General features: G+C 37.3%; 5 protein-coding genes and 1 long non-coding RNA gene across 7 annotated transcripts; 3 read left to right on the forward strand and 3 right to left on the reverse strand.

Moving 5' to 3' along the window:
• Positions 1-9,155: 9,155 nt before the first annotated feature.
• On the forward strand, positions 9,156-11,247 carry LOC106423429 (acyl-protein thioesterase 1-like). Its single transcript, XM_013864201.3, has 9 exons — positions 9,156-9,499; positions 9,641-9,752; positions 9,891-9,927; positions 10,012-10,081; positions 10,181-10,285; positions 10,380-10,530; positions 10,610-10,692; positions 10,782-10,875; positions 10,967-11,247. The coding sequence occupies exons 1-9, from the start codon at positions 9,469-9,471 to the stop codon at positions 11,049-11,051; spliced, it is 768 nt and encodes a 255-aa protein (XP_013719655.1). The 5' UTR covers positions 9,156-9,468; the 3' UTR covers positions 11,052-11,247.
• A 163-nt stretch (positions 11,248-11,410) lies between these two features.
• LOC106405034 (late embryogenesis abundant protein 29-like) lies at positions 11,411-12,457 on the reverse strand. The gene is made up of 2 exons (XM_013845656.3): positions 12,295-12,457; positions 11,411-12,187 (listed from the first exon to the last, which is right to left on the reverse strand). The coding sequence occupies exons 1-2, from the start codon at positions 12,346-12,348 to the stop codon at positions 11,651-11,653; spliced, it is 591 nt and encodes a 196-aa protein (XP_013701110.1). The 5' UTR covers positions 12,349-12,457; the 3' UTR covers positions 11,411-11,650.
• A 26,523-nt stretch (positions 12,458-38,980) lies between these two features.
• LOC106404094 (transcription initiation factor TFIID subunit 15) lies at positions 38,981-40,523 on the forward strand. Its single transcript, XM_048753106.1, has 4 exons — positions 38,981-39,119; positions 39,451-39,892; positions 40,009-40,146; positions 40,279-40,523. The coding sequence occupies exons 2-3, from the start codon at positions 39,492-39,494 to the stop codon at positions 40,097-40,099; spliced, it is 492 nt and encodes a 163-aa protein (XP_048609063.1). The 5' UTR covers positions 38,981-39,119; positions 39,451-39,491; the 3' UTR covers positions 40,100-40,146; positions 40,279-40,523.
• Positions 40,421-44,614, reverse strand: LOC125584514. The gene is made up of 2 exons (XR_007321427.1): positions 41,236-44,614; positions 40,421-41,152 (listed from the first exon to the last, which is right to left on the reverse strand). It is a non-coding gene; the product is annotated as an uncharacterized LOC125584514 (long non-coding RNA).
• A 2,077-nt stretch (positions 44,615-46,691) lies between these two features.
• LOC106405346 (probable polygalacturonase At3g15720) lies at positions 46,692-49,542 on the reverse strand. Of its 2 annotated transcripts, XM_022702670.2 has the most exons (9): positions 49,055-49,542; positions 48,833-48,949; positions 48,582-48,716; positions 48,341-48,502; positions 48,060-48,267; positions 47,770-47,851; positions 47,486-47,594; positions 47,278-47,400; positions 46,692-47,170 (listed from the first exon to the last, which is right to left on the reverse strand). In XM_022702670.2, the coding sequence occupies exons 1-9, from the start codon at positions 49,055-49,057 to the stop codon at positions 46,751-46,753; spliced, it is 1,359 nt and encodes a 452-aa protein (XP_022558391.1). In that variant the 5' UTR covers positions 49,058-49,542; the 3' UTR covers positions 46,692-46,750. The 2 variants fall into 2 exon arrangements, with proteins under 2 accessions (XP_022558391.1, XP_013701360.1); XM_013845906.3 differs by lacking the exon at positions 49,055-49,542 and having other exon boundaries at positions 48,833-48,955.
• Positions 49,543-53,504: 3,962 nt separating this feature from the next.
• Positions 53,505-54,520, forward strand: LOC106404950 (phospholipase D alpha 1-like). Its single transcript, XM_013845584.3, has 2 exons — positions 53,505-54,067; positions 54,164-54,520. Exons 1-2 carry the CDS (start codon positions 53,871-53,873, stop codon positions 54,378-54,380), a joined length of 414 nt encoding a protein of 137 aa, XP_013701038.2. The 5' UTR covers positions 53,505-53,870; the 3' UTR covers positions 54,381-54,520.
• Positions 54,521-60,948: the final 6,428 nt, after the last annotated feature.

Raw genomic sequence — 60,948 nt, forward strand, 5'->3', positions numbered from 1 at the left:
ACTTTGCGTATGAGATAAGAAATTTCTATCTTGGATTATGTACTGATGGTTTCAGCCCGTTTGGCAAGAGTGGAAGACAGTATTCTCTATGGCCAGTCATTCTTACACCATACAACTTACCGCCAAACTTGTGCTTGCGACGAGAGTTTTTGTTTCTCTCCATTCTCGTTCCCGGACCAGAACATCCAAAGAGATCACTTGATGTGTTTCTTCAGCCACTAATATATGAGTTGGAACAACTATGAGCTCAAGGTGCTGAAACATACGATTTTTCATGTAAAGAAAACTTTCAAATGCGGGCAGTACTTATGTGGACAATAAGTGATTTTCCAGCATATGGTATGTTATATGGATGAACAACGCATGGAAGGCTATCATGTCCATATTGTCAAGATGACACATATGCTTTCCAACTAAAGAACGGAAGGAAAACTTGTTGGTTTGACTGTCACAGACGATTTCTACCACCTGATCATCCATACCGCAGGAGTAAGACTTCGTTTACGAAGAACAAGCAGGTGTTTGATGGTCCACATGAGGAAGTTAGTGGGAATGATTTGTTGAAGCAGTTTAGGTATTTTGATGCAGAAAGGACGCCAGATGTAGGTGGACATGAAAACATTCGAGTCAGTGCAGTTGGAGAGCTACATAACTGGCACAAAAAGAGTATTTTCTGGGATCTGCCATACTGGAAGGATCATCTGCTGAGGCATAATTTAGATGTCATGCATATTGAGAAGAACTTTTTTGACAATCTCATGAACACGATCCTTAACGTTCAAGGTAAAACAAAGGATAATTTGAAGTCAAGACTGGATTTAGTCGATATATTTGCTCGTTCAGAACTTCATGTTGATGAGAATGGTAGGGCTCCTTTTCCCATATACCGACTTGATGCAGAGGGAAAAGATGCGTTCTTTGATTGGATTTCAAACGATGTGGAATTTCCAAACGGTTACGCATCTAATTTGCGTAACTGTGTCGACAGAAAGGAAGAAAAGTTTATCAGCTTGAAGAGTCACGATTGCCATGTAATGATGCAGCGCCTCCTTCCGTTTGCCTTCAAGGAACTATTACCACGGAATGTTCATGAAGCAATTGCAGGTATTAGTGCTTTCTTCCGCGATTTATGCACGAGATCAGTGACTCTTGAAGGCATTGAAAATTTGAAGACTAACATAGCCGTGATTCAGTGCAACATTGAGAAGATATTTCCTCCATCATTTATTGCTGTTATGGAGCATCTTGTTATTCACCTGGCAAGAGAATTGGAACTTGGTGATCCTGTGCAGTATAGATGGATGTATTTGTATGAGCGGTATATGTACCATTTGAAGAAGATGGTGAAAAATTATAGTAGGGTGGAAGGTTCTATAATCGCACAGATGATAAATTCAGAAACTTCAAACTTTGTCGAGTTCTACTTTCCAGCTGAAGTGCAGACCAAAAAAAGAAGACCTGCTCGGCATGATGATAGAGGCGAACAGGCAACATATCATGTTACTGTTCCAGACATCATCACAGATGTTGGACGACTTAGCGGAAAACCAAAGGACCGTCGACTTACTGAGCAGGAGCGCAGTCATTTGCAAACATATTTGCTCACCAACTGCGAAGATGTTCTTCAATATGAGAGGTAAATAAATTAGCTTACAATTTTTTATTTTAACAAGTTGAAATTTAAATCTTAATTAATTATATTATTGTCAACATATGTACAGGATTTTCATGGCAGAAAAGCGGTTCGAATATAGATACGCCACAGAGGAGGAACTTGAAGAACTGAAGCAGAGAGAATTTTCTAGATGGATGCTTACTTATGTGAGTGCTTTAAACAAATTAAAATATTATTTATCACATATTTATACTAATTCACATATATTGATATAACATATATATGTGCTATTAATAGGTGTCTGCTGGTATGACCAGAGGTGAAACATTTGACGATTGGATACGCGAGATGGTGCGTGGAGCAGAGTATGTTGTGAAGTCATATCCGAGATTTTGTACTCGAGGATATGCATTCACAACTCAAAAGAGGAGACGTTCGAGTACGACTTATGATGCTAGCGTTTGTTCTGCATCTGGAGATGATGTATACTACGGAAACATACGGGAGATTATGGAAATCAAGTATCCGGGCTTGGTTGGATTGCGCTGTACTGTTTTCTATTGTGATTGGTACGACAACACTCCAGATCGAGGTGTGAGAACAGATGCATTTGGTGTTACATCAGTACATTCGAGGCGAAAGTTGTAATATTATGATCCTTTCATTCTTGCTTCTCAGGCCGATCAGGTAATTTAATATACATATATTAATTATTCATAATGATTCATCATCATGTGTATTAATAACCCTTATTTACAAATTAAATAATTTTTTAAATGTTACAGGTTTGTTATATCAAGTACCCCCGGGTTAGGAACAGAGATGATCCATGGGTCACTGTTACATCACTCAACCCGAGAGGCCGAGTTCAGGGAAGTTCTGAGCTGGAAGACCCACTACAACCAAGCACATCCGGTAACTTAAGTGCAGCAGAAGATTTAGCTGCAGTCGGCCTTGTAGTCTATTTAACCGACTTTGGAGAGGAAGCCGTCGTTCACGTAGAGGATGAACCAGAGATTGGAGAGTTCCACCAAGATCCAGATTCAGATTCATCTGGTGATGATGACTCGGAAACAGAGTTGCATCGCCTTTTTTTTTTTAATATAAGAATACCGAGGAACTTCCGAGGGATAATAGGATTTAGGGATTTCCTCGGAATAGTCCGAGACTTTTCCAAAAATTTAGGGCGTTTCTTTTAGGGTTTCTGTTTCCTCGGAAAAGCCTCGGAATATTCCGAGGAAATTCCGAGGAAATCCAAGTGTTCCTCGGAATTTCTTCGGAATATTCCGAGGCTTTTCCGAGGAAGTAGGGTTTTTAAACCGAAAACAATGTTTTGCGGTTTGAATAACACTTATATAACCCTTATTAAGTGTCTTAGACTGATTATGAAGTCAAAAATTTGTTCTTTACCCTATAATAAACACTTTTCCGATTGTATGAACGAAATCCCCACAACATAAGAGAAACACTTATACACTTTAATGAACGGTAAAAGGAATACTTACAATTCGTTTTGAAATTTTGTTATTTCATAGTTTATGATCATCTATACAAAGATTCCTCAATGGTATGCATTGCATTTGTATAAGAAATGATATAGGGCAAAAAAATTTGATGCTTTGAAACCCCAAACATGTGTTCCTCGGAATAGTCCGAGGAAATTCCGAGGAACAATATAAACCAATAGAAATACATGCATAGGATATTCTTTTTCCTCGAATTAATGAACATACCGAGGAAATTCCGACGGATATTTAAGTGTCCGTCGGAATTTCCTCGGTATATTTTCATTTAACTGGGCAAACCAGCCGCCAAATATTTCGCGAAAATTAAAATTGAAAATTCCGTCGGACCCTAGGTTTTATAAAGACGAAACACTTCTTCTTCCCCATTTCTCTCTTCTTCCTCTCCGGCGATCTCTCTCCTCTCCGGCGATCTCCCCCTTCTCTCGCGACGATCTCTCCGGCGAATCCTCTCTAAACCTACACAAATCATGTAAGGACCCTATTCCACTCTCTTAGGTTCTATTTGTTAGGTTTTTATGTAGATTTTATGATTTTAGATGTTTTTTGATAGATTTTTGTTAGGGTGATTGGTTAGGATTGTGATTTGGTTGTGTAATAGGTTTAGAATTGTGATTTGGTTGGATAATTTGTTGTGTTGAATTGTTTTAGAACTTTTTTATAAATTTTTTATTATTTTTGTATTTATAAAATCAATTTTTGTATATAAATTCGATTTAGAACTCTCGGGGGTCGAGCAGCCACTGTCGGGATTCTTCATTTCCCACTCTGGTTTTTGCTCCCGCTGCTACACCCCCTCCCGTTTCTGCACCCCCTCCCGCTCCTCCAGTCGTTCTAGGAGTGATGAATGTTGCCCAGTTGGTTCAACAGCCCGGTCGTGAGCATCTTCCCTATCTCACTCCGTGTCCAAAGGGACGACGTCAAACATGGTAATTAAAAGTATTTTTTTTTCTTTCATTAAATTTTGATCCATTATTAATAATTTGTTTCTTATATTAGGTTCAACCGATCCGGGAACGGGATCAGCGCATGGATCAACAATATGATGTACTCGAACCTCAGCAAGGGATATCCGACTTTCACTCACTTCCCTGCCGAGGACCAGGAGATGTGGTTTCGTCAGTTTGCGGTAAGTATTCTAATTTTTTAACTTATATTTTTAATCTTTAATATAAAATTTGTACAAATTGTGTTTTTTTTTCAGCAAGAGTTTACCTGGAATCCCGATCACACGAACTTTATCCGTGACGCCTTCGTCCATAAAGTTATGGACAACTATGGGAAGCAGATCTACGAGTGGAAGCAGAAGTGGCTCATCAACCAGTTTTTTTTTAAATTTATTAAACAATTTTTTGAATTTATTAAACTATTTTTGGATTTATTAAACTATTTTATTTTTTTTTATTAAAAGATTCCGAAGTCGATCAACAGCACGGCCTGAGAGGAGTTGTGTGTGCATTGGGATAAGGACGAGACGAAAGCTACCTCCGTGACCAACTCCGCCAACCGCAAGAGCGATCGTGGCGGGAAGGGCATGTACAAGCACAATTTGGGTGCCCAGTCTATTGCCACTCTGGGGGATCGCTTGGTAAGTTCAATCTTTTTTAAAAAAATTATTTAAGTATTTTTATTTTATTTTTTATGAATTTTTTTCTAATTTCTAATGTTTGTTTAACTTTTGTTTTTTTCAAGGCGGATGAAAATGATGGCGAGCCGGTTGATGATTTTGTCCTAATGAAGACGGCGCATACCAACAAGCACACCGGGGAGATTGATGATGGTGTTGTGAGGGATGTGCTCAGTCTGATCGAAACTCAAAAGGAAGACGAAGAGACCCGTCTATCTCAACTTCAAACCGACCTGGACGCCACTTCGACGGCTTTGACCGACTTGTCCCGGATTCGAATCAACGAAATCATTGAATCGGTATGTTCTTTATAGAAAAGTTCAATTCATTTATTTCTTTATTTTCATTTTATCATCTTTTCTATTATTTAAATTTGTTTATTTTCTATTTTAGTCGGTTCCAAAGAAGAAGGGACGTTTGTTCGGTTTAGGTCGTCGAGCCTGGTCGGTTCCTCCTTCTGCACCACAGCCCTATGTTGATCCAGAAGTGCTTATGGACAAGTTGAAGGACAAAGATGACCGCATAGCTCCGTTGGAGCAAAATATGGCGGATCAAGAGGCGGGATGGGAGGCAACGAGGAAGCATAACGAGCAAATGATGGAGATGATGAAGACGATGTACCCGAACGAGCAGTTCCCGTAGTTTCTTTCTTTTTTTAAAAAAAAAAACTCTGAATGTTTTATTTTGGTATGCACAACTTTGAATATTATCTAATATGTTTTCTATTTCAATTTTAATTTTATATTTTCGAATTTCAATTAAAATAAATTTTTAATTTAAAAAAAAATTATTTTTGGGAATATTCCAAGGAAGTGTATCCCTCGGGATATTCCGACGACAACTTCCTCGGAATATTCCGAGGGCATATCTCCTCGGAATATTCCGACGGATACACTTCCTCGGAATATTCCAACGGCAAAGGTTTCTCGGAATATTCCGACGGCCGAAGTTCCTCGGAATATTCCGACGGCCGAAGTTCCTCAGAATATTCCGAGGGCATATCTCCTCGGAATATCCCGACGGATACACTTCCTCGGAATATTCCGACGGCAAAGGTTTCTCGGAATATTCCGACGGCCAAAGTTCGTCGGAATAATCTGATACCTCTTTTCTCTCGGAATGTTTCTGAGGACCGTTCCATCGGAAATATCCGAGGAGATACCGACGAACAGTCCTAGGAAATGTTTCTTCGGAATGTCTTCGGAATCTTTAATTCTCGGTATTCCCTCAGAATTTTCCGAGGAAATTCTAAAAAAAATTTACTTTCCGACGAGAAATTTCCGACGACCATTCTCTTCGGTATGTCCTCGGAATACCGTTATTCCGAGGACATACCGATGATATTTGTCGTCGGAATACCAGTGTTTTGTTGTAGTGAGTGTCTAATATAAAGAAGGGTAGACATATACTATCAGTGATCGCATATAACTTGTATCAAATTTAAAGAACGGCATGAATATGGTCATACCAAAAAAGAACGGCATGAATATGGTCCTTTTTTTTATGTGCTCGATAATAATAACTAATATTTGTACTGATACTCTGAACAAAAGTATATTTATATTTATAATGGTACGTTCAAATTATATAGTAATTAAAGTAAGAATACAAGTTTTATTGGCAAGCATGCCGTTTAAATATGAAAACAAATGAAATCGCGTCTTTGGTCGAAAAAATAATAATTTAAGATATAAGGTTTAGAGTACATATTATTTAGTTGATGGTATTTTTAATCGTTGAGGATCTTACTATCCTTTTATTCTATGAACGAACGCTATTATACTTTCTTTAATTTGAAACGATCAATCTAACAGAGTAGTGCTGGAACTGGAAGCATCCATTGTCTTCTTTTATGTAAACTGATAAGAAAAGTTTAGTGTAAATATGTTTATAATCATCTTTTTAAATTTGGATTGACTATTCACCATCGATTGAAATTGTTTTCTTAATGAAAATGGTGGGTCACTGGAAGAGTTGACTAACCAAAAGATATATACAAGTTACAAAAAAGATCGTAAGAATATATAGTAACTTGCAAAAGTTATTGACCTTTGTTAAAAGTTATGTAATGTGATGTCGTCATTACCAAGATATATGCCAAGTAATAGTTCAGTTATCGACTTTTTGTGTTGTCGAGGATTTGAAGTTCTTAACTACAGTATTTCATAGCTTCTTAGATCATTATTTTCATACTATATTTGTTTCGGTTAACACTATCTCCGATGGTTTAATCTATTTTTTTCTTTAAAATAGAGTAAGTCTATAATATAGTTGGAGTTTCTTCTAATGGTATTCTATTTTAGAGTAGAAAATAGAATGATGGATAAAAAATAAATAAATTATTTTATATTTGGAGTAAACCTATTTTTCACTTTATTATATAGTGAAAAATAGAATATCATTGGAGCATTTTCACTCTAAACTTTATTTATAGTTAAAAATAGAGTGAGTTTAAAGATGTCACGACTATTTCTTCAAATATAATAATGAGATGTCCCTTGATATACATTTCGCATTAGAATCAAACATCAATCTAAATGTCATAGTAAATCATAAATTACTCATTCCCTATTACCATTTAGGATGTAACTGAAATACCATTTTATTGAAAGTGAACAATCTAAAATTGTTTTTCAACAATTTTACAAAACAATTAACATTTATCTTGAATTTATGGAATCATCATTCATTCATTTTATGTAAAAATAAGTAAAATTTTATAAAAGAATATTGCACTATATGGGGGATAAAGAATATATATATCCTGTCCGTTTTATTTCATTTGATGGGGGTGATTGGTTGGAATGTAAGTGTTGAAAATTTACTTTAGAATTTAGTTTGTAGAATTTTTTGATTTAGCTTTAAGGGATGTAGTCTTAAAATTTCTTACAGCTAAAAAGATGAGACTTTAGAAAATAAGATTTTTACAAACATTTTTGTGTGTTTTTGCTGTAACTTTAGTTTTTTTGTTGTAGTTTTAAAAACTAAAATAAAGTATGATTGGTAGTATCTAAGACTGTAGATAAAAATTTAAGCTAAAGTCATTTCATACAGCCCAAACAATCACCCCCGATATCTTTTCTTATTTGTCCATTCACAGCTTTAGTTTTAAAATTTTAATTAAGTGGTAACAGTTGCTTTATTTCTTCACAAGATAAATAATAATCATTCCATAAAATCTATAGAGATCTTTGTGGTACAAATAGAAAAGGAGGCAAAAAAGACAAATTATTACGAAACGTTTGCAATATCCATGTAGCCATGTCCATTGCTCAGAGTTCACTTGATCACTTTATTGGATTTTTTTGTTGTTTAAATTTTAGCATGATCTTTTTTATATACTTCCAATATGTAAAATTGTAATCAGAATAGGATACGTTAAATTAGCTTCAAATATATAAATGTATAGTTTTTGCCTTTTGGGTATGTTACATGATATTTGCACTACTCAGACGGTCAGTACTCTGTACTCACACCGAGAGTGTCATCGTATATAGTACGCCACTCACACAACAGTGCCAAGTGCCAAGTGCCAAGTGCCAGACAGAAGAGAGTTTTGAAAGAAGCGTTGAAGGAGATGAGAAAATATCAAATGCCTTTTTGGTTTTATCCCTTCCCTACATGAAATTCCAGGCTGGTCACCAATGCTTCCTACGTATCATCATTACGCTACATCTTTATCCCAGCGCTCCTAAATTTTTATTTATTTATTTTTTTATGTGATTAAAAAAAAAATTAAAAAAGAATCAATCGCGGACCGCCACGTATCGGTTCCGCAAATAGTAGAAGCAACAAACAAAACGCGGCGCTTATTTTACAGCTGAAAGAATCGTTGCTTGCCATTTTTGTGGGATCCATATGGCTAAGCACCCCTTTTTTTTTTGCGCGATAATGCTGCTCTAAGTGCTTTCAGATTTCACAAATCCAAGAACCCTGTAAAACTTAAATGTAGTCTCTTTGTCCATTGTGTAATGCCCTCATCAAGGAGAAAGTTTCAGACTTTTAAGCTTTCTGGTTAATGGGGTATTCATCAATTTTTTTCACTTTATTTTTTTTTCATTGAACATGTGCTTATGCCATCATATTCATGGTATAACCACAAGTATATTTCTTGAGAAAAATATACTTCTGTTATATTCCCTCCTTTTTATACATAACGTTTTAGAAGATTTTTATTATTTTAAAATAGTTAACGTTTTCAGTTTCTAAAGTAAAATTTCTTAATATTTTATACTATATGATTTTATAGTTGGTGTTTGTTTTATTATTGATTAGATAGTTAATTAAAGATGTTTTTTTATTAAAGGTTAAAACTGAAAATTAAAAAAAAAAACAGAGAAAGTTTACGCGGCAGTTTATTTTCCTCTACTGCCCCGCAAGGCATTGATTCTCTCTTTATCTCTCTCTCTCCTATGTGTATTATCACCGCTAGCTCTGCTCTAGTTTTGATTTTGATTCCTTGTGTTCCCAAAAAGATTGATTTCTTTTGTTTTAAATATATAAAGAAAGAAAAATGATATTGATTTCCTTTTTCCATTTCCATGGATGCTTCCTCTGGGTTTCTCTTAATAGTAGTCTTGTATAGCTGTTGTACTCTATAAATACACATGTCCCTCTTCTTACCTTCTCTTATATTTTCCATCATTGTCTAAAAACTATCTACCGAAAATCATTAGACTCTACAAAATTGTAGTGAAACAACAATGAGCTATTCTCATCAAAACATGGGTTCTGGTTTGTTTCTTCCTCTTATTTGCCCTGTCTTTACTGTTGGTTGGTGTTTAGTTATGAAGTGTGTTACTGACACTGTGTGCTTATAATAATTCTGTTTTGTAATGGCTCTTGTTGAATATGTTTCTGGCAAAACATTTGTAGGTAGTAGAAGTGCAAGGGGATACGAGTTTGGAAGGACTTATGTTGTGAGGCCTAAAGGGAAGCACCAAGCCACTATTGTTTGGTTGCATGGTCTTGGAGACAATGGCTCAAGGTAATATAATGCTCTTTCACTTGCATTATACTTATGATCAATGCCTATTTCTTGAGTCAAGTCATAAAGAAAGAGTAATCTCATTATGCTTGTCAAAACAATGCCTAAATGACTCACTTGTCTATGTTCTCTCTGCAGCTCGTCTCAGCTATTGGAGAGCCTGCCTTTTCCAAACGTAAGGATACTTGGAAGTGATTTACTGTATTACTGAAAACTCTCATTGAATGGCTTTTGATAAAAATATATATGCTATGTACAGATAAAATGGATATGCCCAACAGCTCCCTCGCGTCCTGTTTCGCTTCTAGGTGGATTCCCTTGCACTGCATGTAAGATCATCCAACTTCTAAGCTTCTTTAAACTTCTCTAAAACATTCTCTCAAAGAGGGTAGCTAAAACTACAGAAACCAAACTCTTTTGCTTATCAGGGTTTGACGTGGGTGAAATTTCTGAGGATCTTCATGATGATATCGAAGGCTTAGATGCTTCAGCTGCACACATTGCTAACCTCCTATCAACCGAACCAACGGATGGTATATTCATGACTCTATCACCGCCCTTGATACATTCCATCACAATCTCTAGCTTAATTTTTTTTTAAAAATGCTCTTTGTGGTTTTGTTTCAGTCAAAGTTGGGATAGGAGGTTTCAGTATGGGAGCAGCAATAGCTCTATACTCAACAACGTGCTACGCTCTTGGACGTTATGGAACAGGACAACCTTATACTATAAACCTACGAGCTACTGTAGGACTCAGTGGTTGGCTTCCTGGTTGGAGGTATATTCTTCATCCCGTTAATTAATGTCACTAGTTAATACAGAATATTAGAGATTAAAAATGTAACATGACAATGCAGGAGATTAAGGAGCAAAATAGAAAGGTCCAATGAAGCTACAAGGCGTGCTGCATCAATACCAATTATACTTGCACATGGAACTTGTATGTGTACACATCATTCTAATAATATAAAGTTCTATCCACTGTTTCAAGATAAAAATCACCTGATAGAATCTGATTTAAAATTGCAGCGGATGATGTAGTTCCTTACAGTTTTGGAGAAAAATCTGCACATTCACTTGGCATGGCTGGATTCAGACAAGTTGTGTTTAAGCCATATGAAGGGTAAACGTTACAACTTATCTACCAAAGTTGTGTCTTAATATGCTTTACGCTTTTGTGGTCTGAGATTGTGAGGTCTATTGTCTTTGTGTAGACTTGGTCACTACACGGTTCCTAAAGAAATGGAAGAGGTCGTTCACTGGCTCGCCTCAAGGCTTGGTCTCGACGGTTCTCGCTAAACTTCAAAAGCATCTATAGCTACTTATATACATGGTGTAGAATATATTATAGTGGGCTTGGGGTATACGGCATCTTCATTTTCCCGACTGTTTTGTGATTTTTTTTTTTGATTTTCAGCTCTTTGATTCTTGCTTATGAATAATGAAATAAAGGCTATTAAATATATCAATGTTTTTATCAAACCAGATCAAAATATTTTGAGTTTCTTGAAACACTATTGCCGTGCATCAAAAGGCATTTTTATAAAGATAAACAAAAACAAATAAAAACTTCATTCACCAGTCAGCATATAACTTGAGCCTTTGGATCAAAATCTATAGAAGTTTATGGATAATTTTGGTTTACAAAGACGTCTTTATGCTTCTACTATATTGCTAACTTTTTATTATGACAAAAATACAAAGTGAACTTAAACAAAAGGTGTGACAGGATCACATTCTAAACTTATTGGCTTGAAATTAGATGTCTCCAGGATCACCGTCACAACTAAAGAAACAAAACAGAACCACAAACACAGAAGACAACAGAAACTCAAAAGACCAAATAGGCGGTATTACAGAAACAAAAGGAAGACACAGACATAGTTCTCTTGTTATCCTCACTTCCCCTGATAAGTCTGATGAGTCGTATCAGTGGTCCTAGTAGTACCAGTAGTTGTGCCTGGAAAATTTTCCCTGTCATCTTCCTCGGTAGCCATCCCAAAAGTGTGCTTCACGGCATCAGCTGCACCCATAGCTATCTGCTTCACATGCTCACCAGTCTGGCTTAAGAACCCACCGGTCTTGTCTCTATCGGCTTCAGCAGTCTCTTTCGTGTACTGAGCCGCGCCTTTAGCCGTCTCCTTTGTGTACTGAGCAGCGTCTTGAGCCTTGTTCTTTATGGCTTCTCCTGCCTCGGACATGTAGCTCCCCGTCTTGTCCTTTGTCTCACGGGCTTTGTCTTGGGTCGTCTGAGCAGCTTGGGATGTCTTGTCTTTTGCTGATTGGGTCGTTTGGGCAGTTTGAGATGTCTTGTCTTTTGCAGACTGTGCCGTCTCATGGGCCTTTTGTTGGGCTGTTTGGGCCGCTTGGGAAGTCTTGTTCTTGCCTTCCTCAGCCTTGTCCCTCATTGCTCCCATAGCTTGTCCTGTCTTCTCCTGTTATTACACAAGTAACACAACCAAATCATTTTTTTAGAGCTTGTACATATAAGGAGACGTATATATGTACACATAGTGATTAGTGACAGAGATATTTTTATTACCTGAGTCTTGCCTCTGGTTTCACCAGCTTTGTAGCTTTGTTGGTTAGACGCCATTTTCTTTTCTTCAAAGGTGTGAAATATGAAATGATAATTATATAAAGCTTTTTCTGAAAGTGTATGTTGCTGTGTAAAGAAAGTGTGTGTATGGTCTTCTCCAAACCATCGATACATTTGTAGTGTGTCTTGGTCGGTTCAAGACATGACACGTGTTAGCATAGAAGATACGTGTATAGCTGCGTGGTGTTGCTGAGAATTAAGCTAATTAAATTAAGAGTTTTGGGTGTTGCACTTTGCGAGTGTTAGTATGCGGTTTCTCGATGCTGTATGTGTTGTTGTCCTCTGTGGTTGCGGCACGTCATGGTTAATAAAGATGGTCGTTACGTGGCAACACCATAGTTGTCGTCGCAGCATGTCATACTATCATATGGATATATATTCAATCAGAATTGTTTATTGTATCGGTCGTTACATCACGTAGATTTAGATATAGCACAATCAAAACTGATTATGCAAAAGTATCCACCAAAAACGAGCAACTGCGAGGTTAGTCCTTGAACTACGTACTCACCACCACGTATAATTAGCAGCCTTGCTAGATGTGTAACAATTAGCCAATGAACTGCATGCCACGTTGAATCAAATGATGATACAATGCAACTACCAACGAAGAACTATACCTAATAAGAGCATCATTATCCCAAATACTGATTTAGAGGTTCTTAATCTTTTTTTTAATAATTTTTAGTTGGAAAAATCACTACAAGAAAACGTGCCCATAACAACGAACATTTACGACGAAAATATTTCGTCGTAAATTTACATGGGCTTTACAACGAAATTACGAGGAATCTAACTTTCGTCGTAAACGCCATGTAAATTTACGACGAACTGGTTTCGTCGTAAACTCCTTGTAAGTTTACGACGAATGTACGTGGAATGAGAAATACGTCGTAATCATTACATCGACATTACAACGAAGCATGTTACCGTTATATTTAGGTGAAAACGTGTATTAAATGTGCTTTAACTTACCTAATTTCGTCGTAAAGTCGTTGTAAATAATATGTTAAAACCATGTAAAATCCATGTAAAATATTCCTTATAAAATCGTTGTTATATTTCAACTACCCAACTCGAAAATTTCTCTATATATATGTCATTTCCCACAACTCTCTTCCTCACAACACACAAACGGGAGAAAAAAAAATCCGAAAAAAAAATCAGAAAAAAAAAGATTTCAAAAAAAAATCTAAGAAAAAAATGGCCGGTGGCGGTAGTATTTACGAGTTACGGAGTTGGATGTATTTGCACAAAGATTCCGACGGGAGGGTGACGAACGCATTTCTGAGCGGGCTAGAGACATTCATGCACCAGGCGGGCTGTACACCGATCACACAGGAAAGCGGTAAGATGTTCTGCCCCTGTCGGAAATGCAAGAATTCAAAATTTGCACGTAGTGAAACTGTATGGAAGCATTTAGTAAACAGAGGATTTACACCACAGTACTACATTTGGTATCAACATGGAGAGGGTTATGGGGGAAATGAAGCTAGTAGTAGTAATAATAATTTTGAGGATGGTCATCATAGTGAAGAACCGAATCATTTGCATAATGAATATAATTATCATCAAGATCATGAGCAGATGGTAGATCATGATAGGGTTCAAGATATGATTAGTGATGCATTTTTAGAAACAACTACAACAATAGCTGATGGAACTGGAAATGTAGAAGAACCTAATTTGGATGCAAAAAGGTTTTATGAAATGCTAGATGCTGCAAATCAACCAATCTACACTGGTTGTAGAGAAGGTCTCTCTAAATTGTCTCTAGCAGCTAGGATGATGAATATTAAAACGGATCATAATTTACCTGAGAATTGCATGGATGCATGGGCGGAGTTGTTTAAAGAGTATTTGCCAGAAGACAACGTGTCTGCTGAATCTTATTATGAGATTCAGAAATTGGTTTATAGTCTTGGGTTGCCTTCGGAGATGATTGATGTTTGCATCGACAACTGCATGATCTACTGGAAAGAAGATGACAAGTTAGAAGAGTGTCGATTCTGCAAAAAACCACGATTCAAACCGCAAGGCCGTGGGAGGAATAGGGTACCGTACCAAAGGATGTGGTACCTACCAATTACAGACAGATTGAAAAGATTATATCAATCTGAGAGGACTGCTGCATCGATGAGGTGGCATGCGGAACATGTCCAGAGAGATGGTGAGGTTGCACATCCATCAGACGCAAGAGCGTGGAAACATTTCAACAAGGTACACGCAGATTTTGCTACAAATATTCGGAATGTCTATCTTGGGTTATGCACCGATGGATTTAGTCCATTTGGAATGTCTGGTAGACAATATTCTTTGTGGCCAGTCATTCTTACGCCGTACAATTTACCGCCGGATATGTGCATGGAACAAGAATTTCTATTTTTGACCATATTAATCCCTGGGCCGAAGCATCCAAAACGGTCTCTTGATGTTTTTCTTCAACCGTTGATAGAAGAGCTAAAGCAATTGTGGTCAGAAGGGGTGAGGACGTACGATTGTTCCTTGAAAAACAATTTTACGATGCGAGCAGTTCTGCTGTGGACGATAAGTGATTTCCCTGCTTATGGGATGTTGTCTGGCTGGACAACACATGGAAGATTATCTTGTCCATATTGTCTTGGATCGACGGATGCTTTTCAACTGAAGAATGGTAGGAAGAGTTGTTGGTTTGACTGTCATCGTCGCTTTCTTCCACTTGCCCATCCGTACAGAAGAAATAAGACATTGTTTCGGCACAAAAAAATTGTCAGAGACGGTCCTCCTCCATATCTCACCGGCCAGCAGATCGAAGCAGACATTGATTATTACGGAGCTCAGGAAACAGTTAAAGTTGGAGGAAATTGGCATGTTCCTGGAAATATGCCTGATGGATATGGTGTGTCTCACAATTGGCATAAGAAGAGTATATTTTGGGAGCTACCCTATTGGAAGGATCTTCTCTTACGCCACAATCTGGATGTCATGCATATTGAGAAGAACTTTTTTGAGAACATCATGAATACATTACTTAACGTCCCTGGGAAGACAAAAGATAACAAAAAGTCAAGGATGGACTTACCTGATATTTGCTCAAGAAGTGAGTTACATATCAAGAGCAATGGAAACGTTCCTGTTCCCATCTTCCGGTTGTCATCAGAAGCCAAAACAGACTTGTTTGACTGGGTTGCATCAGAAGTTAAGTTTCCTGATGGTTATGTTTCAAATCTGTCAAGATGTGTTGAACGAGGTCAAAAGTTCTCCGGAATGAAGAGTCATGATTGTCATGTGTTTATGCAACGACTACTTCCATTTGCTTTTGCCGAGCTCCTTCCAGCAAATGTCCATGAAGCACTTGCAGGTAATTATAAAACGTTAATATATATACATATGTTATGAAATGTTATTAATTTGATTACTTTTGCAATATACAGCCATCGGCGCTTTTTTCAGAGATCTCAGCACACGTACGTTCAAGGAAGAAGTCATCGAACAACTTCATCATAACATTCCGATCATATTGTGCAACCTGGAGAAGATATTTCCTCCTTCATTTTTTGACGTCATGGAGCATCTAGTTGTCCACCTACCGTATGAAGCATTGCTTCGTGGACCTGTTCACAACGGATGGATGTATCCGTATGAGCGACAGATGAAACATTTGAAGGGGAAAGCAAGAAATCTTGCAAAGGTGGAAGGTTCAATAGTTGCGGGAAGTTTGACAGCCGAAACATCTAACTTCACATCATACTACTTTGCTCCAACTGTTCGTACGAGGAAAAGAGTTCCTAGAAGATATGATGATGGTGGAGTACCGACATCATATCCAATTGATGGTGTTCCTGACATTTTCTGCGAAATTGCACGGTTTGGTGGTAAAACGAAAGAAGTATGGTGGTCATGTGAAGAGGATAAACATAGTGCCCACACTTATATTCTGCTCAACTGCGAGGATGCAGTGACCCGTTACTTTGAAAGGTAAATATTTTTGTGAATGTTAATTATATGAATTGCAGTTAATTATGTATGACTTGATTATTTGTTTAATTTGCAGCATGTTTGTATCTCAAGTTGAAGAAGCAATACCAGGAATATCTGCAACTGATGTGGACACACGTAAAGATAAGCACTTTGTCAAGTGGTTAAAATCACAGGTACGTAATATATCTCATACATTGATTAATTAAGTAAGTGTTTTGATACTTCAATATTAATTAAGAATAACTGCTTTTGGCAGGTTGATTATGACGATCCTTATTATCCCGTATGGTTTCACGAATTGGTTCAAGGTCCAGTTGCAAAGGTCACCACATCACCTATGTATTTCACACGAGGATTTACCTTTCACACATACGAGTATGGGAGACATCGGGCAACGAGTAACTACGGAATATGTGTGAAAGGTGAAACGGACTTTTACGGGATCTTGCAGGAGATTATTGAAGTGGAATTTCCGGGGTTATTGAAGCTAAAATGCGTCCTCTTCAAATGTGAATGGTTCGATCCTGTTGTGAACCGAGGGATTCGGTATAACAAATTTGGTGTTGTGGATGTCAATTTTGGGAGAAGATACAACAAATTTGAGCCTTTCATTTTAGCTTCACAAGCCGAGCAAGTAAGCTTCCTTCCTTATCCTCGGCTTCGAACTTCCGGGATAAACTGGTTAGCTGCTATCAAAATTACACCTCGTGGACGCATTGTCGCTGGAGAAGAACCGCCCTTGCAAGAAGAAGACGCTATCAATGAAGTTGAGGTACCAGAACAACCAACTGATGAAATCCTTTTGATCGACCCGCAAAACTTTCAATATGAAGATATTCCCGAAGATGCGACAGATGAAGCACGTGAAGACGAGTTCGAGAGAAGCGACGATGATGATTGTAATGATAGTGATGAGAACGAAAACGATTTAGAGTGATGTAATATTGATGAGAACGAAAACGATTTAGAGTGATGTAATATATGTCTCTGATGTTGTATTTCTCTATTGTAACGTATGTTTAAAGAAATATTGTTTTTTTACCATCCTAATGTATGTGTAACAAATGTTGTTTTATATAATATGTATTTGTGTTAATTTTAAAAAAATTATTTGGAGTTTTAGGGTTTTAGAGTTTAAGTTGGAGAAAGAGCAAAGTAGTAGAGAAGAAGAGATATGATGTTAGATGATAAGTGACTTTGGGGTTTAGGGATTTCATTCTCGGTGTTTAGGGTTAAGCGTTGTAAAATCGTCGTAAACCGATGTTTCCACGTAATTTCGTCGTAAATGGAAAAACGCGGGCCTGGTAACTTCGTCGTAAACGTGGGCCTTGTAAATTCGTCGTAAACCGACGTTTCGACGTAATTTTGTCGTAAATCGAAAAACGCGGGCCTGGTAACTTCGTCATAAATGAAAAAACGCGGGCCTGGTAACTTCGTCGTAATGTTACGTCGCGTTTACGACGAAACATTTTTTATATATTGGGACGCCGAGACGAGGCTGCCTCGTCCATTCCTCCTAAACTCCTCTCCTCTCCCTAAGGTACATTCTCTTCCCTCCTTTGGTGATTAGTTTAGGTGATTATTTAGATAATTAGTTTAGGTGATTAGTTAGATGACGGAATCCTATAGTTTAGGTGATTAGTTAGGTAACGGAATAATTTTTTAATTATGTCGTCATAATTGATTAAATTTATTTAATTTTTTTTTAGATGGCTCCTAGAAGGAAACCAGCAGCACCTACTTATGCCCAGTTGTTTGGCGATGGTTCCGGTACATCTTCTTCCGGTCCATCGTCTTCCGATGCAGTTCCAGACTCTCAGACTTCTCAGAGAGTTTTTTCGAGTCCTCCTCTTCCACCGCAGATGCCTCCACCTCCTCCTCCAGCGGCTGCACCTGAGCCTGTCCCAGAAGGTGCAGTTCATCCGGATTTGCGTGTGCCTTCATATGCTCCCTTCGCGAGATATACGGTGGAGGATTTGCTTGCCCAGCCTGGACGGGAGGGTTTGGATGTTCTAGACCCCGATAGACCCCGAGGAACTTATTGGTAAGTTATTAATTTTTATTACTTTAAAATTTAATTAATTTTTATTTTGTAACGGTTAAATTGTTTTTTTTTCAGGTTTGGGGCTAACAACCGTGTTAGCCGGAGCGTTTCGGCGACGATTAAGGGTTACTACGACGGGGCATACCCGAACTGGAGCAAGACACCAAATCACGTTAAGATCACGTGGTTTAAATGTTTTGCGGTAAGATTTTTAAATTTAATTAAATTTTCACTTATATATATATATATATATATATTTTTTTTAATATTTATTATTAATTGTAATTTTTTCAAAATTTTTATGTTTCAGCAAAAGTGGCATTGGTCTTTGGGAATCACCGAGAGGGTGAAGGCGGAATTCGTTGCAAAGGCAAAGATACGCCTCTGCAACACAGTCTCTGATTGGAAGGACAAGTGGGAGATCTACGGGTATGAGGGAAAGCCCACTGAGCTCACGACGGATGTGTGGGATGGCCTCATCGCCTATTGGGAGCACCCCTCTTCGATCAGAAAGGCCAATTCGTGCTCGGCTTCTCGAAGGACGAAGGATAAAGATGGTCATTTGCCCATGCTTCACAGAACCGGACAAAAACCTCATGCAGGAGTCCGTCTAGAAGCTGTAAGTTTTGTTTTAAATATATATTTTAAAATATTCAATTAATATAATTTATAATATTTAATTTAATTTTTTTTTGTAGTTCGAGAAGACGGGAGTCTTACCTTCTCTGTCTGACCTATTCAAGATGACTCACGCCACATCCGACGGAGTTTTTGTGGATCCTGCATCTGAGAAACTCTTCCGAACAGTGGCTGGTCGGATTGAAGAACGGGAGACGCAACTAACCCAGGAGTCTCCCGATGGATTACCAGTCACATTGTCCACCCAAGAGGTCGACAGAATCTTCGAAGAGGTAACTTAAAATTTTAGTTTACATTATTTTAAATATTTTAACATAATTAACTATATTAATATATGTTTTGATTTTATAGGTGGCTCCTAAAAAGAAGGGACGGATAGTCGGTATAGGCTCTGTTAACGAAGTTGCAAGGGCAACTTCGTCATACACTTCGAGACGGGATGAAGAGACTGCTCAGATGAAGGCTCAAATGGATAGCCAGAAGGCTCAAATGGATAGCCAGCAGGTTCGTTTAGACTCTCTTGAGGATTTGCTAGACGTGATGGCCGTGGGAAACCCGGTTATGCAGAGAATGTTGAGTGAGAGACGAGCCGCTCTTGGAATGCCACCACGAGATCCCCAAGAGTCCGATCCAACCCGTCAACAGCCGAGCAACCCCACCAACTACTTCGACAATATGTAGTTTTTTTTTCTGTTTGTATTATGAATTTAAATATTATTGTATGACTTTTTAAAAATATGTTTTCCAATTTCATATTTTGTTTTAAAATTTAAATTATTTTAAATTCTGAATATTAAATATAAATTAAAATCTATTATATACTAATTAATAATAATATAATAAGAAACGATGTAAACTCCTCGTAAACATTACATGGAGTTTACATCGAATGTTTACGAGTGATTAACATCGAAATATTTACGAGGATTTTACATCGAAATGTTTACGAGTGATTTACAACGAAAGTATTTACGTGTGCTTTACATCGAAATAATTTCGTGGGATTTACGACGAAGTCTTACGTGGCGTTTACGAAGAATCCTTTCCCTGCGCTTTACGAGGAATATATTTCGTCGTAAACGTAACGAGTCGTTTACGACGAAACCTCCGTTACGACGGACGTTTAACAACGAAACGTCTTTCGACGTTAATTCGTCGTAACAACCCGTTTACGACGAATTTACAACGAATACTGCCCTAGTAAAAAATATGTTTTCTTGTAGTGAATGAGTTTAAGAGACTTAGTTAAGAGATGGGTATATTTGTGTGGTCCAATGCAAGTTTCTTATTTAAGAGTTCTTAAAAAAAATATTATACTTTTTTATTAAACTTCAAATTTATTGATTAAATAATTAAACATAACATTTCAAATATAGATTTTTTTTTTTAAAAAAAACAAAGATTAGCAAAATAAACGAGAATAATTTGAAAAAAGCATCTGAGCTCAGCTGTTGTCTTCATCACGTCCAATTTACGTCATATATGTTCAACCAAATCATCTTTCAGTTGTTGATGCATTTGTCTATCACGAATTCTTGTTCGAACACTCATCATATTGGAGATATTTGTAGGGATATCTGTATAATCCGTGAGATCGACATGTGAACTTCTGTTGTCTTCTCCTTGTTGGAACTCTGAAACATCAAATTGAGTGTATCCATCTCGTTCGTCTTCTACTATCATATTATGGAGTATGGTACATGCTCTCATAATCTTTCCGATTTTGACTTTATCCCAAAACAGTGCTGGATTTTCAACAATGGCAAAGCGAGCTTGCAAGACTCCAAAAGCACGTTCGACATCTTTTCGGACAGCTTCTTGAGGCTGAGCAAATAAAACTACTTTCGGCCCTTTTGGTATTGGAATAGATTGGATAAAAGTTGTCCATTTCGGATAAATACCATCGGTGAGATAGTAAGCCATATGATACTCTCTTCCATTGACCGTGAAAGTGACTTGAGGAGCTTGACCTTTTATGATGTCATCAAAAATAGGTGAGTGATCAAGAACATTGATATCATTTAAGGTACCTGGAGGTCCAAGAAATGCATGTCATATCCAGAGATCATACAAAGCAACCGCCTCTAAAAAAATTGTTGGTTTACCCGAAACACAAGAATATTGCCATTTCCAAGCGGTGGGGCAATTCTTCCACTCCCAATGCATACAATCGATGCTTCCTATCATCCTGGGAAATCCACGATGTTCTCCAATATCAAGTAGACGTTGAAGATCAGCCGGTGTTGGTCTTCTTAGGTACTCATCGCCGAACAAATAAATTATTCCTTCCACAAAATTCTCCAAACATGAACGAGTTGCAGTTTCACCGAGCCGGAGGTATTCGTCGACCGTGTCCGCCGTACTACCATATGCCAAGACACGAATGGCTGCTGTACACTTTTGGAGTGATGAGAGACCATCCCTTCCAAGACCATCTTTCTTTGGGCGAAAGAAGTGAACTTCGTTGGAGAGGCGATCAACAATGTGCATGAACACTCTCTTGTTCATTCTAAAATGTCGTCGGAAAAATTTTTCAGGGTACGTTGGAGATTCACTGAAATAATCATTCCATAAACGTACATTGCCTTCTTCACGATTTCTTTCGATATAAGCTCGTTTTTTTTTTCTTTTTTTCCTTCGTTCTTTTTGATCACCATGAATGGTAAAATTCTCAATGGCTTGATCAAAATGTTGATCAAAGAGCTCATCAAATGTATCATCAAATTATTCGTCTAAAGTGTTTTGAGAAGAAGAAGCCATATATGGTGATTAAAGAGAGAAGATGAGTTGTTGATTTAAGAGAAAGCAAGAGTGATAAAAAATATAATATGAGTTGTTGATTTAAGAGAAAGCAAGAGTTATAAAAAAGAGAATATGAGTTGTTGAATGAAGAAATGACTTGTGATTAAGGAGAGAAGATGACTTGTTTATAAAGAGTTTAAAGAGAGAAATTGAGATGAAGCGTTAAGTCCACGTCCTTCGTTCCTTACGCTCTGCCGGACTGTCCTGTTTGAAGTTAGAACCTTCGATAGCTTGAGTAGCTTGAGAGCCAAAAAAAGAAAAAAGAAGAAGATTCTAAACCGATGCCACTGTCTTGTTGACTTTGAAGAAGATCAACAAAATTCAAATTCTGATTAGAATCCATATCAGAACTGTCTAAGGAAAGATGGAAGAGAAGATAAAAAAAAACGAAGAGAAGAAGAGATATGGAAGAGAAGATATAAAAGAAATGAAGGCAAGTTTGATACATGGAAGAGAAAAAGGACTATATTTTATAGAAGCGAGAAAGAAAGAACTTTTGATTACCAAAGCTAACGCATTCATCACACTTAAACACCCACAACCAATTCGACTATACACTTAGCTAACACATTAAACACACTTAAATATCCATTTCTATCTAACCATTAAATCCATTTATTACTAACACAACCACATCACACAAAATCCATTTCACACGAAACCAGATTCACAACCAATTCAATTTAGACCAGAATCCTATAAACATCTATCTCAACCAAAGGATAAACTACATACGTATACAACCACATCTTTTAATCAAACGTGCAATCAATTTTACAGATCAAAGTTTAAGTTTTACCTGTATTGTAAGGCAAAGTCCTCTTCCTTCACGTACCTTCATGTCTCTTGATCCGTCCTTCTTAAGAAAAAAGACAGAGACAAAATCAAAATGAATCAGAGACGAACTAATATTATAATCACCAGACAATAACTCTAACTAGAGACATAATCAATATGGAGAAACCAACACAACAAACAAATAAAAATAATAATCAAGGATTCAGACATAAAAGGAAAAATACATAGCTTTACCTCTCGATTTGATTTCGTCGAGGAGAGCCACGGGATGGGGAGAGAGGTCACCGTCGAGAGAATCCTCTTCGATGAGAGATCAAAAGAGATGCAGAGTACAATCAGGTAGGAGACGGAGAGAGACGCCGAGGCCTCGATAGAGAGCGCGAGAGACGATGAGTCGTCGAGGAGAGCGACGGGGCGGAGAGAGATGTCGCCGTCGAGAGAATCATCTTAGATGAGAGATCAAGAGAGACGGCGAGTACAGTCGGGTAGGAGACGGAGAGAGACACCGAGACCTCGAAAGAAAGCGCGAGAGACGATGAGTTGTCGAGGAGAGCCACAGGACGGAGGTAGATGTCGCAGTCGAGAGATTCATCTTCGATGAGAGATCAAGAGAGACACTGAGTCCTCGACAGAGTCGGGTAGGAGACGGGGAGAGACACCGAGGCCTCGACAGAGAGCGCCAGAGACGATGAGTCGTCGAGGAGAGCCACAGGACGGAGAGAGATGTCGCCGTCGAGAGACGCTGAGTCGAGGGAGAGGCGGAGTCGTCACGAGAGAGAAAGGGAACTCCGAGACAGAGAAGCGAAATCGTCGAGGTCTGAAGAAAGAGACGACCTGTTTTGCTTTCGAGAGAGAAAGAGACGGAATGATAGACACGTGTCTAATTAGACACGTTTCTTAAGCCTCCTAATTAGGCGACGTCTCTTATGCTAATGCATCATTTTTTAAAAAAAATTTAAAAACCCTCCCTAACAAACCGTGTCATGTCCCCGATCTTGGATAGGATCGTCCGGACAGACTGCGGTGCGAGGAAACGCACCAGTCAGGTCATATGGCCCAAAGACAAGCGTGTCATAGCCTGGAAGTAAGGTTATGGGCATCAGGAAGCTAAGGCATAGCTAATCCAAGAAGGAGACAAGCTCAAAGGAGCTGGACAAGCGAGCTGGTAGCTGGACAAAATCCAGGTGAAGCTCGATGAAGTGAATGATCAAAATGGATCATGAGAAGACTAAGTCTAGGTCTGGAAATAGACCAAGGGACTTAGTAAGATTGAATAATATGAAGAGAGCAAGCTGGACGAGTGATGAGACAGCTGGACGAGGCGAGAATGAAGCTCGGTCAGCTGGGCGAAGCTCGGACAAGCTCAGTGTAGCTCACATCAAGTTTGGCCAGCTCATGTAGCTGGACTACTAGCTCACTCAGCTGGGTCAGCTGGGAGTCAGCTCAACTCAGCTGGATGGAGTGTTGGAAGCTCGGACCAGTGTGACAATTCTGGGCAGTTACCGGGCCGGTTGGTTAGTCAATGGCAGTTATGGGCTGGTGGGATCTTGACATGAACCACCAAGGGTCCGTGGGTCTTGGCCTCAGACAAGGGACTCATGATGATGTTCTGGGCCTAGTTTTCGGACAGCCCAAAGGAGAGAAGAGCAGTTGGGCAGTTATTTCCGAAAAGGTGAAAAAGGGGCAGTTTTGTGCCCTTTCTCTCCAACTGCTTGTGCCGGTTTCTCCAGGGCAGTTGGGGCTCAGTTTCTCTATAAATAAAGAGTCCCTGCACAGATAATGGCACGAAATTCCTTAGGCAAAGCTCTGCCAAAATCTTACCAGAAAGATAAAGAGAGAGAGACCGGCGGTTAAGAGAGGAGGACCGTGTGGAGTGGTGTGATCTTGCTGGCGTGTTCTGATCGTGGGAAGACCAGGCCGTAGAGATGCACACCAGGACTTCCTTCTACACCCTGAAACACAAAGAAACACAGAGAAAAGATAGAGAGTTGGTCGGATTCCCAATCCAAGACCCATGGTGGTGTGAAGGCCATAAAGAGGCAGTTTTGGGAGATATCAAGGGGGGGAAGTTATGAACGACTTTCTGGTGGCTTTGATCCGTGATGTTATCACCCAAAGCATCCTCCAGGGCCTGAGAACACACGCAAATGGTGAGGAAAGTAGTTTGATGGCCGGAACTCATTCCCAAAGGCCAAGACAGCCTTAAGGGCAGATGTGTGTAGAAAGGCAGTTTCATGGGCACTGAAGGGGGAAGTGATGGACGACCCTGTGATGATGTTTGATCATGGATGATCACATCCTGGGCTTCCTCTGTGTCTTGGGAACACACGCAGATAACAAGGAGAAAAGAGAGAAGGCCAGACTCCACTCTTACGGGCCAATACAGCCTTGAAGGTAGATGCAGTGTAGAAAGTGGTTTCATGGGAGTTCCATGGAAGGGAGGATGGGTGCGACCCAGGAATGGAACTTATCAATACTGGAAGTATATGATAAGGATTGATAGAGGCGTGCACTGGAGGAGCATGGCCGAACATAATAAGGAATGACACATGATCTAATCAGATCATGTATAAGGTAACCGGTTTTATGATTACCTTTTGAATTACAATTCTGTTGACTGTGGAATTGATTATGGCCAAGTATGGCACGTCCTTGAGGAATATATATATTATGAATGATTATGGTGTAGTCTGTTGGATCAGACTTGATGACATTAAACCATGGCCTTGGCCGGTTAGGAGAAATCCTCCACAGCCTTGGATTGGAAGGTATGATCGGATCTCATAGTTCCCGAAGGACTTGAGGGGATATGATGATTGATTCTTCTTAGTGGGTATTTATAATGAATTATCATGATTTTTATTGGGTTTTATCGAATTGATTTAGAGATGGTCAGTTTGGCCGGTTTGGCTGTTCGTGTCCAAGATCTCTAGGATCGAGGCCGGTTCTGCAAATTCTGATTATGGCATTCTCTTAGTTGGGAATTATCATGAATTTACATGAATTTTATTTAGTTTTTGGATCACATTTGAAATCGGCCAGATTTGGGTTTAATGAGAAAATGATCGGTTAGTTATGGAACCAGCCATGCAGTGATAGATCCTTGTGTTAGGTTGTCGGATCATATGCTTGTGTATGGTGAAATGTTTGTCACTTATGATTATTGATCATAAGGAATGTTAGTTATCAACCTTGGGTTGGTAAGCTATGTGCAAAACATTGGCTATGTTTTTGGAGCAGGTTTGCTTGCGGTCGAAATTGCTTCTGAGGGCATATTGGGGTCAGATCCTTGTGTTAGGATATCTGATCATATGTTTGTGTGCTGGAACATATTGTCACTTATGATATTGATGATAAGGAATTGCTGGTTATCAACCTTGGTGTTGGTAAGGCAGGCCGTGTGTGATCTGATCATGGGCAAGGATGGACGACCTGATCCTTGGATGATGGATCAAGGTGTCTGATCTGATTGATCAAAAAATGCACCGGTGGTAAGAGCAACACTAATCAGGTTCAGTGGGACATGGTTCCATGACTGATTAGGAAGTATGAAGACTCATCAGTTCTGAGTCATGTGGGGTGGTTGGTTGATTGACTCAGGATCTGATGGGCATTGTTAGTCCATGAGCTGGACTTGGTATCGTTAGCTGATAAGGCAAAAAGAGAAGAGTTTATGCAGGTATAAAGGAGTTGGACGAGTGGACGGGGAGCTGGGCAAAGCTACCTCGCAGCTCGATCAGCTGGAACGGAGCAGCAAACCTCAAGTGAAGTGGTTCAGCTCAACTAGCTGGGTGAGCTAGCTAAGTCAGCTGGGACAATGAGCTAACAAGCTCCGGGAATGTGGCAAAGGTATGATCTGTCAATGTTGCATAGATCTAGATAGAATGGCTTAGGGGAACGGAATCTCTGATTGTATGACTTGGTCTAGGTTCAGGAATGACCTTGGAGCTAGCTGGCAGTTGTGTTTACTGACCAGTAGCTGAGGTGATCTGACCAGACAAGTGTTAGATTGGTTTTAGACCAATGGTTAAGTAGATACTATTCTGCTGTGCATAAGTTGAAAGGATCTAGCTAGGAAATGACTAAGGTAGTCTTGAGCTAGGATCTGAGTTAGCCCTCGCCAATGGGCGATATTTTAAATAAAGGGCAAAATTTTTAGAGGTTCGGTCCGGGTATGGACTGAGCGGCGTGAGGCATCAACCACAGCCTAGTCGGCCGGGATCGGGTCTTACAAGTTGGTATCAGAGCATGCTTGATCCTGTTAAGGATAGTGCTCAAAGATGTTGAGTTCCAAACCGAAATTATTTCTGAAAACAGAGATGACTTGGAACCTTAGTTGTGGTGAGCCAAGTGAGAGTTGAGGTAAGTTTGGGTTTCATGCTTGTGAACGGGGAAGTTCCAAGATGAGCCGGCTTAGCCAAGATACACTCTTCCACGGCAAGACCCTGAAAACATAAAGGTTAGTTTATCTAGTTATTTGGGAATAATGTACGGATTGGATGATGGACGCATTGCAAGATCTTTGTATAGACGACCTGGACAAGGGAAGTAACATGGACCAGAGAGTGGCTTAGGTTGAAAGAAACGTGCAGCACTCTCTTGGAGGTAAATGTTATCCCTTGGTGGCCGTTCAAAACAAGTGAGCATATGCAATGTTCATGTTAGTCTAAGGGAGACGCTACATGGCTAGTACATGAGTAGGCTTGTGATCAGATGGATCAGCTTGGACTCAGTGTAAGTCAAGGTAGGATTCCTTTAAGATTGAGTGAATGGAATGGATCAATTCCAAGAGGAATTGGAAACACGATGTTAAGTATCTTAGTATGATGAGGATTGAGGTATACTATAAACACTTTTGTGAATGGTATGGGACGTTCACAAATGTGTGATGCTTTGGAGAATAGTATGGGACATTTTCCAAATGTGTGATCAAACCGAGATCCTACTCATCTAAGTACTTAATGATCGGTGGTGATCTTGGATAGGCCGATGCCTATAGATCTGATTGTGGTCCCCCTCAAGCATCATGAAGTGATCTTGGGCATGGACTGGTTGGGAAAGTATCGGGCAACTCTAGATTGTCACCGGGGAAGGGTGCAACTTGAGAACGAGTTTGGACCCCGATTAAGTACCAAGGAATCAAGCCAACCTCTTGTAGTTTGGTGGTTTCAGCAGTCCAAGTAGAACGGATGCTTGGAAATGGTTGTGAGGCCTTTTTGGCTACCATTTACACTGATGAGCTTGTAGGGGCCTGTGACCCAGAGGGTATACCGTTGGTTCGGGAATTTCAGGATGTGTTTGGGGCACTACAGGGCATTCCCTCTGATAGGGCTGACCCATTCATCATTGAATTGGAACCTGGAACGGCCCCATTATCTAAAAGTCCATATAGAATGGCACCAGCTCAGATGGCAGAGCTGAAGAAGCAACTTGAGGAGTTGCTTGTATTGCCTTGGGGAGCACCAGTTCTTTTTTTTAAACAGAAAGATGGTAGCTTCAGGCTGTGTATTGATTGAGACGGTTGAGTCCCTGAGTGGACCAGAACCGTAATATGACCAAGTCCGGTAAGGGACGAGGATCAGGACACGACCTACTCGGAGATGGACCTATGGTCGGAATGCACGGTCGAGTCCTTGAGTGGACCAGGACCGGAATATGATCACTTCCTAAATGGACCAGGATCGAAATATGACAAAGTCCAGTGATGGACAGAAGTAAAGTTAAGGCGGTTTAGTCTTCTGGAGACTAAGATCGCAATATGGCCAAGCTGGAAAAGGTTGTGGTCGGTTAAGGGATGATCCAGTACGATTAGGCTGGGATCATGAACCCTTGGTGTCTGTAAGGACATAAGGAAACAAAACAATCTGTTAGGACTTGTGGTACAACAAGCGGCCTAAAGATTGGAACGAGTTCATTAAGACTTGACTGATACATTGAGTGGCTTGGAGATTGGGTAAATTTACTAAGACTCGGGTATGCAGTAAGTTCTTAGGGACTGAAGATGATCTAGTCATGGACTAGGGTCAGAGAGTAAGAGACTGAGTGTCTACTAGGACCGCAACCTGGAGAGTTGGGTCAGTGACACAAGTCATGTCTTTGTATGGGTGCTTGATGGACCACTTGATAAGATTTTGGGTTAAATATCTATCAAGTGGGGGAGACATGTTGTGTATATGATGACCAAGACGTGGTCAGTGAGAAGGAACAAGGTGGGAGATGCAACGAATTGGTTAGAATGAACCAATCGAGCATGCTCCATGTTCCGGGTACAAAGGAGTTCGGATGGAACCTTTGCCATGAGACAAGAGGTTAACACCACTGGATTCGAGGACGAATCCTTCGTAAGTGGGGGAGACTTGTCATGTCCCCGATCTTGGATAGGATCGTCCGGACGGACTGCGGTGCGAGGAAATGCACCAGTCAGGTCATATGGCCCAAAGACAAGCGTGTCATAGCCTGGAAGTAAGGTTATGGGCATCAGGAAGCTAAGGCATAGCTAATCCAAGAAGGAGGCAAGCTCAAAGGAGCTGGACAAGCGAGCTGGTAGCTGGACAAAATCCAGGTGAAGCTCGATGAAGTGAATGATCAAAATGGATCATGAGAAGACTAAGTCTAGGTCTGGAAATAGACCAAGGGACTTAGTAAGATTGAATAATATGAAGAGAGCAAGCTGGACGAGTGATGAGACAGCTGGACGATGCGAGAATGAAGCTCGGTCAACTGGGCGAAGCTCGGACAAGCTCAGTGTAGCTCACATCAAGTTTGGCCAGCTCAGGTAGCTGGACTACTAGCTCACTCAGCTGGGTCAGCTGGGAGTCAGCTCAACTCAGCTGGATGGAGTGTTGGAAGCTCGGACCAGTGTGACAGTTCTGGGCAGTTACCGGGCCGGTTGGTTAGTCAATGGCGGTTGTGGGCTGGTGGGATCTTGACATGAACCACCAAGGGTCCGTGGGTCTTGGCCTCAGACAAGGGACTCAGGATGATGTTCTGGGCCTAGTTTTCGGACAGCCCAAAGGAGAGAAGAGCAGTTGGGCAGTTATTTCCGAAAAGGTGAAAAAGGGCCAGTTTTGTGCCCTTTCTCTCCAACTGCTTGTGCCGGTTTCTCCAGGGCAGTTGGGGCTCAGTTTCTCTATAAATAAAGAGTCCCTGACACAGATAATGGCACGAAATTCCTTAGGCAAAGCTCTGCCAAAATCTTACCAGAAAGATAAAGAGAGAGAGACCGGCGGTTAAGAGAGGAGGACCGTGTGGAGTGGTGTGATCTTGCTGGCGTATTCTGATCGTGGGAAGACCAGGCCGTAGAGATGCACACCAGAGCTTCCTTCTACACCCTGAAACACAAAGAAACACAGTGAAAAGATAGAGAGTTGGTCGGATTCCCAATCCAAGACCCATGGTGGTGTGAATGCCATAAAGAGCCAGTTTTGGGAGAGATCAAGGGGGGGAAGTTATGAACGACTTTCTGGTGGCTTTGATCCGTGATGTTATCACCCAAAGCATCCTCCAGGGCCTGAGAACACACGCAAATGGTGAGGAAAGAAGGTAGATGACCGGAACTCATTCCCAAAGGCCAAGACAGCCTTAAGGGCAGATGTGTGTAGAAAGACAGTTTCATGGGCACTGAAGGGGGAAGTGATGGACGACCCTGTGATGATGTTTTATCATGGATGATCACATCCTGGGCTTCCTCTGTGTCTTGGGAACACACGCAGATAACCAGGAGAGAAGGGAGAAGGCCAGACTTCACTCTTACGGGCCAATACAGCTTTGAAGGTAGATGCAGTGTAGAAAGTGGTTTCATGGGAGTTCCATGGAAGGGAGGATGGGTGCGACCCAGGAATGGAACTTATCAATACTGGAAGTATATGATAAGGATTGATAGAGGCATGCACTGGAGGAGCATGGCCGAACATAATAAGGAATGGCACATGATCTAATCAGATCATGTATAAGGTAACCGGTTTTATGATTACCTTTTGAATTACAATTCTGTTGACTGTGGAATTGATCATGGCCAAGTATGGCACGTCCTTGAGGAATATATATATTATGAATGATTATGGTGTAGTCTGTTGGATCAGACTTGATGACATTAAACCATGGCCTTGGCCGGTTAGGAGAAATCCTCCATGGCCTTGGATTGGAAGGTATGATCGGATCTCATAGTTCCTGAAGGACTTGAGGGGATCTGATGATTGATTCTTCTTAGTGGGTATTTATAATGAATTATCATGATTTTTATTGGGTTTTATCGAATTGATTTAGAGATGGTCAGTTTGGCCGGTTTGACTGTTCGTGTCCGAGATCTCTAGGATCGAGGCCGGTTCTGCAAATTCTGATTATGGCATTCTCTTAGTTGGGAATTATCATGAATTTACATGAATTTTATTTAGTTTTTGGATCACATTTGAAATCGGCCAGATTTGGGTTTAATGAGAAAATGATCGGTTAGTTATGGAACCAGCCATGCAGTGATAGATCCTTGTGTTAGGTTGTCGGATCATATGCTTGTGTATGGTGAAATGTTTGTCACTTATGATTATTGATCATAAGGAATGTTAGTTATCAACCTTGGGTTGGTAAGCTATGTGCAAAGCATTGGCTATGTTTTTGGAGCAGGTTTGCTTGCGGTCGAAATTGCACCTGAGGGCATATTGGGGTCAGATCCTTGTGTTAGGATATCTGATCATATGTTTGTGTGCTGGAACATATTGTCACTTATGATATTGATGATAAGGAATTGCTGGTTATCAACCTTGGTGTTGGTAAGGCAGGCCGTGTGTGATCTGATCATGGGCAAGGATGGACGACCTGATCCTTGGATGATGGATCAAGGTGTCTGATCTGATTGATCAAAGGATGCACCGGTGGTAAGAGCAACACTAATCAGGTTCAGTGGGACATGGTTCCATGACTGATTAGAAAGTATGAAGACTCATCAGTTCTGAGTCATGTGGGATGGTTGGTTGATTGACTCAGGATCTGATGGGCATTGTTAGTCCATGAGCTGGACTTGGTATCATTAGCTGATAAGGCAAAAAGGGAAGAGTTTATGCAGGTATAAGGGAGTTGGACGAGTGGACGGGGAGCTGGGCAAAGCTACCTCGCAGCTCGATCAGCTGAAACGGAGCAGCAAACCTCAAGCGAAGTGGTTCAGCTCAACTAGCTGGGTGAGCTAGCTAAGTCAGCTGGGACAATGAGCTAACAAGCTCCGGAAATGTGGCAAAGGTATGATATGTCAATGTTGCATAGATCTAGATAGAATGGCTTAGGGGAACGGAACCTCTGATTGTATGACTTGGTCTAGGTTCAGGAATGACCTTGGAGCTAGCTGGCAGTTGTGTTTACTGACCAGTAGCTGAGGTGATCTGACCAGACAAGTGTTAGATTGGTTTTAGACCAATGGTTAAGTAGATACTATTCCGCTGTGCATAAGTTGAAAGGATCTAGCTAGGAAATGACTAAGGTAGTCTTGAGTTAGGATCTGAGTTACCCCTCGCCAATGGGCGATATTTTAAATAAAGGGCAAAATTTTTAGAGGTTCGGTCCGGATATGGACTGAGCGACGTGAGACATCGACCGCGGCCTAGTCGGCCGGGATCGGGTCTTACAAACCGCGTTAACGGTGCTCTAAGGATCTAAAAGACAATGAATTTGATTCCCCTTGGAAAATATATACTTTCCTAGAAAAAAGTTAATCTAACATTGATTTAGACTTTGCCGTAAGAAAATGTATGGGTCTTTGGACTCAAAAATTTCTAATCATTAAAAAAAATGATACGATGCAACTTGTAAAGTATATCAGTATCATTCACGTTTTTAAACGTTAGATATATTAACACAAAAATTGAGAACAACATATATAAGTCGCGCGCACACGGAAATTAACATGTGTAGTATTTGAATGGCACCAATACATAGGCCTGGGACGGATCGGGTATCCGGGCAATTTTAAGATATCCGAATTCGGATCTTTATCCGGCGGATCCGTAATTTTACTATCCTTATCCGGATCCGGGGTTCGCGGATATCCGAGTGTCGGATATCCTTCTAAAAATTATAATATCCGGCGGATATCCGGATCCGGATTTGGATTCTTAAAATAAATAAAAAATAATATTAATATATATAAAATATTAACAATAATTTAAAAATAAAAAAGATAAATAATGTTTTTAATTATTTCTATGTATAATATTACAAAATTTACAAAAAAAATTATATATAGTATTATAAAAATGATAATTTATTAAAAAAAATTAGTTTTTATATATAGATATTACTATTTTTGAAATAATTATTAATAAAATTTAAGGATCCGGATATCCGGACTAAAAAATCAAGATATCCGGATCCGGATTCGGCTTTAACGGATCTAACATTTTACTATCCAGATCCGGATTCGGCCTCTCCGGATATCCGGATATTCGGATCGGATCCGGATCGGATCGCATCCGGATCTCGGATAAAAGTCCCATGCCTACCAATACATATGATAAGATAATGGCAAAGAAGGAAGTACTTCAAGAATATTCTCCGTAGGCCAGTACAAATTTAGATATATAAACAGTGTTTACACTCTTAAGACTTTTTAAAAAAAAAATTATAGTGTGATCTTACAACCATTCTTATATAATGGTTATCTACAAATTTTATGGTTTATATATATTAATCTAATTATTTTTTCAGTTATTTTTACACGCATAATAAACATGTGTTTTTTTTTTTGCCAAAAATAAACATGTGTTTTTATCGGACTATTTTACAAATAAAATTACCGACTAATCGAGACGACATCTTATATTTACACTTTCACTAGTTAATAATACTCGTGCAAAATGTATTGTATCTTCTTCTTTTCTTTGAAACACAAATGTATTGTATCTAAAACGTGAACGTAGGGACAAATGAAGAATATATGATACAAGAGGTAGCCGTAAGTGCCGAGATCTACTTGATCACAAACGCAGGCTTGAGTCAATATACCACCACATGGAGCCATCACACATACATGACTTAGACCATCTCAAACCCACTTCTATTTTCATCTCTATATTTTCCTCTAAAATAGAGAATCTCTATTATAGAAGTGAATTTGCTCAAATGTATGTTTCTATAATAGAGTATCTCTATTTATAGAGGAAAATATAGAGATGTGATATTTTCACCTTTAAATATAGAGCTGAAAAGTACATATATTGGAGATGCTCTTAGGTGATTCATATCAGAGCATCTCCAAAAACAAACTATATTTTGAAGTTTCCAAAACTCTATATTTGAAGTTTAAAAGTGTTCTTCTCCAAAAGCAAAACTTCAAACTCAACTTCAAAACTATTTGTATTTTATAATATGGTCCTTATATTTGTCATAACTAATTTGGATTCATAAAACTTTTGTAAATAACTAACACATATATAAACATTCTACAAAAATATTAATTAATAAAATATTATATTAAAATATAAAATTTTAAACAAAATAACTTAATTAATATTAAACTTCAAGCAAAATACCATATTATTCCATAAAGTGATTTTCGCAATGCATATATAATCTATTAGTGCTTTTCGAAGTAAAAATGGCTAAAAATGGCTCTCCTCATTTTTAATTTGTAGATTAGAGATAAAAAATTGTTGAAATCGGGTGATATTAATACTTGTAAATTCATTAGACTGGAACAAGAAAATAAAAAAGAAACATAAAATATTGCTAAAAGACTAACTTTTATCGATGATATTAATACTCTTCAATATGAGCAAGAAAGAATTGTACGAAAAGACATCATCAACAACAATAACAATCATCTTCAGTTACACAAAAAAAATTGGACAATATTTGGAAATTTTGAAGGTTCCGGATCAAACTTACCAGACTATTAGTGGTGTTGTAATATTTAAATTTGTGTAATAGTTATGTCTTCATGTAATTTTTTAAAAATTTTTTTGCTAAGTTTATTTTGTATATTTTTGTTGTCTAAATCTAGTTTTAAACATTTTAAATTTTATTTTAAAGTTTTATTTAATTTTATGTGTAAAACTTAGATTTTGTAAACAAAACTTAAAATATTTATGAGATATAATTTTTATAAGGATTAAAACAATATACAAAAAAATATTTATGAATCATAAATGTTATGTGTAGCTGTACGGACCAAAATGCAAATAAAAATATGAAACTTCAAATTTGAAGTTTTGAGTAGTGAAACTTCAAATATAGAGTTTCACTCCTCATGCCAAAAAAAAAAAGAAGAGTTTCACTCCTCAAACTTCAAATTTGAAGTTTTAAAATTCCTCTTTGGAGAGCAAAAAACTTCATATTTGAAATTATAGAATGTCTTTTGGAGATGCCGTAGTATCCATTCTTTGTAATTTTTTATATTTTCTTTTTCGTATTCTATTGAATGAAACCTTTTAAGTTTTGTTAAGATAATTTATGAGCGTTTGAGACCATAGAAGAAATGCTTTATTATGAGTTGTTAATTTTAAAAACAATTTTTAGTATTGTAAACTAGAAAAATAAAAGTTAAAATGAAAGAGGTTGAGGGGTGATGCATGGATGGGAGTCCCGAAGAGAATCGAATCATCTCAGTTCCTTTTTTTGTTACCCACTTTACTCTTCTCCAAGAGAATGGACTCCAGATATTAGCAGTTCCTTCTCTTTCTATCTGGTTAATTATAATACAAAATTAATTTATATTTGAAAGATTGTCATTTTTCATTTGTTTTAGTTAGTTTATAAAATATGAGAACAAACAGCGAGGGGAATAAAGGAAAATTAAAGTGATAAATAAAGGAAAAGATGGTCAAAACGAAAACATCGAAGAATTATTCCATCACCATCACCCAAATTTATCTTTATTGAAATTCTCTATTTTGCTTCATCCCTTTTGATTTTCCCTTTATCTTTTCTTTTCCCCTCTTTTTATGTTTTTTGACCCATAATTATGTTATAATTTTTCATTATTATATTGTATGAATAATTATTTGACCCACGCTTTTTACACATTTTTGTTACTCATACCATTTTCACCTTGATCGTATGAAAAAAATGCTCTTGAAAATGTTAGGAGTGAAAAACTGTCAGCATTTTTTATGATTTATATCTACAGTTTATCATGAAAGATCAGATGTTAGTTAAGATTCTTTTTTAACATCAACATCTTTTTACCTTGTTACTTCACTAGCTAGTGAAAATTGATCATTCTGTTTTTTGAAGTTCACAGATTTTGTTACGTTGCCGCTAAGCAAAGGGGAATTTGTATTATAAAATTTAATAAATAGAAAAGAAGCACAAAAGAGTGAATATTCAAAATTCAAAGTAATATATATTTATATTCGTGTCTCGGATGGCGATTCAGTTGCCTCCTTAAAGTATATAAGTGAAAGAGACTTACCATAATATAATTGAGAGATTAAATCCACCTTTTTCTATATCAACTAAACGCTAATACCACGTACAAGCTACCGAATTGATTCTCTATTCAATAGCATCTCTTGATAGTTATACTAGTGGCTTATCCGCGCCACGCGCAGAGCAATTGTTTATTGTGTTTATAAAAAATTTGTTTATGTTGCACATTTTTTTTTACTATGGAAGTTAGTATTGGTGCTTAGTTTTTCATGAAATCAGCAGCCAACATTTTGCTATACACGATGATGTTAAATTCGTTCTATATATATTGTTTTCATTGTGCGACTTTTATTTTACAATTATGTTTTATATATATATATTTTGTAATGTATATGAGATTCATGATGAAAATGGTGAATAATGTGTATTAGGTTTAGTAGTGAAGATAATGTCTATTAGGTTTAGTAGTGAAGATATATTGGAAGGAAATGGTGAATTGTATGTTATAGTCTGAGCATTTGAAGTTTAAGTTTAGACATTTAGCTTTGTTTTAGTTTAAAATGTATTTGTTTTTTTGTTATTGTTATGAAAAAGTAATGGTGGGAATGAAAAATATATATTTTTGGGGATAAATTATTAAAAAAAAATATTTTGTATTAAAATTTAAACAATTGTAGAAAGCAATACAGAAGTTAAACTGAAATTTAAACATAATAAACCCCATATTAATTTTGTGTAATCAGGAATCAAAGATTACTTTCCCTACATACCGGTTAACTTATGTTTTAACGAAGCTATTGATTAATGAAAGGAAAATAGAAATTATGTTCCAAGAACCTCAGAAGACGTACCTCCGCCGTGTTTGAACAACGGTCTGCTCTCAAGTTGGCGAGAAGAACATAGGAAGACGACATATCTGAAGGCGTCCGTCGGATTGCTTAAGCTATGAGATATCTCAATGGTGCATATCTTCATCGCTCCAAAACACTTATTTATATCTCGACCTTGGATCTGTTACAAACGCCACTTGTTAATGAGAATAAATGAGACGGAGTGGGAAGAAAGGTGGGGTGAAGCTTAATGATTGAATTAAAGCTTGATTTTAAATGAAAGCGAAGACGTTACATGAAAACGCAGTCGGGGACGATGGAAGGTGACGGCGTCGATGAGCTGAAGATGGCACACCTAACTCTAAACACAAACGGGCCGCATATATCAAAGTATGGGCCAATAAATAAATAGAAAGACCTAATAAATAATAAGAAAATCCAACTAATCAACGAGCCAGAAACACCAAAGAAAAAAAAGAGTCGAAAATCCACGAATTGAAAGAAAAAAAAAAAAAAAGCTTTCTCTTTGTTTGACACGTGTCGTAAAATGGATGATATGGCGCATTGCGGAGAGTTTTTCTTCAACTTTATTATTATATATATGTACACTTTTATCTGATTTAATTGAGCATTTTTTTCTAACTGAGACCCTTGAATTTGATACTTTGCTATTATTACAATCCACTCACACGGTCTATGTGACCATATATATCAAGAAATATATGTATGTAAATATATCTAGCTTATATATATAGTATGCAAGTTAGTCTATCAAAAATGTAGAGTTCTTCGTAATAGTACTTTTACATCAGTAAAATAAATATGGGAAACGAATATATAAGACATAACGATGTAGGTCATTTTCATCTTATAAATTTATAATTTCAAATTAGTTGTATAATCAAACGAATGTCTGTTGCGCTACACTCGAGTCTTGTAAAAGTTCGGATACCACATAAATATGGTTGTCGGCAACTATTTATCTGCTTCCTTCGCTATGCGTTAATATTCTCCAAAGTATGTTAACATGTTTCACGATAGAGAAAGGTTCAAACTCATTACTGTAACACTATGTCAAAAACATGAAAATATATTACTGTATGTTTAGATCTTTTTCGTCTTTTTGAATATTTTGTAGCTTATTTTTAGTTTATATATTGAAATCTATATTTTAATTGTAAATTTTAGTACTCTTGTCAACATTAAAGTGTATAATAATAAAAAATTTGTTATAGGCAACCAACTTCCTCTAGCTAACTAGTAGCTACTTAGATTAAATACATTTGTTCATAGGTAACTAAATATGAGCTTCCTTGGCGTTGAAGCATATAATCATTAGTTTATAACATATCTAGTTATGAATTGCATTTGAAACAGAGGGTCCAAAAAGGTACAAGTCAAAGAACTTTTCTGTAGAGGAAGAAGTTAGCAAGATCTCTTTGTTTAGTTGGGTGTGGTCTCCTTACGTTGTTTGTTGGCTTCTTGTCACTCTTAATTTACTTAAAATTACATTATGCTTCGACCCAAGATTCTTACCAAAGTACTTTTATTATATGATGTCTTTTGTTCAAATATTTTATGAATTATTAATATCTACAAATTCAAACTAAAATTTCAATTTAGAACTATTATATGGAAAATGAAGTGGCCAATATATATAGGGAATTTTTTTCAAAAAAAAAAAAAATATATATATATATATATATAGGGAACTGACAAAAAACATATCTAGTGAAAATCAATTTATTGAGTTTCTCTTTGACTATATATAGTCAAATTAATTTGCATAAATACATAATATATGGCATATTTCTAAACTTGTAAATTCTTGATTTATTATAACACCAAATTTTTAATTTTTCAATATGAACTCCTTTGTAAGCAAATTAATTAAACTGAAGTTAAATGTAGTTATAACAAAAAGAGAGAGAGTTCCATGTGCATGCATCATATATAAATCTGATACAACAAACACTCAAAACCATGGCCAAGCAATTATCCATATTTTAAATTCAAGGCTTCTGAATATCAGCCGGAATCTTTTTCAGTTAACTTATATAAATATATATATATATATATATATATATATACATATATATATTTTTTATTTATTTATTTATTTATGTTTCGTTTTTCTCTCTTCTTTTCCGAAAGTTTACAATTGAGGTGAAAAAAACGAAAAAAAGCAATTATTATTTAATTTATTAATTTTGTTTTTAAAAGAAGACACCAGTTGTTATTCCGTGGTCTATTTAAGCACATCCACTTCACTTCACCCTCTCAAAACCCCGTGTCTTGTTTCCTCTCACTAGACACAGAATCACATCGCTCTCAAGTTCAACAAGGTCAGTCTCTTTCTCTTAATTTTTACAATTTTGTAGCTATTTGATCAAACGAGATATTGATTTCAGAAATATATATAGTTATGCCACAATAAGATAATTAATCTTCAAAACTAAAATAAGCATATTGATTCGTTTGTCCTTTTAATGAAAGCAAAAGTTCAATACATACGAAATTCATTTTCATTAGTAGCATGGTACTTCGCGATCCTTTTTTTCTTCTTTAAATAGAAACACGAGGTAATTTTTTTAAATGAATATCTAATAAAAAATTTAACTTAAGAAAAAAAAAGAATATTCAATTTTATTTGCATGTTTTGTGTGCATGTAACAGAAATTTATATAAGCGCACGCATACAAGAAAACCGATCCAAGATGAGCAGACCTGGGGACTGGAACTGTAGATCTTGCACCCACCTAAACTTCCAGCGCCGTGATTCGTGCCAGCGATGCGGCGACTTCCGCTCGGGAGCCAGTGGAGTCAGTGGCTTAGACTTTGGTGGTTTCGGCGGTAGAGCTATGTCTGCTTTCGGATTCACCACCGGCTCCGATGTTCGTCCAGGTGACTGGTACTGCACCGTGGGAAGCTGCGGGACCCATAACTTTGCTAACCGCTCCACCTGCTTCAAATGCGGCACTTTCAAGGACGAATCCACCGGTGGGGGAGGCGGTGGCGTCGGCGGTCCCGCCGTGTTTGACACCGAACTTATGCGGTCAAGAGTCTCCGGCAACGCTGGCCGCTCCAGCTGGAAATCCGGCGACTGGATTTGCACTAGGTACCAAATTAATACATTTGGTCTCTATAGATAACTATGTTGACTAGTCGTATTCATCATATTTTATGTTATATATGTTGGAAGTTTAATTGATAGAGATTATTTATTGGAATCAGGATTGGTTGCAATGAGCATAACTTTGCAAGCAGAATGGAATGCTTCAGATGCAATGCACCAAGGGACTTCAGCAACGGAAGCTTTTTCTAAGTTATACAATAATGCCGTTGAAAGTAGACTTGTTTCCACTTTCTTGGGTAATTCATTTTGTATTATTCTATATTTTTTTAATAAGACCAAGACTAGGAACTATCTTACTTTGCTCGGTGGTTAAACTTAAGATATATTTATTAAAATGTTTTTGTCTTTTAAAATTTGATATTTTTCAGGCACCGTTTCAATCAATAGAAAAGGATAAAGAGGAGCGAGAGAGAATTAAAGATGATAATTTTGTTAGGTGTTGCAATGAGAGCCAAGGTTGTAACTTTAGATGTCATGTTTTGGATGTATTATCCATTTTGTTATATTTTCTTTTCTTCCTTAATCCGTAATTTTCTTTTGCAGTTTTTAAGAGTTTAATTATTCTAATCATTGTACGATGCATGTCTTTCTTAAAAGAAGATTATCTTCTCAATTTCGTCGCTTTCTACAGAAGTTGCTACTTTTGTTTTTTTTGTTTCCAAGCCTTTTCAACCTGTATCCTAAGAGCAACTCCAATGATGAGTTGGAATCCTTAACAATAGAATAATATATATATATTTTTAATTTTTTTTGTTTGAATAGTTAAGGATTCTAATCATATTTTTTAGTCCAATGGTGTTATCCACTATAGAATTCTTAAGAATAAAATATAATTAAATTTGTAAAACATTTAATAAATTTGTAAACCATTAAAAATAATTAAATTTGTAATTTAAAAAATTTTAAAAGTAAAAAAATTGTAAAAAATAGTTTCTGTTACGTTGTTGGTTTTACTTAAAAGCAAACATAAAGTTTCAGCGAATGAACTAGCAAGGTTACGTCTCTTGAAACTATATCTCCAAGATTCTAAGTTATTACAACCACCATATAAGATAAAAGGGAGGGTTGGTATATTTGATCAAAACAACAGAGAATGGTTAGATTCAGTTCATATATTTGATCCTTGTGAGAGAGTACTAGTAGAGAAGCTTGTAAACAAACCTCTTGATATGATCAAGTATCAAAAGCCTTGCCCCTGGTGCTGGTGGAATGTTTACTTCTTGCTCTGATTGTTTCCTTCACCTGAAAGAAGAACAAAAACCCGTGGTAAGTAAAAAGATATGTATACTCTTTTTGTATTGGTTCATGAACAATCAATCAATCACCTTATACATTGTTCCTGACGCAACAGCGTAGCAAACAGCCCAGGAGAGTGCGTGTGCAGGCTTTACTTTCAAGCCTTTGCTCACAAAAGCGTACGCCAACCCACCACCTGAGGCTGAGACTGAGACCATGCTGCAAAGTTTGTCAAAACCCAATCAGAAACAACGTCTGTAACAGGTTTTCATCAAATCAATATCACCCAAAGAACAAATCTTGAAGATTCTCAGACAAGGAAATATAAACAGGGATCAAAAAGTTGAGTGAAGAAAGAATGAAACTTTACGCAGCCGTAAGATCATCTTTGCCTCTGATTCCTTTCATTATGTGTTCAATTCCTCAACACCGAAGATCGCCGAATCACCTTTCGTTTCGCCGGAGGAATTTTTTTTTCTGTAATTGTCGCGACTTCTTTTTTTTTCTCTCCTTACAAAACACGACCCTGACCCTCACCAATCGGGCTTTGCCAACTCATCAAGGACCAAATCCTTAATCTCCTTAGTTAAGGACTCTTTCTTAACTTATGATTTTTTTATATTAATATTTTAATCAATCCCGAGTAAGAATCTACTTAAACCCCGCGTTGCGGGTGGTCTAATGGACTATAGTGTAGGACCGGGTAGAGAACCTTTTTGAACGTCAAATTTCATAGATAAAGGAGTCTAAACAAAACCACCGTAGTAGGAGAATTCATCTGCGCAAATTTATCAACAGTACTCGCAGCAGTGTTCCGCAGTACTCGCAGCAGTGTTTTCAAATCGCTGAGTAAAGGAGAAAACAACAAACGAGATAGACAATTAAAAAAGATCGATGTCCGTATGAACTCCATAGATAATAAACTCTTGGGAGTACTATCACACTTTGTAATATATCAACCCCCTTTGAGCTTTTAATGTTTTTTTTGCCAATGTTTCTAATGTGAATAGTTAATACACTGAAGATATAATAAACAATGGCACTTCCAATAAGTTGATGTTTCTTTTTAATGTTAATAAACTGACGATATTATTATTATAAGTTATCACCAAATGAGCAGGGTCGAATCTAGTCATACACGAGTTAAATATTAACCTTGACCCCTAAAATTATTGGAAATTTTTTAGATGGGTGTAGACCCCAAATTTTTATTTTTGTTTTTATCAAAACCTTTAAAAATGTTTTTTTTGTTCAACTGATTTGCTTAATAATTAAAAGAGAACCAAAGTTAAGCCCTATATATTGAACCCATTGCTCAGACATGCCTTAGTGATGAGGTCTGCTGGACCACTTTGAAGCCTAGAAATGTAGTTAAAACGACAGGAAACAAAAAATGTGAAGAGAGTGAATCTATAGAGCGGACGGCGATCCAGATTGATTGTTTTGACAAAGCATTTGAGAGACTTATCTGAGGCAGATGTGAGTTTAAAACCATCCATCCTTTAAAAAAATGTTTCCAATCCTTCAAAATTTCAGATCCATCCATGCCAATGAGTATATACTGAAATTAGAGAAGATAAACATCTTATACTGAATATGTATATATATGTATCTCAAGGTAAAAACCATGAACATACAAAAGCGCAAGCTGTGTTAGAAGATTGTACCTTGATGATAGACTTTTCTGTCATGATAATAGTCATCCATCGTTATAAGGCAAAAAAGAGAAAAATTACAACTATTGATCTTATCGTAGCAGTTTCAAGGAGATCGACCGGTAACCTAATGCAAAGATACATATTTCTTTTGGAGGTGAAAAAACTTTTTCTCTCTCCTCCAATCTTCTTCTCCTGAGCCCCCAGCAAACCTCCGTTTCGTCTTACTCGCCGGAGAGGCTCCTCCTTACCCTTCCTCTTTTTCTATTTGCTATTGTCTCTCCTTTCACCTTCTCTCTTCGATATGTCTCTGGCTCTGGGCTTGTGAAGCTCTCCGGCGTCTCCTCCAGCTCGGGATGGTGTAGATCCGTGGTTCCTTCCTCCGCTTTGGTGTCACGGCCTATGTTGCACCGGGACGGATACGGGGACAGATACGGGTGGGGAAACGGGGACGGGAAACAACAAAACTAAAAATTTAAAGATACGGGTACGGCATATATATTAATATAAAAATATATATACATATACTCATAAATTGAAACTAAAATAAATTACTCTATAATGTTAAAAGAAAACAATGTAATATACTATTTTAAGTAATAACAATAGTAAGAAATGATTTCTTTAGTCATCTATACTATTAAAACAGAATCCTTCTTAGGATTATGCCCCTGATTTTTTTAATTAATTACAAAAATTGCTATCACCTATTTGAAAATTTTAAATAGTTTTCGGCCACATTAATTGTACTAGTCAGAAACAAGTATTTAAAAACCAATTTACAAGCTCATTTCGGCAGTCGACTTTATTAAAAACTCAATTAGATTATAATCATTTTACGTATAATTCAAAGATCTATACTAAAATTGATTTATGACATATATCCTATTTACATTGTATTAACACTTTAGCCATACCAAAAATCTTAATATGATTTTTTATTATTACTTTCCGTTTCTTTTTTTGGTAAGACCGTCGAAGAAGTTGGATTACTTGTGGGTGGGTTTCACGAATTTATAGACCGAAACTCATTTAAATACTTGATTTTTATTGACAAAAAAAAATAAAAAAACCCATTTTAAAACAGTAAAACATAAAAATGGATTCAAATTTTTGTTTGTATTTCTTTTAATCATCTTTTAAAATATGCTACGAAAAGGATATTTGGGATTTAATAGTTTACAATAAACTAAAAATATTAATACAATGAACTATTTTTAAAAAACAACTCTTCGGAATTACTTTGTATGACTATAAAACATGAACACTATTAAAAAAAATTAGTTATCAAATAACACATAAGGTTACAATTAACAAATATTTAATTTTCAAAAGAAACAAATCTCGTGCTTTTAAAATGCGAGTCATTATATATATTATTATATTTATATATCAATGCATATCATCCTAAATATATAAAACAACTACTACACATATAACAAAAAAAAACAATTATAAAAATATAAATGTTATAAATATAACATGTTATAAAATAATATATTTAAGAAATAGATAATCTCGCGCTTTGAAAGCGCGGATCAAAATCTAGTTGATTATTAAAATATGCTTCATCTAGTTCAAAGTTCAAACTAGAAGAATTAGAAAGAAGGTTATAAATTTTTGTTTCTTTTTGTTTTAGTACTTTTTAAAGAAAAAAAGTAATGAATTATCTTAATGTAAAATAATGTTGACGTAAATATGTTCATAAACACACAATACATTAGTTATTAGACCTTCGGTTACTCTCACCGTCCCCAAGCCGTGCCCGTGCCGTTCCCAAGCAGTACCCGTCCCAGAAACGTTTCCGGTACGGAAACGTCGACCTAAATGACGTCCCCGTGCTTCATAGGTCACGGCGAGTCGAGAGTGGTGGCTGTTGAGTAAGAAAAAGTTGTTATCCTAATTTCTAAATCAGTAACTTCAAATCTACGATATTTTCTATAAAATTGAAAATTTTCCCAAAGTTGAAATTTTGAGAATTTTATTTTAAAAAATACAATCTATTTATAAAAAATTTAAAAGAATACTCATCTATCAACAAAAATTATTGTTATCCTAATTTCTAAATCACAATCCGAATTTTACAATATTTCTCTATAAAATAAAAGCTTTCCTAAAATATTTTTAAAAAATACAACATATAGATCAAAAAATCTAAAATAATACTTATCTATCAACATAAATTCTTGTTAACCTAATTTCTAAATCACAACTCCAAATTTACAATATTTTTCTATAAAAATGAAAAATTTCCAAAACTTAGAATATAAAGAAAGGCAATTATTTATTTATTTTCATTACGAGGATAATCTAATCTACAATTTTTTTTTTGTGATCGTCTAATCTCGATGGACAATCTTCACATTCCCATACATTATAGTGATCTATGTGAAATTCATATACATAACCGGTCGAACTAAATCAAACCAAAAAAACAATTAAACCGATTTTTTTTTACACGCCGTGTAAATGCTTGAATCTTGGTTGTGACTAGGGGATATCCGATATACTTTACCCGATATCCGAAGCCGCACCCAAACCCGATCCGAAAAACCCGAAACGAAATCCGAATCGAAGTAGTAAAATATCCGAACGGGTATTGAATTAGGAGATATTGGATATCCGAACCCGAACGGGTAATATCCGAATCCGAATGGATATCCGAAGATAACCGAACATATGCATAATTAACCATCTATTTCTAGTTTACATCTCTCATTTTATATAAATATTTATATTGATACTACACATATATTAAGTTCATATGATATATATAGAATTACGGAAAAAATGATTTGCTACTCACTTAAAATACATGGCCAAACTTTTTATTTCAAGAATTAACAAAAAGTTACATCCAAAATTTAAAAACAATGACCAAATTAATTTCTTTTTTAGTTTCAAAATGTTATGTCCAAATCTATTAACCATTCAATCTATTAAAAATAAAAACATAGTTAAGTGAAAGTTATATTTTTAAATACAAGAAATTTGAGAAATGCAAATTTTAATTTTTTTTTTTCCAAAATCTAAATATCCGAACCCGATCCGAAATAACCGAACCCGAACTAAAAATACCCGAACCCGACCCGAAGTATAGAAATACTCGAACGGGTTCTATACCTCTATACCGAAATAACCGAAAATCCAAAATATCCGATCCGAACCCGAACGGGTACCCGAACGCCCACCCCTAGTTGTGACAATGAAAACTAAATAATTTGATTAACCTAATACATTTTTTTTGACAGCAACATGCACATATTTATATGGATTCTGCAAACCGAACTGGTAGCTCCGTATCTATGTGGACTACAGTTGTTTCTTGCACTGCGTACAAGATTGTCGGCCCTCGAGTTCTGTACCCTTGGTATATGAATGATTTATGAGCTGTTGAAACTTGTCTTCAAGTTCTTTATGTCTATTAAATAGCTTGCAAAGGTTGGTCATTCTTCTGAAACCATCTTCACCAATTAAGAATAATCCGTTGCAAAAGTAACAAAATATTGTCCTAGGTTTCTCATACATTTCATTGCCCAAATGAAAGCATCTATCTCCGAATGAAGGGGCGACAGACTCACTCTTGTATTTCTTGCTTCCATTAAATAATCAAAACCTTCCAGGATGCTATACCACCCTTGTCCCAGAAAATATTTTTGGTTATTCCATGATCCATCCGTAAAATATCATCTACCTGAGATAAACAGTATTGTTGCTGTTACTGGTAATCGATCTTGATCGATTCCTTGTTCTAGTAAAGAATGTGCCTCAGCCTAAAGTAGGAAACCGTTTCTGCCAATTTGAGAGTATCTCTAGGATCAACATCCAAACTGTTAAAAACTTTGTTGTTTCCTTTTTTCCATATGTACCATAAAATCCAAACAAATTGGTGATTTTTTAATCCGGAGAAACTGTCCAAAATAAATGATCCATATTTGCCAACAATAACCTAATACATATATAAAACGACAAATATAAATGAAGTTAATACTACATCAAAAACTCTGAGTCGTTTCCCTCCGCTTCCATAAACCCAAAATGGATCTTGCATCGGTCGTGTACTTGGTTGCACTGATGGTTGCGGCAACATACAAGTTTGTTCCGGCAACTCCGCCGATGATAACATATCTGTGGAAAGTGCTAAACATTCTAAACCTGGTACGGCAAGTGTGGACACACCTCTCACGTTGAAGCACTGTCCTTGCGCGACTTGTCCTGATCCTGATGATGGTGTTTCTATTCTCACATCTTTCATAAAAATTTCTGTGCATGGTACAGCCGCGCTACACCTAAAGTCAACTCCGTACTCTGACTTGGACGTCCCCACGAAATTACTATACACGACTTTGCTTACTTCAACCGCCGATGACTGATAAAAGTGAAAACAAAATACATTTTATCATTATGAACAATTTTGTGGTCGGAGTGTAACATATCTGTTTATGTTCTAATCAAATCTAACTTCACAGTAAGTACCTTATCATCTGTATTTTTCTCAGAACCTCCATTGTTGTAATGTTGATCGATTATGATCGGGTTTTCCACGTTATCTAGAGTAATTCCACTGAAAGTAATCCTTCTTGCGTAACCTGATCCTCCCTGTATATTACCAGAAAATTTATATAAAATAAACATTTTTTGATAAATTACTAAATGAGATTAACAAGACATGCTTCTTGCGTACCGGCCAGGTTTTGATCCGAGCCCCATTCGTAGTCCCTCTAAAGTTACAGTTTTGGACACATATATCCTCCACTGAAGCTGTCTCTCCATCTTTTCCCAAGCTTCCTATGCTATAATATATTTCACAATATACATTATTCTTAAATATCCTAAACAACATATTTCAAATGATTTTTAAATATGCAATCAATAACAACTTGACATGAGTTTTAGATATGTCATAATAACATTTTCACATGATTATCAGATATGATCAGTTTTCAGTAGGACATTAATTGGTTAGACCTTATTCCATGGCCTGGTCCGCAATCTATACCGGAAACTCTGATGTTAGACGTCCCCGAGTTTATCGCAATGCAATCGTCACCTAGAATCATTACAACGTCATTTTCATAACGAGCCGATGATGAATAATTATTGGATGTGACATTCGAGGGACCGTCAGGTCCGCATTCTACTTTCTTATTTTTTTACGTTCATACATCATCCCGATTTACGTTCATACATCATCCCGATTTAAAATGATTTTTTCTGCTTTTTTTCCAAATTAAATAGCTTGAGAGACGGTTACATACCTGTGGCGATTACGCAATCCTGGATGATAACATTGGATGAAGCAGCGACGTCGATTCCATCAGTGTTAGGACTTGACTCCGGTGCATTTATCCGGAGATTTGAGATGCTCACACCGTTGCAATTGTTTATATGAATGTGAGCCTTTGCACTATCTACGTGCGTTAGTCCACTTAGTCTAAGGTTGTTGCAGCTCTTGAACTTCAATGCCTTAAATCACATAAAATAAAGCTTAAAAAAGTTGAAAAAAAGATAAAAAAGATAGCCCTAACGTGATCCTTACGGTTGGTCTAGAACTCCCTTTGTGTTCCCACCAGCTCGAACCCTGGCCGTTAATTACGCCGTTGCCTTCAACCACGAGCCCTTCTATGTCTGAGAAGAGAATCCATTGATCTTTGTCTCCTTCCCAATTCCCTCTACTTGATGCAACCATATTGCCCAAAATCTACAATTAAATCAGCATATTCATCATCAATGTCAAGATAATAATCCATTAATAAAAAAACAAAGGAAAAACAGAGTACCTGAACAACAATAGGGGTCGATTTGCAAGAACCTTGAAACTTCAAGGGCTGTAACACAAATGTCATCCCTGCCGGAACGATAAGCTGCCCATCCCCTGTCCCGATACAGACAGCTTCCCAGGCTTTCAAGAACGCCTTCCAAGAAAGATAAAAAGTTACAAAATTTCAACATTTTCTTTTTCAAGATTTCAACATTATGATCTTTTGGATATATAATGAAGAAATATTTATTTACATTATCTATCTTGTACCTGAGAATCGTCTGTAACTCCATCTCCAATCGCTCCGTATTGACTAACATCCAATGCTCTCGAAGATGTAAAGATATGGAGAAAGAACACTGAGAAATTTAAGATCCAAGTCTTCTTCTGCATATATTAAGAAGAAAAAGAGTTAAATCATATATGATTCAATGTATTTACTATTTAAGAACATATATCGTTGAAGCTAAGGCTCTGAAGCAAAAGTTTTACCATGTTAAACGGATATTTTCCTATAGTAGCAGACAATGTGTGAAAAAGAAATGGAATGAAATAGATGAATACCTACTTGTACATTTTAATTTCTTACAATAAATGATAACATTTTAGCAAAAATAAAATAAAATAAATGATAACATTAAATTTCAGATTAATTACTTATGGTCATGGCGTGTAATTAATTAGAGTTTAAAAGTGTATCATCAAAAAATACTATTGTACCTCTCTTTCAAAAGTTAGTAAACATGTTCGTCAAAATTCAAATATAACAAAAGTAAAAGGAAATGAGTAAATACGAATGTACAAAGAAAATAGTAAATATACTTTACCCTTAAAACACATCGTCGATGTATGCCGTAATATACGTGACAGTCCATTCCAGAGAGCTTCGATATAAACTAAATTGATATGTGGATGCATATATATGTCTCAAGAAACTTGCTTTTGCTTCTTTTTCTGTTTTTGGTTTTTGTCTATTTTTGACTTCGTGTTTTGCTTTTAATTACTTTTGTGTTAGCTTCGGTTTGGGTTTTTTCTATATTCTACTTTCCTATTTTTTTTATTTTACCTTTTTGAAAAAATATATACAAAAGTAATGCTGATTAAAGTTAAGAAGATATGATCCAAATCCGGGTTCAACGCCCAGCTTCTACATAATTTGAAATGTTTTGTGGAAGCCCCCTGGTCCAGAGGTTTGACCAAAAGTTCATTAATGCTTCTACACCAGGAGGTCTGAGTTTCAATTCCCGGAGAAAACGGAATTATGCGAATTAACGGAGAAACATCATACAAGAGATTTGCAGCATGGCGCAAAGAGTACCGTCAAACATGGATCCGATAGGGCGGCTCAGGTGATGCAGTCAGGCGTGAATCCTCATAAAGCAGGTAGAATTGTCAGCTGTAGAATCGTCTGTAATATTTCTCAGAGTTTGTAATAGCATAATATATCCTACGTTAAAAAAAAGTTAAGAAGAAGTTCTTAAAATTATGTACTGTTTTGTAGTAAAAGAACAAGGAAAGCTTAATACTTACAAGTTTAAAAGATGACCGCATAATTGTCAAAAAATTCTAGCTTAATCCAAAAAATTATTGCTTAATTTTTAAAAATTCTTGTTTCAGGAGTACTTACGAGTTTAATTTTTAAAATAATTTTGCTTTTCCAATATATACATGTCTAAACACCCCTATTCGAAACTACACTATGCGCTAGTCGGGCGAACGATATGGGATAGCGAGTTAACAATTAATCGGGGAGTAATCGGGAATTAATCGGGACCTAATTTTAAATATATTTTTTATAAATATATTATGAATCATTAATTAGTTTGAATGAAAGTAGACAATTATTCAAAGTAGTCTAGTAGTTACATAATACCCGCTCAGCATAAGAACCCGGGTTTGACCCTAGAACTATGCGTTTTTCTTCTTTCTAATTTTTTTTTGCCTTTAATGAAGGGCACTAGCATCATTTCGTCTACATCTTCCTTAACTCTGTTTAGGATTTTCGATTTTACAGCTTTTCTATGGCCATAAAACGTTATAATCACACATATCATCGGATTTTGGTGTGTTTTCATGTTTTTATAATTAAAATGTATGTCATCAAAATACAAGATTTTAAGTATTCCAAACTCAATTTTTTTTGGTTGTTGCCGATTTATTGGTCGACTACAGCCAACTTGCCACAGCTAAGCACCGCCGAGCGCCTCTTCGCCGACAAATCGCCCCTAGTACCCGCGTTTTCAAACAGGTCTAAACACCAATGATAGCAGAATGTTAGACAACCAGGCCCAATGGTAGCTCTCATGAAAACGTCAGGAGCTGCACTAATTCCAACAGCATATATTTAAAATATATGATGATCTCTTTTTTTCTTGGGCAACTCAAAATCTAATCTCTAATATTTTTGTTTCTTCTATAAGAGATAATTTTCGTTTAAAATCAGATGCAATGCAATTGACACAAAAAGAAATGGGTCTAGAGGGCTTTTGTGACCACAAGGTAATAGAAATAGCCCGAAAGTTTAGATCCGGATGAAACAAAAACCACTTTCATTTCTTGTCTGAGGATGTATCCATAATCGACAATGTCACCCTTTTTCTATCTAATGGAGTATCTAGAAAACCTGAAATAGTATATCATTGCTATATTTCACCGTTTTTTCTATCATTGTTATACTTCACCATAATCATTGTGTATTATTCAACAAATTAGACCCCTCTTTCAGCAACGTTCTTTCACTGTGTTCTTTTCGTTCGGTGGTGCTGCTACTCACATTTTCAATCAATCCCTTTTCTGTTTGTTCTACAATTCTGAATTAACTTTTTGGTTGGCGTAATGATTTATTTGTTGTTGTTTTTCTTTTCACCATTTAAATCTTTACTCTTATAAAAAAAAAATCTATACTCTTATAACCACACCCCCCCCCCCCCCCCCCATTATTATACGTATAATTGATCCACATTGATCATGACATTAATTAATTAGCTAGTAATCTAGCTAAGGTAAGAGACAAGTCACTGATGGTTGCGTGATGAAGGCCTTGCCGTGAGCATTTGTACATGATGATAGGAGAATCTTACCAGTTACATCGGCCGATGGCCCGATGTTAAGTTGATATTGTTTAAGATAAGTCCAGTGCATCCCACCACTGTGCTACAGTTAAGATTTACACCAATTTCGCCATGCAATGTACCCCTTATTCCTTAGAGGTATGCTGGAGTAAGTACGTGGTACGCCATGATCTTATAATACGTCGGAATTTATATATATGAAAGAGGTGAAGTTTGATTAACAAGTAACTTCAACTAAAACTGTAGAGTACATACCGAATTTTGTGAATAGAGAAAAAATGAAATTGACAAAATGAAAATTTTAGAATGACTAGGGAAGAGGTTGTATCATATCTCTATTTTTGTATGTGAGATAATACTATATTTTATACAACAATCTCTTATTATTGGTTCAGCGTGAACACGTTGTACCTCAGAAAAAGTGAATCGTAAAAGTTTCTGTCGATGGACGTTGATGATCCGGCTTCGGAAACGCCGTCGTAGCATTTAGCTGCAGAACGTCGTTCGGAGCACAATATGGATATTTGTCCCCATGTCAGGGAATTGAATATTTCTTCCATGAAGAAACTCTTTAAAGAATTTCTAATGGCCGCCCAACTCTTCTCTTTTCTCATTTTTGAACCTTTATTATTAAACTGTCTTTTAATCTTAAATGATTTACATTATATGATACTAGACCCCAATTATTCCAAACACAAATTTATAGTTAACTACTTGCCCTAAAAACTATAAATTGAAAAGCACCTCGAGTGTAATTTATGTAACAAGCAGGACCAATTTGTAAAATCTATTAAACTTCAGGGCTGAAACAAAACAAAACAAAAAATCAGGCCCCATATTTAATTTCCTTGAACTAATTAAATATTTCAGTAGCGCCACCAGGCCCACCACCACGTAATAGCTCTTCCTTTTAAAGAGCTTCGTCTTCCACGGTGGATCATATCCCGAGTTCGTCCTCCTCTCTGACCACCGTTTCAGTTTCTCCTATCTCGCAGTTAGTATTCATCTCTCTGAATCTCATCCAATTTGTCTTCTTCTTCTTCGTATTTTTGTTTCCGCTAGGTAGTTTTCATGATTACACCAAATCGTATGATTGTTTTTGAGATGATGAGGATGATCAGTGCAACTCGCTAACTTTATTCTCATCTGATTCATATTTTCTGGGTAATCAACAAGGATCGGTTCTGATCTCAATGAGTTGTGCTTCGATGAACGTTAACTATTGCTCTGCTTCGATTACGTTTAAAAGCAGTCAATACTAAAACTAAGTATTTAAAGCAAAAACTCTGAAACTAACTTTATTTAATGAATTAAATTCCAGGTCATAATTACCGTTACTATCTGTAAATCTTTAGTTTAGTGGTTTCTGCTAAACATAATTGAGGGGTTTTACCATTAAAAATATAAAAAATTCAAAATTTTATAATATTATCTAAAATTAGTAACTTAAATTTTTTAAATTTGTATTTTAATTTCTTCTTTTTTGTAAATATATGAGTTTGATGTGTTTTATTTTTTAACATAAACATTATATATGTATAAATTAAAAATACAAAAACCCAGAAAATATAATAAAAATTATCTAAAGATTTACCTGTGATAAAATTACTAAAAGATTAAAAATGTAAAAAACAAGAAAATATAATAAAAATTATATCTTATCTTAGAAAAATGTAATAATAAATCTTTTGATAATTTTTATTATATTTTCTGGGTTTTTGTATTTTTAATTTATACATATATAATGTTGATGTTAAAAACACACCAAACTCATATATTTACAAAAAAAAATAAAAATGCTAATTTTGAAAATTTAAGTTACTAATTTTTAGATAATATTATAAAATTTTGAATATTTTTAATTTTTTAGATTTTTAATGGTAAAACTCTTCAACTATGTTTACTTAATGTAGAAACTCCTAAACTTAAAATTTACCGGTAGTAATGATAATTATGACTTGATAGGATTTAATTCATTAAATAAAGTTAGTTTGAGGGGTTTTCCGTTAAATACTTAATTTAGGGGTTTTTACCCAAAATAAACTTAATTGAGGGGTTTTAACGTTAAAAATCTTTTTTTATATAGTAATTTTCTTTTTGGAATTAGGGCCTTGATTTGTAAATATTATATAGATTAGGTCTTATATTTTAACTTGTAATAGTACTATTGGAAAATAAATTTTTTGGCACAAGGTCCATATATTGGTTGTGCCGGGCCTGAAGCCAGATCAGTGACAATGATCATTTCACTATGTACAAGTTTGTTCTTTCGCTCGTTAGATTTTCAAGAAAATGATTTATTTTTACAGGTGATAACATGGCGCAGCATCTGTTGCACGCAACCATCTACGAAGTTGATGAACTCCCCGGTGGTGGCGTCACCTGAAGCAGCTGCTGAAGCTGGGCTCGTTAGTGGGAAGGATAACATCCTGAGGTGACTATTAGACGTGCCAAAGACTTCATCTACATTTTTTTTTTTTTTTTTTGACTTAGACTTCATCTACATTGAGAACCAATACTTCCTTGGTAGTTCCTTTGCTTGGGCTGCTGATGGTATTACTCCTGAGGACATCAAATCTCTGCATCTAATCCCAAAAGAGTTGTCTCTCAAGATCATTAGCAAGATCGAGAAAGGGGAGACGTTTAGGGTTTATGTTGTGGTTCCAATGTGGCCAGAAGGTCTCCCGGAGAGTGGATCAGTGCAAGCTATATTGAGTGGCAGAAGAGGACCATTGGATATGATGTAATGGGAGGCTATCAACCACACCACTTGTCTCATTAAAATAATATGAAAGTGTTGTTTGTATTGATGCTCATGGTCACGTATATATACATCGTATAGTTTCTTAATACTAACTAGATATGGATAAACACAATATGAAGTTCATCCTTATCTCTAATTATAGTCCTTATCTCTATACCCCCTCAAGTGGGCGATGACACACTTTGAATGCCCAACTTGGATAGTAGATATGCAAATGTAGGAGACGGTAGTGACTTAGTCAGTAGGTCAGCTGGTTGCTCTTTGGTAGATATATGTTCCATCGTGATCAGTCTATCTTTAACCGCGTCACGAACCTGATGACAATCGTTCTCAATGTGCTTCGTACGCTCATGAAACACAGGATTCTTTGCTATGTATAATGCGGGCTGACTATCACAGAACAGTTTCATGGGCTCTCTATGTTCCACGCCAAACGAAGTGAGGATCCGCTTTATCCATTTCAACTCATGCAGTGTGTACGCCATTGAACGGTATTATGATTCAGCAGATGAGGCAGAGACAGTGTTCTGTTTCTTAGTTTTCCATGACACCGGAGATGATCCCAATAACATAATGTAGGAGCTTAATGACCGGCGAGTGACAGGACATGCACTCCAGTCAGCATCACAGAAGACGATAACACGCAAGCTGGAGTCTGACCGCAACATAACACCTTGAGATGGACAGCCCTTGAGGTATCGTATAACACGTTGCGATGCATCCCAGTGATCTTTGCGTGGTGTTTTCATGAACTGGGACAGTATATGAACGGCGTAGCAGAGTTCTGGTCGAGTGAATGTGAGGTAGATTAGTCTGCCCACAAGCCGTCTGTATGGAGCAGGATCTGTAAGAGGTGGACTGGTCTAGAGCGCCAGTTTGTGATTCAGTTCAATAGGTACCGCAGACGGTTTGCACCCAAGGAGACCAGATTCTGTAATAATGTCAAGAACATATTTACGTTGAGATATAAAAATGCCATCCTTGTTGCGAGCAACTTCTATACGAAGAAAGTATTTCAGCTTGCCCAGATCCTTCATCTTGAAGCATTGACTTAGATAGTTCTTAAATTTCTGAAGTGTGGAGAGATCGTTGCAGGCAATGATGAAGTCGTCTACATAGATGAGGATGTGAAGACTGACCTTGCCGCGAATGTATGAGAAGTGTGAGTAGTCTGGTTTACTTTGGATGAAACCGTATTGTATCAATGCGTCGCTGAGTTTAGAGAACCAACACCGAGGGGACTGTTTGAGACCATAGATAGATTTTCGTAGACGAGCAACCCTAGTAGGGTCAGATCCTTGAAAGCCTTGTGGAAGTTTCATGTACACTTCCTCTTTCAAATTTCCATGTAGAAAAGCATTGGAGACATCCATTTGATGAACCTCCCATTGTTTTCCTGCAGCTATCTCAAGAAGAACACGAATGGTAGAGGGTTTGGCAACCGGTGCAAAGGTGTCGGTGTAATCCAGACCCTCTCTTTGGCGATTGCCTTGTGCCACCAGCCGAGACTTGCGACACAAGATTTGTCCATTCGCAAGGTACTTTGTTTTGTATAGCCACGTACTTCCTATCAACTTCTTGCCTGGAGGAAGTGTGGTGACATCCCAAGTACCATTCTCAACATGAGCTGAGTGTTCCGTAACCATTGAGTCACACCACATCTCATCTTGGACTGCCTCAGCGTAGGTCTTTGGATCAATCGTTGTAGTGATGGCTGCAAGAAACGCTTTGTGGCCAGGATAATATGCATTGTCAGCAATGTAGTTTGAGATTGGATACAAAGAATTACCTGAGACCGTAGTAGAAGAACCAGGAGAAGAGTCGGTTTGAGCTAGAGGAGTGTGTGTATTTCTCTGGGCAGCATTAGTAACGTAGTTCTTTAATAGTACTGACGTCTGACGTTGTCGATGACCACGACCCAACAGCTCAGGAAGACCCGGCGAAGGAGGTGCGGTATTGTTCGGATTCTGGTCAGACGGGGGAGATGATGGCGTTTCAGTACTAGGTAACGGAGAGACAGGGCTGTGGACTTGCTGTTCGGCTGGATTTGAAGAAGAGTCAATGCTCACAGGCTCAGGGGTAGATATCGGAACAGAGGAATCAGTAGTGGTTGTCACGGTACGTGTGTTTGTAGTGTCTTCAGGTGTAGATGGAGGTGATAGAGGTGTTATTATTTCTGGTACTATAGTAGGTAGGGAGAAATCATCAGTGATGATATCGTTGGCTTGTAAGGGCGTTGGTAATGGAGTAGAGGTTTGTTGTTTGTCGAGTCCCGGAAACTGATCTTCAAAGAAAACAACGTCACGGCTAGTAAAGAACTCATTGTTGTCGATATCATAGGCACCTCTGTTTTCTATAGCATGAGGTGTAGCCAAACTGCTCTAGAGTAATCATCAACAATGGTAAGGAAGTAGACTGCTCCACATGAGGATGGAATTCGGTAGGGACCCCACACGTCACAATGCACTAATGCGAAAGGTTCAACAGCTTTATTAAGACTCTCGTGAAAAACTTCACGCGTTTGTTTAGAAAGAAAACAAATATCACACGACTTGGTGTGTTCTAAATCCAAAGAAACATTGTCAATAATAGGTAAGGTAGATAAAATATTGTGAGCCGGATGTCCTAGTCGTCGATGCCAAAGTACTGAAGAAGAAGTTTTGCTCTTTCCAGCTCAATTAGACCGTGCAACTGTGACACCCATGAAATAATACACACTCTCTCTCTCTTCACCGGCTCCAATCAGGGTCCTCGTAAAACGGTCCTGTAAAACACATAATGTATCAGAACAAATAGCAATGCAACCGGTCTGTTTTAGAAGTTTAGAGACAGATATAAGGGTGCAGTTAAAGTCCGGGACATATAGAACGTCGAGCAAGAAACATGACTCATTGAGAAATAGAGTTCCCGATTTCGTTGCTCGAGAGCTGCGACCGTTTGGGAACGTCACCGTGGACGAGACAATATCTCGAACGTGGTGTAGTAGAGATAAGTCTCCAGTCATGTGATGAGACGCCCCTGTGTCAATTATAACATCAGTCAATGAAGGTTTACCCGTCATGCGATCAGTGGAGAGTTGAGACTGCTGATTTTGAAGAAGATTGATCAGCGCGGTGATTTGTTCTGAAGAAGCCATAGAGTTCCCTGAGGATGTGGATGGAGTTGAGCGAGAAGATTTGGCTCTGCCACGACCACGAGAGTTGTTTCCTCGACCGCCACGACCTCGTTGAGATTGTCCAGAAGAATGAGTATTCTTTTGTTGTTCGTTGTACCAATCTGGATACCCATGTAATAGGAAGCATTCTGAGGCTTCATGTCCCTTTCGGTTGCAGTGTGTGCACGAACGGTTGGGATCACGACTGCGAGATGGTGTGACGTTGTCTGTTGCAGGGGTAGAAGACGAGGAATCTGTCTTGACAGCAAAACCGAGTACGTCTTGTTTGAGTTCAGATGTACGCATGGTAAGGATATGCTGCTCAGCACGGATTACTCGTGAGTAGACTACGTTGAGGTCTGGTAGAGGTTCTTCATCAATTATTTGCGATCGAATAGCGCTCAATCTTGAGTTGTCAAGACCAAAAAGAAACTTGTGCACCTTGGCATCTTCTCGTTCTTTGTCAATACGAGCCGATGCCTCACACGTGCATGTGTAGAAATATTTGAAGTTGTGTAGTTCTTCCCATAGTTTGGAGAGACGACCGAAGTAACTAAGAACAGTTTCACCGTTCTGTTTGCAATTGTTGATCTCATCCTCTAGTAAGTGCTAGCGCACACTGTTCTTGACGGAGAATCGATGCTTGAGAGATTCCCAAAGTTGAAAAGCATCTGGAACATGACTCACAGTAGACCGTACAGTAGGATCAATCGAAGTAAGGATCCAGCCGACGATCATGGAGTTAGCGGAAGCCCATCTGGCAAGATCGGGATTCGTCGACGGTTTATATATGGTACCATCGAGGAAGCCAATCTTTTCCTTAGCTTGAAGAGAGTTCCAGAACTCAGTTGCCCACTCAGAATAGTTATCACCTTTAAGGATTACCGGCGTGATTAGCGCGCCTGGATTGTCAGAGGGGTGTAGAAAATAAGGGTTTGTAGAATTTGTAGAAGTAGTAGTAGAATCTGTAGAAGTAGTTGATGCAGATGTAGTAGATATCGAAGGAGATGTAGTAGCCATGATTTGTTGCGTAACAAGCACGGATTAGAGGGAATTGTAATGCGGAAACAAAAGTTAAGTAGTTAGGTCAAAGATCGTTTTGCTCTGATACCATAAAATAATATGACAGTGTTGTTTGTATTGATGCTCATGGTCACGTATATATACATCGTATAGTTTCCTAATACAAACTAGATATGGATAAACACAATATGAAGTTCATCCTTATCTCTAATTATAGTCCTTATCTCTATACTCATAGACAACCAGCTCGTGGCCAGATCCATGGATTCCGTACACTATTGGTGTATCCAGTGAAGGCGACGTCACTGAACTTCCAGGATTCGAGTTCCCTGACACAAAGGCTCGTATCCTCGGCACCAAATCGGACGACATGCCTCCAATTCTTACAGCCTAACTTATCTCTCTCTGCTTTGCTGCTGCAATAACTTTGAATGAACTGAGTGTCTCTCTATCTTTAGAACTAATGAGCTACCATTTAGTTTTAAATTCGTATAATGACGTGGTGAGAATGTACCTGTGTATCCTTCTTTTTGTAGTTATGTATCGTTGAACTTATTAATCTTTATAATTGATCTTTTATATAGCACAATAGAAGTAGTTAGTAGTAGTAGTAGTTGGACTTGATTCAAGAACTGAAAGAACTATGCAAAAAGTAAAATCAAATAGTTTTACTAGGAAGTTTTGTAACACTTCTTTCTCGAGTAATGCTTTTTCCATTCAACTTAAGCTTATTAAGTGATTCATTTGTCATTGTAAAAATAAAAACATATGAAAACCTACAGAACTGAGTGTCTCTCTATCTTTAGAACTAACACTACAAGAAAACAGCGATATTCTGACAGACATTCCGACGGAAAATGAAATCCTCGGAATATACCGAAGAATTTCCGAGGAAACACAAAATTTGGTTTCCTCGGAATTTCCTCGGAATATACCGATGGATTTCCGAGGAAATATTAATCCGTCGGAATATTCTTATGGAATACCGAGGAAAAACGTATTCCTCGGAAAAAACCGATGAATTACGAGGATATATTATAGCCGTTAGAGAGCCGTTTGGGGATTTTTAAAATTCCGAGGAAATTCCGACGAACTAGCCGTTGGCGTCGAAATTCCATCGGAATTTCCTCGGGCTGTCGGTAGGATTTCAACTATAAATACAAGCACTCCTCTTCCTCTTCATTCACTCCATATCTTCATCCTCCCTCTTACTCTCTTTACACACGAATTTGATTCATAAAAAACATGTCTTCTTCAAATTATATTCGTTCTTGGATCGATCGACCTCATTTGGATTCGAACACGAGATTGCTTACGGAAGAATACCAACGAGGTATAACCGAATTCATGGGGTTAGTTCACCGACAACCGGAAGCAAAAACAGGTATGTTAAACACTTTTCCGATTGTATGAACGAAATCCCCACAACATAAGAGAAACACTTATACACTTTAATGAACGGTAAAGGGAATACTTTCAATTCGTTTTGAAATTTGTTATTTCATGGTTTATGATCATCTATACAAAGAATCCTCAATGGTATGCATTACAATTGTATAAGAAATGAAATACGGCAAAAAAAATTGATGTTTTGAAACCCCAAACACTAGTTCCTCGGTATTTCCTCGGAATATTCCGACGGAATTCCGAGGAAGATAAGGTTTTCCTTGGAATTCCCTCGGAATATTCCGAGAAAATTCCGAGGAAATAGGGTTTTTAAACCGAAAACAACGTTTTGCGGTTTGAATAACACTTATATAACCCTTATTAAGTGTCTTATACTGATTATGAAGTCAAAAATTTGTTCCTTACCCTATAATAAACACTTTTCCGATTGTATGAACGAAATCCCCACAACATAAGAGAAACACTTAAACACTTTAATGAACGGTAAAGGGAATACTTTCAATTCGTTTTGAAATTTGTTATTTCATGGTTTATGATCATCTATACAAAGAATCCTCAATGGTATGCATTACAATTGTATAAGAAATGAAATACGGCAAAAAAAATTGATGTTTTGAAACCTCAAACACTAGTTCCTCGGTATTTCCTCGGAATATTCCGACGGATATTTTAGTATCTGTCGGAATTTCCTCGGAATATTTTCATTTAACCGGGCAAATATTTCGCAAAAATTGAAATTAGAATTCCGACGGAATTCCGACGGATAGTATCCGTCGGACCCTAGGTTTTATAACCACGAGCCGCTTCTTCTTCCTCATTTCTCTCTTATTCCTCTACGCGGCTCCTCGCTCCTCTCCGGCGATTTCCCCTGAATTCCGACGATATCTCCGGCGATTTCCCCCTTCTCTTACACAAATCATGTAAGGACCCTATCCCACTCTCTTAGGTTATATTTGTTAGGTTTTTG

The sequence above is a fragment of the Brassica napus genome, chromosome C3 (genome assembly GCF_020379485.1).
Source record: "Brassica napus cultivar Da-Ae chromosome C3, Da-Ae, whole genome shotgun sequence".
NCBI lineage: Eukaryota > Viridiplantae > Streptophyta > Magnoliopsida > Brassicales > Brassicaceae > Brassica > Brassica napus.

Excerpts from the sequence above, each read along its gene's own strand:
- LOC106404094 (XM_048753106.1), top strand. The coding sequence starts at position 39,492 with ATGAGCAGACCTGGGGACTGGAACTGTAGATCTTGCACCCACCTAAAC. Across the intron at positions 39,893-40,008 it reads GGCGACTGGATTTGCACTAG|GATTGGTTGCAATGAGCATA; the intron begins GTACCAAATTAA and ends TATTGGAATCAG.
- LOC106404950 (XM_013845584.3), top strand. The coding sequence starts at position 53,871 with ATGATCATTTCACTATGTACAAGTTTGTTCTTTCGCTCGTTAGATTTT. Across the intron at positions 54,068-54,163 it reads GGGAAGGATAACATCCTGAG|TTCCTTTGCTTGGGCTGCTG; the intron begins GTGACTATTAGA and ends CTTCCTTGGTAG.
- LOC106423429 (XM_013864201.3), top strand. The coding sequence starts at position 9,469 with ATGAGCTATTCTCATCAAAACATGGGTTCTG. Across the intron at positions 10,082-10,180 it reads TGGATTCCCTTGCACTGCAT|GGTTTGACGTGGGTGAAATT; the intron begins GTAAGATCATCC and ends TTTGCTTATCAG. Across the intron at positions 10,693-10,781 it reads TATACTTGCACATGGAACTT|CGGATGATGTAGTTCCTTAC; the intron begins GTATGTGTACAC and ends TTAAAATTGCAG.
- LOC106405346 (XM_013845906.3), bottom strand. The coding sequence starts at position 48,955 with ATGCAGAAGAAGACTTGGATCTTAAATTTCTCAGTGTTCTTTCTCCAT. Across the intron at positions 47,401-47,485 it reads CTCGGATCAAAACCTGGCCG|GGAGGATCAGGTTACGCAAG; the intron begins GTACGCAAGAAG and ends GGTAATATACAG. Across the intron at positions 47,171-47,277 it reads AGAAAAATACAGATGATAAG|TCATCGGCGGTTGAAGTAAG; the intron begins GTACTTACTGTG and ends CACTTTTATCAG.
- LOC106405034 (XM_013845656.3), bottom strand. The coding sequence starts at position 12,348 with ATGGCGTCTAACCAACAAAGCTACAAAGCTGGTGAAACCAGAGGCAAG. Across the intron at positions 12,188-12,294 it reads AAACCAGAGGCAAGACTCAG|GAGAAGACAGGACAAGCTAT; the intron begins GTAATAAAAATA and ends GTGTAATAACAG.